The 72,089-nt window shown below is 37.8% G+C and overlaps 2 protein-coding genes across 2 annotated transcripts; one reads left to right on the forward strand and one right to left on the reverse strand.

Moving 5' to 3' along the window:
- The first annotated feature begins 6,221 nt into the window (after window positions 1–6,221).
- malb (mal, T cell differentiation protein b) lies at window positions 6,222–11,137 on the forward strand. The gene is made up of 4 exons (XM_048191126.1): window positions 6,222–6,376; window positions 9,925–10,092; window positions 10,308–10,448; window positions 10,666–11,137. The coding sequence occupies exons 1-4, from the start codon at window positions 6,287–6,289 to the stop codon at window positions 10,738–10,740; spliced, it is 474 nt and encodes a 157-aa protein (XP_048047083.1). The 5' UTR covers window positions 6,222–6,286; the 3' UTR covers window positions 10,741–11,137.
- Window positions 11,138–14,135: 2,998 nt separating this feature from the next.
- mrps5 (mitochondrial ribosomal protein S5) lies at window positions 14,136–39,581 on the reverse strand. Its single transcript, XM_048191127.1, is given in 12 exon segments — window positions 14,136–14,472; window positions 14,475–14,652; window positions 16,159–16,295; window positions 17,323–17,385; window positions 18,693–18,750; window positions 19,025–19,071; window positions 21,888–21,978; window positions 30,294–30,328; window positions 31,029–31,262; window positions 34,100–34,225; window positions 35,511–35,639; window positions 39,457–39,581. Coding segments are annotated over 12 exon segments (1,191 nt in total). The 5' UTR covers window positions 39,506–39,581; the 3' UTR covers window positions 14,136–14,428.
- Between the last annotated feature and the right edge of the window lie 32,508 nt (window positions 39,582–72,089).

Raw genomic sequence — 72,089 nt, forward strand, 5'->3', positions numbered from 1 at the left:
AGCCAACGATTCAATAGACATCATCATCGTACAGTCTACATACATGTTGTACAGTAACCAAGTTTATTAGATCCATGTTGTACAGTGTGATTTGTAATAGGGGTGTAACGGTACATGTATTCACCCCGAAAAGTACGGTATGGACGTCACAGTTCGGTTCATGCGGTTATATGATGAATACAGTCACAGAACATCAAGGGAACTAAATGAACAACAGGTGAACTTAATTAGGTTAACTGGCACACACAAGGAAACTAGTCAGCTCCCTAGTTCAGTGGTCAGGCCACTGATCATGGAGTGGGCCACATTCATTTACACAATATACTTATTCACGACCTAGGAAGCTAGTTGAGCTGATTGACATGCAGGGTAGGTCAACATAAACCTGCACTGAACAGAAAAAAGGACCCATTCTTCTACATCAGGGGTGTCCAGGCTCGGTCCTGGAGGGCCACTGTCCTGCAGAGTTTTGCTTCAAACAGCTCCAAAACACCTGCCTGTAAGTTTATAGTATGCCTAGTTAGACCTTGATTAGCTGGTTCCAGTGTGTTTAATTAGGGTTGGAGCTATGCTTGGGAGCAGTCTTATTTCCTGTAAACAGGATTAGATTGCATCTTTTTAAGTGGATGCAATACTTAAAGTCTGTCCCAGCCACTGCTAATTTCTTACAATAGTACCCTATTAATCCAGGGACAATAATAATTTAAAATGATAATAATTTCAAAATTAATTTGAAAATGATATTATGATGTTGTGTAGTCTATCATACTATAGACACATACAGTTTTGCTGAGAGATTTATTTGTGAGGGAATAATTACCAAATAATTTTATGTCGTGGGTTAGGTTGGTCAGTTGGCGGTTTCCTTATAAAGGTCCGGAAATTTGTCAAGTTTTTTTGTCAGTTGTGTGATGTTATTTTTAATATGATGTCATTACCATCTTTCCACCAGCCAATCAGTGCATTGCTGATCATAGTTTCAAGTATCAATATATTTGCCCTTTCCAATGAACACAAAAAGGTGCAGTAATCCAAATGCAAATTCGTTTGAAGAACCAAATTAGCCTGAGATCAGTTTTCACTACTAGAAGATCTGGCATCTGTCAAATCATCTCAGATGTTTTAAGCGAGGTACGAAGAATGGACTCCTGAACAGAATACACACGTTACAGTGGGCTTACGGTACACTTCCACTTCTGGTTTCCTATTTCCCCCCACTTTTATGGAAAAATGTAATAATGGAAGTTGAACTTGATGTTTTTATCCACTGAATTGATATGCTCAGAGAACAAAGCTATCTTCTATCTTTTGTTCTTCACCCATGTGTTGTCCACATATCCGAACCGATGGCTTGGGACCTCCCCCTTATAAGTGACCACTATCTGTGATACTGGAGAACCCATCACACATTTATGCTTCTATTGGTAAAACACATCCTTGAACTTAATGGGGTGTTCAAACACAATTCCAGCAGCACACAAACCCCTTTCGGCTTCAGTTGTGTCAACACACTCAGTCTCTCCCTTACAATTTCAACCATCTGTGCTGTCGGTACCTACATGAACAATGAGGTGACATCACAGGACACCAAAGTCTCGTCTGGGTCCAAGGAGAGTCCTCTGATTTGATCAACAAAGTCCTTATAGTTTTGTATATGTCACTCCATCTTACCACCCAAAGGGTGATTTAAAATGGTAGCTAAATATTTTGCCACATTATATGTAACAGATTTAATACTGCTCACCACTGGTCTTAGTTGGAACACCCTCCTTATAAATGTTTGGTAATCCATATATAGAAGGTGTGGTTTCTCCAGGGTAATGGTAAAAATACAATTTGTGATCTGTCACTTGTTGCTTCTCCGATGACCGTAAACAACTTGTTTTTTATATTTACCAGTGGGATCACCTCATGATAGTCTTCCATATTCAACACCACTGTACATCTTCCTTATCTGCTGGTAGTATTGTGATATTCTGATACTTACTTAAAGAAGTTAAGGAGTGTTTCTCCTGTTTACTCAGAATAGAAGGTGGTGGCTTAGCACTAGACAAAGTTATGTAAACTACACAAAGCTATTTGGCCTCTGCTTCTGGTATGTTTTTACTCCAAAAAGCAGATTCTACTGCAGTAGAGAAGGCAATTTCAGAGAGGCTAGCAATAGCAAGCTAGCTTTGATAGCATGAGATCCCACCCTCCTTTCAGAGTGCTCTTCAAAGATACGAGAGACAGCATTAAATTACCTCATGTTTCAAGACACATAACATTACAATAATAATTAAAATGAACAATTTACAGAACTCTTACTTGTGCCACCTGACTGCTGAGGATTCATTTTGGTGTTGATAGTGTTGACATAGAAACAAATAAATCCAAGTCTGAGGACGTGAACAGCTCTGGGTAGAACGTCACGGGTCGCCATCTTGTAATTACAGTTACGACATGCCGTGAATGCAGCATAAGCTTATTGTTTTGGTTCAGGAGGAACTGTAACGGTAGGAACACACCAAGCCGACGGTCGACTAAGTTTTCTCAGTGTGTTCTGCACCGTCGGCTGTTGGTCCTCGTCGGCTTTTTTTCGGCCGATTCGAAATGTTGAATCGCCGTCGGTGCTCGTCGGTCCGTCGGGCCATCTGATAATTCAGATTGGCTGTTCAGATACTGCCACCTGCTGGTACGGAAAGGCATTTCATCTCACGCAGGCGCAGAACGGACGTGCTACTTGGCCGTCGGCTGTTTAGCGTCGGTTTGGTGTGTCAGGGCAACTTTGGACACAAACGGTGCCGACGTGAGCCAACCTTGCAGTCTGTTTTCGTCAAAAGCAGCTGCTGTTTGTTTGTGGCACACGCTGACTGTCTACAACTCTGCATAGTTTTATGGAATGCGCTGATGAAGTGTGATGTCTGTGCGAACGGTGCACAGAGGTATGGAATTAGTTATGTTGACTGAAAGGTGATAGGATTTTTTTTGTGGTCCTGAGACTTCCACAGAACATACATGTAAATGTTTTATTATTTAGACCACTTCTATGATTGATTAACATCAATGTGGAGAGAGAGTTTCGACAAGTATCACAAAAAGTGTTTACCATACCTTTAATTCCACTACTGGAACCTTGTCCGGTGCATTTGCAAATTTCAAACCTTTAGTTAAAGGTCCCGTTTTTCGTGTTTTTTTGAAGCTTTGATTGTGTTTATAGTGTGCAATACAACATGTGTTCATGTTTCGCGTGTAAAAAAAACACAGTATTTTTCACATAATTTACTTATCTGTATACCGCTGTTTCCACTGTCATAAAAACGGCTGATGACTTCCTTGTTCTATGAAGTCCCTCCTTCAGAAATATGTAACGAGTTCTGATTGTGCCAGCGGTTCCTGTGTTGTGATTCGACAGCTCTGAGCGCACCTTGCCCGGAAAGGTCACGCCTCTTACCATAACGTGGAGATGCATGCGCTCAGTGTTATTGTAAACATGTCTTTAATTTTACCCTATCAGTTTGAGCCGGAATCAGACCCGGTGATTGGACTGCGGGATGAAAATAACAGCATTTCGACGACATGGCGACAAACACACTCTACAAACGCAACTCTTGTGTATTCCTGTGGGCGGAGGTGTTTTAGTGACGTCATTAAAGAAGGAAGTAGTTAAATAAAATATCTCGCTTGGCATTGAACTTTGAGCTTTAAAATTTTACAGATTTTATTTATACTCTAACAACAACATTACACACTAACTAAAGTTTGAAACATGGGATCACGAAGAACGGGACCTTTAAAACTTCCATCTCTGGCTTAGTGAGTTCTTTATCATACAATTTCTTCACCCATTTACTGTAAATGTTCATTGGTGCATCCAATGGTGGATTCAAAATGGTCAATATTCATATTCATGCATTTTATTCATATTTCATGTTAATCATTTATGGCTTATGATTTATTAGGGCCCGAGCACCGATGGTGTGAGCTTCTCTGAAGCTTCTTCTTCTTCTCTGAAATGAATCATATTTTTGAGGAGCTAAACATGCTCAAAACTCATGAAACTTTGCACACATGTCAGAAGTGGTGAAAATTTATGTCTGATATGGGTTTCAGAATTAGGTGTGGCAAAATGGCTTGATAGCACCACCTACAAATTTTCAATTAAGCGCCCTTCGCGCTGTTTCACGTACAAGTATGAAATTCGGTAGACACATGCAACAGCCCAATAATTACAAAAAAGTCCCGGGTGCAAAGTCTGAAAACCCAACAGGAAGTGAGATATTTTGAATTTTCTCTGCAAAATTTTTGCAGTTTTTGCCATTTCCACACGTTATACTTTAGCGAACTCCTCCTAGAGCTTTAATAGGATCAACATCATATTTGGTCAGTCTAATCTTAAGGCCTTTGTGACGTTAAATTGCGAAGATCCTTTTCGCTGAAGGGCGTGTCCGTGGTGGCCTGACAAATTTGTTGTAACTCGGGTATACAATGTCCGATCTGTCCCAAACGTCACTTGATTTATTAGAGTCTTGTCCTGAAGACATCTACATGGCAATATTCAGTGACAGTCATAGCGCCACCTGCGGGCAACAGGAAATGACATACCACATCATATATGGTCAGTCTAATCTTAAGGCTTTAGCAATGTTAAATTGAGAAGATCTTGAGTTTTCATTGAAGGGCATGTCTGTAGCGGCCTGACAAAGTCTGATGTTTAGCCATGAAAGAGGAAGCTGTTGTAACTCAGGCATACAATGTCCGATCTGCTCCAAACTTCAAGTTTGATAATAGTCCTGGCCTGAAGACATCAACATGGCAATATTCAGTTACAGTCAAATCGCCACCTGTTGGCAGCAGGAAGTGTGGCACTTTGAAATGACTTTGCCACAATTCTCCTGTGTTCACTCGCTTACATTACATGTCATGTCGCCCACTGTTCACTGTTTTCCTGAGGCCAACAGGAGGCGGTGAGCCCGGGTGCAAGGACCCTTTCATCGCTGCTTGCAGCTTTAGTTAATATTACTTTTGATTTCATATATTCATGTACTCCTACTCCATATATTAATCCTCATCATATTTTCAAGTATTTACTCTTTAATGTACTCCTTTATGGTTATTCCTCTTGTATATCTAAGAGTATGTATGCTTGCTATATTCAACTGTTCTTCAAGTGTTCCAATGGGACAGGTTATGTTGACACGTTTGTGGTTAGATATTGGACGCCTGCCAAGTACTGCAGAAGCAATGATTTTTTCATAATTAGTTGCTCATTTGAACTTGATGTACCTTTGTATGAAAATATGTGTTTCCATTTCTTCAGACATGAGATAATGCAAGATCTATAATATTCTCTTAAGGGTGTCAAAACAACACCTTTTGTATCTGTTTTCAACTATCTTTTGACATTTGACCAGTCACTCTGACCGTTAAACCAACTATGACATAATGGATCAATCTGTTTGACCTTTTCTTATTAGACAAAAACATACGTTTGAGTGGGATGTAACTTATCCTACGTCTTTGATAGTTTAGCTTTTCTTTACTTTTTCTTTGCTCTTTTTGCTTCTCGCATCTCTTCTGCGTCTTCTCTTCTACCTCTCTTAATTTTGTTCCTTCTTTCTCTATATTCTGATTTTCATCCTCACCTGTTAGATACAATACTCTGGATTTTATTATAAACTATTAATTACTTAATTTGTTTGTCTCTATAATTTTTAACTAATAAATGTATTCCTTAATCAAATTTGATCCCTGACATAATCATTGCTAGACTGCCTGGATCTCATTGCCTCAGGTTTTTGCATCATTCATCAAACCATCCAACCAGTTTCTACCAGTAGTGAGTAATGCTGGACCTCACCCTATTTTTATAGGCTACATGTTTATTTAAAATTATGTCGACATGGTTGAAACTAGGAGAGAACACTCCTTGTCCTTATCAACGGTTTTTATACACCAATAATGTTGCCACACTGTTAACTCTTTTTGACTCCAACTTTATTCACTCAGTAGCCAAACATCTTTCCTTCCACAAGTAGGCTACTTATAAGTCGAGTCTGTGTATTTGCGAACACCTGAGCTGACTGACTTGTTCAGTATTACTTAACCCGTTGCCACACTGCACCCACATACACAAACCCCACGTTCCTCAACATCACAACCCGCTCAGTGAAAGTGGAGGGTTGCTCTCCTCACGTAAGGTGTGTCCATACAGAGCAGGTTTTTCAGGTCTCAGGGGACATTGAAAAGACGCGGCCGTGGCTCCGTTACTCCAGTCATTCCTCTAGCGGATAGCGGGAGCGCGACAATGGCAGCGGCCACACAGCAGATGTCGAGTCTGCCCAGCGGATTCCGGATCTGTACCACTGCACCGGACATACTCTACCTGCCCGAACTGGTGCGTGAACGAAACATTTAATGCAAAAAAAATTTGGTTTATCATAGTTTTATCCAGTTATTGTAAAATATCAGATTAATGTGGGACCCCTTAAACCGCGTAAGAAACTTTCATAGTATTTTTTTTTTTTTTTAATCATTTTGCTTCGTCATATTTATTTCTGCATCTTTTTCATTTTTGTTTTTATCGTTTTTTTAATTTTTATATTTTTGCGTAGCCTATTTATTTTTACGTTTAGTCTACTTATGTAGGCTAGGTATTTTTACATTAGGCTACTTAATCATTTTTTTTTTCTATTTTAATATTTGAAGAAAATGAAAATGGAAAAATTAGGAAAGCGAAACGTGTAAAAAATAGCAATCCACTTTCTTTTTCTTTTCTTTCTTTTTTTCTTTTTTTTAGGGATTCCACTATTAGTAGCCTATGTAAATTGGCGGAAATTATGGGCGGTAAAATAATTCAGTTTGCGGGGGTAAATATTTCAATATTTAGGCTATAGCCTACAGATGCAGGTCATATTTGATACGTTCTATGTTTTCAAAACAGCAGCCTATTATTGGTGGTTCCACCTCATTTCGTTTTATTTATATTAAATAGGAGAGAACGGTTGGAGAGAAGGGAAATTAAAATATATATAGCCTATGTTTTAAAATTATTAGCCTACATTTTAACAACATTTTAACCAATTTTTATTAGAATTTTATTATATTTTCTTTTTCTAATTATTTATTATATATTTTTACTATACTGTAACTGCGGGTTTCGGGTGACATGATGTCTCAGCCCAACACCTCCACAACAGCAGCATTTGACACCAAGGTTAATGAGGGACACACAATAGCTACACATACTGTACGCCTGAATTCACCTGTAATGGTGTCTCAAAGAATGGTGTTTGAAAAGAGTTTGTTTTGTGGTTCTGGTTCTTGTCTGAGCTCAGTAAGCTTTGAAGGACATAAATGTGAGCTCAGATCATGTAGCCTATCAGTAGCTCAAGTGAAAGACGAGATGAGTCTGTGTGTGTTTGGAAAGTTTAAGAGACAGAAAACAGACGGTGAGTTTGCATGCTTTTCCATCAATTCTTCTCAGTCACTGTTACAGTTGGCCATTTAGATCATTTTGGTAAACATCTCTCTCGCTCTCTCTCTCTCGCTCTCTCTCTCTCTCTCTCTCTGACTAGTTTATTTAAATTAATCCATAATCCACTGGTGTGAAAGAGAGAGAGAGAAATGCATGAATAATGTGTTATCGGAATGGTCACACGATCGCATGTTTAGGTTTGTGTCTTTGTTCAGAATATTATTGTTTTGCACAGTCTGTCATTATGACAAAATAAAAAAATATTTATTTATTTATTTAGAGATAAAAAAAAAAAAAAAAAAAATAGCCTAAATAAATACATGGACCAAATGCACAGTCAGTCTGTCATTATCACAAAATAAGCATTTGTTTAGTCTAGCTATTTATGTGTTTTTTTTTTTTAATTTATTAGGCCTAGTGATTAAAAAAATACCAAATACATAATGCAGTCAGCCTGTCATTATCACAAAATAAACACTTGCATATTTATGTATATTTTTTATATTTAGAGATTAAACAGAAATACGTAGGCTAAATATATGCGTGGACATGAAATAGCCTATTGATTGGAGTTTAAATAATTTTATAATCTTCTCTGTAGCTATTTTAAATCTTCTGCTAAAAAATCTGTTAAGCTACAAAAAAAAATCAGCCTATCAAAAAAAAAATTGCAACAATATTACAGTAATATCAAAGATGAGTCATCTGATGTCATTCTTACTACAACCGATAAATGAGACACTAGCGCCAGTTGCGTTTATTAAACAGAGAGCGAGTCTGATACCTGAGACATGAAAGTAGCATACACAAACGGTGATGTAGGGCTGCGTTCCAATCCAAATTTTTATGCTCACTCGCTAACTTCCCTCCGTCTCATGGACTCGGATGTGCGTCATTGCTTACGTTGCATGACTGCGCACTACTGGCAAATGATCACTTGGAATTCACCATGGCTGATTTATTAATTAAAACCCTTTTTTACTTATGAATTTGTTTAATGCACCACTCTATATGCATATAAGTTGTTAGAGAAAATCCTATGAAAATCAATAGTATAAACTTTGACTATGAACATAAGGTAGCTACAAGTATTATGCGATTAAATCTCAATATAATATATTATACATTATTATGTGATTCATTCTCAAAATAATTAATATATCATACACTTCAGTTAAGCGCGATCTGTTGTGACGTCACAATCAAGTTGAATTGTGGGATACAGAGCTGCTTGAAGTGTACATCGGAATAGACTCGCTCCCTCGGTCAAAATCGAAGGGACGAGGGTCTGTCCATATAAACTTCCCTCGTCCACTTCAAGGGCTGCGTTCCACTCCAGTTTTAGACACGCACTCCCGAACTTCCCTAAGCACTTCCCCTCGGGGAATCCCTGCCGCCATTTTGAAGTGCGTTCCACTTCGTGAAGTGGACGAGGGAAGTTTATATAGACAGACCCTCGCTATCACGATTTTGACCAAGGGAGCGAGTCTACTTCATATGTACACTTCAGGCAGCTCCATAACCCACAATGCAACACGATCGTGACGTCACCGCATATCGCGTTTAATTTACCCACCACAAACAACTCTATTTTTAAATATTTAAAACACACATATATACATATAGAATGCTGTATTAAACAATTTTGTTAGGGGAAAAAATAAATAATAAATCAGCTCCATTGTGGATTCCAAGTGATCAAGGGCTTAGGACGTTCCAAAGGTTCCGCCAGTAGTGGGCACTCATGCAACATAAGCAATGACGTACATCCGAGTCAACGAGATTGAGGGAAGTTAGCGAGGGAAGGTCATAAAAAAACGAACTGGAAGGCAGCCAAGAAGTGGAACGCACTTAAATGGCAGCAGGGATTCTCCCGAGGGGAAGTGCTAAGGGAAGTGGGAGTGGAAGTGGAAGTGCTAAAAGTGGAGTGGAACGCAGTCTCGGAGTGGGCGATATGCTATGGATGTTGGAAATTAGATGCAGTGATTAACCAATCAGAACCGAGTATTCCAGAGCGCTATATTTTTTTGTTATTCACTGATGATGATATACATAGAACATTAAAGTACTGCAAGAGCGATTCGAAAGCATACAGACCCAACTGCTCTCTAATCGCTCTTGCGGTAGGCTACTTTGATGCCATACACCAATCGGTCTGCGCAGTGCCGCTTCAAGTCGAACACTACTGATTCATGACCTAGGGAAGCTAGAGAGCTGATTGAGACGCAGCCTCAGACGTCAAGCCCACTGACTACACGAGACTAGAGAAACTCTTGGGGATTGTGTTGTGTACAGACAAGTTATGTGGAGTGAGTTTATTATTAACATATGTGTTATTGAGAATGAGTGTGTTAACTGGCTAATTATCTAAATTGAAAAGTCTAGTCTGGTTATTTGGTTGGTTGCACTATGGCTATGCGCAAATTACCATACTGAGTTTGCATGTGTTTGTGTTTGTTTTTTTACAGGTTTTTGGAGGGTTAGTATGGATCCTGGTGGCGTCCACACTTATCACACCGAACAACCCTCAGGGATGGGTGATGTTTGTATCAGTCTTCTGCTTTGTGATGACTTTCCTCTGGCTCATCTTCTTCGCCTGTGGAGTGCACAAAAACAGCAGCGCCTGGGCTACAGCGGTGAGCAGAGTACAGATTATAGTGTCTGTGTGTGTGATTGGCACCTTAAAAATCCTAGGGTGGCACACTAAGACATACACTGGGGAAAAAAGTGGCAATCTACAATAATTTCAAGGATCTCTCTCTCTCTCTCTCTCTCTCTCTCTCTCTCTCTCTCTATATATATATATATATATATATAACTAACTGGCTTTGATGATGTCTTCTGTGTGCAGGACTTTATTTATCACCTTATTGCTGTTACGTTCTATCTGAGCGCCTCTGTGATCCTGGCCAATGTGACCATAGGCATGAAAACTTTAACTGCAGCTAATATCTATCCCTTTAAGTACTATCAAATCGACATTGCAGCTGTGGTAAGCACAAAATACACACACTTAGTTGCTATCTGTTGATATTGTATAGTTATTTTTTTTAATGCTCATTTCCCCCATTTTTATATTTATATTAACATCATCTTAGTTAACCTTTAAAAATATGAATCATTCATAAACACTGTTATATGTAAGGAATGTCCATTGTTTGATGTTTGACTGAGTTTTTGTCCTCTCTCTCTCTCTCTCTCCCCCTCAGGTGTTCTCGTTTATTGCCACATTGCTTTACTTCATCCACTGCATCCTTTCTGCTGCGCGGTGGAAATCCTTCTAATCAAAGAATCTGATCAAAACAAAATCATTTCGACATAAAGGGAAAATAAACACTGTAAAATCACTGGGGCTGAGAAAGACGAATATCGGGGTCAGTCCTGAGCCGCCCTCTACTCAAAAACCACAGCAATCATGATGGAATAAACCCACTTTTCATAGATTGTTCTGACCTTATTGATTCTGTAATGATTATGTTTTCTTATATTTGGGAGAAGGGAAACTTTTATAAAATGGTATCTGAACTAGAAAGATGACGCTCAGTGTAGATGCAGATGAAGAAACAACATGTGGGTTTTTGTATACTTGTATCTTTGTAACAGATAAATCAATTTTTGTATATTTAGCTACTACACACAGTGAACAACATATTTTAATAAAAGAATATAAACTAGACAGAATTACATGTGTAATTAATTCCTGAGTCTGATTATGTATGGCCTTGTAAATATGACTGTATAGATTTACATATTTGCCTGAATGAAAATGTACAGGTACTGGTCATATAATTAGAATATCGTGAAAAAGTTCATTTTTTTTATTGTAAATTATTTTTAAAAATGAAACTTTCATATATTCTAGATTCCCTACATGTAAAGTAAAACATTTCAAAAGTTTTTTTTTTTTTAAATTTTGATGATTAGAGTGTACAGCTCATGAAAGTCCAAAATCCAGTATCTCAAAATATTAGAATATTTCCTAAGATCAATCAAAAAATGGATTTTCAAAACAGAAAAGTTCAAGTTCTTTAAAGTATGTTCATTTGTACACTCAATACTTGGTCGGCAGCACATATTACAGCAAATGACTTGCTCCTAGCACAAATTACAGCATCAGTGAAGTGTGGCATGGAAGTGATCAGCCTGTGGCACTGCTGAGGCACTATTGAGCCTTCAGATCATCTGTAAATTGTTGGATCGACTGTTTCTCATCTTTCTCTTGAAAATATCCCATAGATTCAGGGGTCAGGCATGTTGGCTGGCAAATAAAACACAGTAATATCATGGTCAGCAAACCACTTGGAAGTGGGTTTTGCACTGTGGGCAGGTGCTAAAGTCCTGCTGGAAAAGGAAATCAGCATCTCCATAAAGCTTGTCAGCAGATGGAAGCATAAAGTGCTCCAAAATCTCCTGGAAGATGGCTGCATTGACTTTGCACTTGATAAAATACAATGGACCAACACCAGCAGACGTCACGGCCCCCCAAATCATTACTAACTTCAGAAACTTCCCACTAGAGTTCAAGCAGCTTGGATTCTGTGCCTCTCCAGTCTTCCTTCAGACTCTGGGACCATGATTTCAACATGAAATGCAAAATTTACTTTTATCTGAAAAGAGGACTTTCGAGCACTGTTCACTGTCCAGTTGTTTTTCTCCTTAGCCCAGGTAAGATGCTTCTGATGTTGTTTCTGTTTCAGAAGTGGCTTGGTAGTCCTTTTCCTGAAGATGTCTGAGTGTGGTGACTCTTGATGCGCTGACTCCGGCTTCATTTGACTCAATGTGAAGCTCTCCCAAGTGTCTGAATCGGCTTTACTTGACAGTATTCTCAAGCTTGCGGTCATCCCTGTTGCTTGTGCACCTTTGCCTACCCAATTTCTTCCTTCTAGTCAACTTTGCATTTAATATGCTTTGATACATCACTCTGTAAACAGCCACCACATTCAGTAATGACCATCTGTGACTTACTCTCTTTGTGGAGGGTGTCAATGATTGTCTCCTGGACCATTGCCAAGTCAGCAGTCTTCCCCATTAGTGTGGTTTCAAAGAACAAGAGATACCCGGAATTTACACTGTAGGGATGGTCATTTAATGAAACTCAAATGTAAATATTATAATATTTTGAGATACTGGATTTTGGACTTTCATTAGCTGTACGCTCTAATCAACAAATTTAAAAAACAAACTTTTGAAATGTTTTACTTTACATGTAGGGAATCTAGTATAAATGAAAGTTTCATTTTTTAAAATAATTTACAATAAAAAAATGAACTTTTTCACGATATTCTAATTATATGACCAGCACCTGTATAATCACAGTCTCAATATTTACTGATGTTGAATGCATTTCTTGCATGTGAGAGACATACTTTTCAGAGTAGTATTTAAGTGTCTGAACTTTCTAGTAATGTAGGGAAAGTCTCACATCCAGCTGGTGTGTGTAGCTGAACCTTATACTCTCACACACACAATCAATGAGGTTGACCTCACAAGTTCAAGTAAGGCAAGTCCCAGTAAGAATGTTGTGTCATATGAATAAAATTACAAGCAAGCCAATAAGTTGGACTAAAAAAAAAAAAACAAACGACAAAAAACAAAAACAAACAAACAAAAAACCCCCCAGACAAATGCATATTTAAAATACGTAAAAAAAAAAAAAAAAAAAAGTCCTGGTGAATTACATACTCAGAATCTAGATATCACAGTGGAAATATGCATTTTAACATGATAGACAAACTATCCTTGGCAATAGTTTCAGAATAATACCAACTACATTAAAGCCATGACTATGAGGGGATATAGAAACAGCTGTTATTACCTAGGCTGCACAAATAATCGCTAAAAGATCGTGATCTCGATTCAAACACACACACGTGTCTATTAGCTAGCCCTTGACAAAATCACACAGGGAAAGTTCAAATCTATTATTTATATTTCTGCGTTACAAATATCCATATTATCACAGGAACTAGGATAAAAATTTATAGTTTGGATATAAACACTGTGATCAAATTAGAGTAAATCATATTTACAAAGTATGGCACTTCAAATAACGATTATATCGATTACATCGTTACGCCACCAGGTGGTGACAAGTGACTGTTAAAAATGTATTTGACACTGAATCATTCATTCAAAAGTATTGTTTAAAAATGCTGATTCATCCAGTAAAGAAACAATCTAAGTAATGTAACTGAATCGTTCATTCAATTTTTTAATTGACTGTAGCAATTAACATTTTATCATAGTAAATTACATGTCATTTTATTTAGTTGTCTGTTCAGTAGTCTACTCATGGGAGAATCATGATCTCTGAGCAAGATCAGAAATTAATCCACATTGCCGTTTTGTTCAATCAAATGAACTGACTCTCTAAAATACATGAGACCTGTCAAAACTACTTTTGCATTTGATTATTGAGTCAGCTAACTGTGTGTGCAAATCGTTGCATATACAGTAAAACAGTGATGTACTATATAAGGGACCATTCACACAGAATGAATTTTTTTTACATTTCACCATGCTGCTTTTGTTTTTTGTTTTTCTATGGAAATGTGTACTTAATGGACACGTTTGATCATTGTGCTCCCATCGTTTGCAGCATCTTACACATTTGTAAATGCAAAAACGCATTCTGTGCAAACAGCTTTTTATACAATAAAACAAAAGCTGACGTGTAAAGTGGTTTTATTGTAGATTTATTGGTGCTTTTAAAGTTATAAGTCATGTGTAGGTAAGTGAGAACAAAGTCTACTCATTCACTTCCACGCTCCTCTTTCATTGGTTAGCGACACATCAACACTCATTTCTGGGGGTACGTAGCACTTCTGGACTTTTACTGTTTGGTGAAATGGTAGTTTAGCAGCATGGTTCCAATCCAAGCACAGGCCCCAACACTCTCCCCAGCAAAGAGTTGTCAGTTCTGTATTAGAGAGTCAGCCTGCAGTGTGTTTTAGCAGGACATCGCCATTCAGATCACCAGATGGTCCTTTTAACCCCTGCCCACACTGATCTCTTAACCCCTGTGCGGCCTTCACGTCAGCCCAGTGCAGACGCGTGTTGGGCACATCGTCCTCCACTTCAGGTTCCTTACGGGCACCGATCTGCGGTCGCGCCACCACGATGGGCAGAGGGCCCTGTTCGGCCCTGAACTCCACTACGTTCAGCTGCTTTTTATCAGCTAGATTCTGATGAGTCTCCTGTAGAATGACAGGGGAGAGGAAGTCAGTTATAAGCCTGAAAAACAAAACAAAAACAAATAAAAAACAGTGATGGATAGTTTCCTGTGATCGTGCAAACTTAAGGTCCTAGTGAACAATGGATTCGTCTGTAGTGATCTCTCTCTCTCTCTCTCTCTGCGCACAATTCCCACTTCTTCTGGGATCCAATCAGTGAGGACTAACGATTGCAGTGATGACTGGAATTACATGGATTTATCCTGAACTCTTTCCGTTTGTTTCTTTATAAAGTTGCTGGTTATCAAACCCAGCACAAAGTTTAAAAAGAGTATATTAAAACTTTTTTGCTTTGATCACACATTTGAGTAGCATTTCAGATTAAATAATTCACCTTCTACTAGTTTATTTTAATATAAATTGCTTTAAAAAGACTGCACAATAAAATCTTGTTGCGAGAGCTTACACAGTAACACAAAGATGACTGGCGCCACCACTTCAGCATGTTCCTGGAACAACATTCCCGTCAACCATCAATCTGATTTGAGTGTCAGAGTAAAGAATGGAGTAGGGGCTTGAACAACATTGTTATTTACCCATAATATGTTTCTGATTTAGGAGGTAATTAATGGTTGGGGTAGGGATAAGGGCTATCATGCCATCACAATTTCATTAGTTAACATTAAAATTAAAATGTGATGGGGTTTCCTGTTGAGATGAAAAGCTGTCTCGCGATATTGCCATGACAGAGCGTGAGGGTGAAATTAGGATAGAATATGTCACCGCTACATTTTCATTATGCCTTCACTGTCATTTTGCTTTTTATAGAAATAAAAACCATTTAATTCAGTTGGATAACGCTCGCTTCGATTCCATCCAGCTCATCCAACACAAGCGGCAGAGTCGTACGTAAAGCAGCAGGAATCAGAGTTCACTGATCACGTGACGAGAGTAAGTGACTGACAAGACCATGACGGAGGATTCATTGCTCAACAGAGCCTAAGCATCTGACAAATGTCTTATCTTGAAGAAGCTCATAAATAATGTACAGTTCTGAGGTCTGAAGAAACTCATACAGAAGTGAAGCCAGTCAGCTGAGTTTGTGGCAAAACCTTTTACAGTGCTTGGGTAATGTTGTGCAGACTATTTATCTAGTCATGTATTTCATCATTGAGGATTTCTTAAATAATCTCGTCTTGTTCTCGTGAACTCAATCTCGTCTTGTGTGCTAAATGTCTCGTCACGACCCTAACATTTATCAGTTAAATCTCAGTAATCTTGAGAATACAGCAAAACGAATATTTAAACCGGTTAAATATTAACATCTAAATTTCAACAATGGCATGTAGTCTTCAGTAAGTAGACATAGCTATATTTAAGCAAATAGTCAGTAAATAATCTACCAAAGACGTTGAAGAAGGTACACATCATACTTGGCAAAATCACGGTCGCTACATCAAACAAGCCACTGAGACGTGTAAAATGACTGATCTGATTATGGTAGGTTATGGTACTGTTGTAATCTCTCACCTGATTGGCCAGGCCATGGAAGAGAGCCCTGGTGATGTTGAGGAGGTTGACCGAACCTTCTACTTTTGCGTACATATCCTCTATCCCAATCAGTTTACAGAGAGTGATCACTGCCCGATGACAATGCAGACCATAACCTGATAAAGAGAAAACAACAGAGGGAGAAGGTAAAGATCTTTTACAATTTTTCAAAGTTTATTTAGTTTTTTACTTTTGAAAACAAAATTCAATTAAGACATTTTACTTGGACTTAAATGGCACAATTTAATAAAAAAAAAAAATAACATTAAAGATATAGTCCACCCAAAATGGAAATTCTGTCATCATTTACTCATCCTCACGTCGCACTATAACTGTACTTCTATTGTGAAGAGAAGATATTTTGAAGAATGTTGGTAACCAGCTTCAATTCCCATTGATTTCCATTATATTTTTTGTCCATACAGTGGAAGTCAATGGGAACCACAACTGTTTGGTTACCAATATTCCTCAAAATATCTTCTTTTGTGTTCCACAGAAAAAAAAAAAAAGTCATACAGGTTTAGAATGACATGAGAACAATTTTAAACACACATTACAAGATGTGTGTTTAACCAGAGTTGGTCCAATCATAACAGCTCCCAGCAGGTTTCATTACTAAGGTGTCAGAGGTGAAACGTGGACAATGAGGATTGAACTATTATCTCAGTTACCATCAGCCCCATCTCAAATATGAAGATCATAATTTCAGCTCTGATGTCTGGAATGAATTAAATCCATTGTGGCTCAGGCATGAAAGGAAATCTGATACTGTAGGAGGGTACTGTTCTAGAAGACATCTGCTTGACAGATTGAAATTTTTCCACTTTATCAACATGCAGTACTGACTGACATCACAAGTGATGCACAAAGTCACAAAATAAGAGATCGTCCCCATCAAAATCTGATCCAAAGTGGGCACAGTAGATGTATGCTACTACTAGATCTTAAAAACAAGTAAACAGGTCCTAAGTGAACAACAGAAACATGAAACAAAGTTATGGATCTGGAAATGTAATGCATGTATGTGGAAACGCACCCCTGCAGATTCTTATTTGAAACAAATCATACAGCAAAACATATATGACTAGCTCTGTAACATACTGGGGACACAGCTTTGTGTTAATGTGAGGTCAGGCCAGTTACCTTTGTTCTGTTTCTTCATTCTGAGCGTGGTCCTTTTAAACTTAGACTCAATGTCATGATATACTGCACACGAGAATGAAAAGATAGACATTAACAACACACAGGAGAAGGAGGCCGCGATCTAAATGTCATATGAAACTTTATCTTTCGAGTATAACTCTCTCATTCACTACTGTTCAGAGTCAGTAAGATTTTTAAAGCTGCAGTCTGCAACTTTGTGTTAAAAATTAAAAAATTATATAATGAGAATATACAACATGAATCCATTTTCCAAACCGTGTTTTTGTCTTATCCTGAATCATTATGGTACACTTATAATAAGTGTTTATATTCAGACTATTTCAGACAGGACTGGTAGGACCCGCTGCAGAGTATCACAGTAACTGCGTGACTCGCCATAGACATACACGGAGAAAAGTAGCTCCGGCTAGAATGTTCCTCCGCAAGACGCGTGCAGTTCTGTTTATTAACCGCTAGAGGGCCAAAAATCGCGGCAGCAGCTTTAATGTTTTTGAAAGAATTCTCTTACGCTCACCAAGGCTGCATTTATTTGATTAAAATACAGTAAAAACAGAAATATTGTGAAATATTATTACAATTTAAAATGACTTGTTTTCCCTTTCAATACATTTTAAAATGCAATTTATTCCTGTGATGCAAAACTGAATTTTGCAGCAGCCATTATTCCAGTCTTCAGTGTCACATGATCCTTCAGAAATCATTCTAAAATGCTGTTGAAAACAGTTGTGCTGCTAAATATTTTTGTGGAAACCGTGATACATTTTTTTCAGGATCTCAAAAGAACAGGATTTATTTGAAATAGAAATCTTTTGTAACATTATAAATGTCTCTACTTTTGATCAATTTGATGCATTAGTGCTGAATAAAGTATTGATTTTTTTTAATAAAAAAATCTTACTGACCCCAAACTTTTGAACAGTAGTGTATATAAATGCAATGTAATATCAGTAAATGACATAGAAAATATGGCTGAGGATAAATGTAAAAAATATTTTTAGTAAACAGAGGTGTTCAATGTATATCTCTGAAATCAAAAGCATTTTTGCAGAAGTTTTTAATAAGAGGCATTATTGTAAATTTGATTCAAATGTTTAAAATAAAATACAGTAAAAAGTGAATATTAATATTAATGATGTTGCTAAAGGTTATATAGCCAGCAAAATCAATGTGAATATATTATGAATTCAGTATATACCCCCCCAGCATTAAATGATGAAAGCCGAATTCTTCTCTCAAACTGCACAAGAGCACATATACAGAAGAGATTTACAATGTCTGTTTGTTATAAGATAGTCAGTGATGCACGTGTGTAACACTCGCATGCGCACACAGAGTAGAGTGTGACTCACTGGTATGGTTGTTGTATCTCTCGATGTAGTAGAGATAATGCATGGCTCGGTTCTTTGCCTGTAAAACAAAGCAGCGTGTTTAATGTCAAGATGATTTCACTGTAACCTGATTTGGTGGCTCTGACACAGATGCTTAAGGTTCAAATCTTACAAAGTGTATCATGGGAACTGAGGAGTTATTGAGCTCACAGCCTTGTTCTGTCATTATTATGCCCTTGAGCAAGTCATTTAACCTCAGGTTGTATCAGGGGGGAATTGTGCCTGCAATAAGTGTCCGTTTTGTGACTTTGGGCGAGTGTGAATTAATGTATGCATGTCATGCGGTGGCTTACTTTTCTAAGTGCGGTGTTCTTGTCTGCTGCTTTCCCCAGTGCAAACCCTGCAGAGAAGCAGAGAACAAAACAGCTCATCGACACTGATTATGGCCATTGTATTTTTCCCAGCCGGATATTAAACTACTACATTGTTCCATATACTTTCTGAACAACTTGTTGAGGCTGCTTTAATGAAGAACACCTGCTGTGAACACACAAGGCTTTCTTCTATTTTCTGTTTGTATGTGCTCACTTTATGGAGGACAGGCATGGCAGAGTGTAAGTTATTATTGATAATATTATAACAATATTTGATATTATTATGAATAATAATAAAGCACCTTCCCAAGTTTGAAATCGCTAGACTAGCAATAACAGAAAGATAAAACCAATATGCAAAATACAATCATAGTAAAAAAAAAAAAAACATATATTGCATGATATATACTGTATATAAATAATAATGATAATATTATTACTATTATTCATAATATAATACATTAATAATACATTTTTATTTATAAAGTATTATAATTTTTATGATATGGATTGCCATGTTATTTTCATGAGTGAATTTAAAGTGCCCCATTATGAATTTTTGAAAATTACCTTTCATGTAGAGTGTAACATAGCTCTAAGTGAATGAAAACATCCTGCAAAGTTTTAAATCTGAAAGCGCCATATATAAAGTTATTGTCTCTCAAAAGTAAGAGTCGACTCCGAGTCAATTAAACGAGTCGTTTGTAAAACGAATCCCAAGCCATTTCGTTGTGACGTCACAACGAAACATTAGCATATTTCCCGTCCACTTATTGCCGTGCAGACGCCAAGGAAAAATCTTTTTTTTAACAATCCCACAGCAGTACAATCTTTTGTTGTGTTCCCATCATTTTACTGACGACTGCTTCTCAAACCTTGGGGAGTTTAATGCAGGATTCACAAAAGGCTTGGTCTTAAAATATGGATCAATGCCCAGTTTATTTGAACCAGCTTGCTCCTTTGAATCTCAGCCTGTAAGTATGATTAATAATTGATGTTTAGATTTTTTAGATCATTCAAAATTCGTAGTTTTGTATGTTGTGTTGTGTAGCGTACACCCTAGTCCAGGGCTCGTCAACTGGCGGCCCGCCAATCATCTTCATCCGGCCCGCGGCACCTCAGTCTCCCTCCTCCTCTGTTTCTGGCAGTGCGGCTCAATTTGATTAGATACGTGGCCGCAGTGGCGCCTGCAGCTGTACGGCTATACACGCACTGTTTTTACCATGCACACTCCTCCTACTGACCTGAGAAACGTTTTCCGTGCGAATATTTCAGCAGTTATTATGCGTGTCTTGTATTTCTGTCGACTTTCTTTTCCGTGAATTGGCCAAATGCACTTGCATAACGATCTGAAGCGATTTGTATTCTGCTGCTCTGTCACTGAATAATCTGTAGTTGTTTCTCGGTCAGTAACAACAAATACAGAGCAAATAGCACTGTTTTCATGTGTATCAATAGTTTACTTTGAACTATGCAGCACGGCCCAGTGGATAACGGAATGAAAGCTTAAAGGAGCTGCGTTTATTCCTGGTCACCAGCCAACATTCCCAACAAGACTGATGAGGAAAACATGAAAAAACGTGCCATGAATGAAGGTAGAAGACTTTTAAATCCCAAAATCACCACCCTTATGAACATTTACCATGAATTAACTGTAAATTACCATGGTTTGTTGAAATGTGAAATCTTTATATTGAAAACTAATGTTAAAGCCAAATATATTGCAATATTTATTAGGTGGGTAGGGGAATATATAATTCATGTCTTTGTTAAGGTGTAGTCTGTACCTGTGTTTAGGCATTTTTTTATAGGCCTATATAACATATCATAATATAATATCATTTGACAGTGGTAGTGAGTAGCCATGTATGGTTTTACATGTGGTTACCAAGTCTCAATGTAAGAATATTTTCATTTAAGCCTAATAATTAATAAAATAATTTTTACCAATAAGTTTTTTTCCTTTGCGTTTTTATTATTATAATAGAGTGAAGCTCTATCTGTATTGTAATAGGATGTTAAGATGCTAGTTCACGCTAACTAGTTGAAGTATTCTCTCTGTAAACAGTAAACATCCATTTTAATGTCAAACAATGATATAGACATTTTTTTACTATGTTAATAGTTATGACGAAAAAGTCACATCTGGCCTAAATGTTTATCTTATTTTAGAGGTTTTCAGCTTCATTTGGCATTCTGATACAGTTCCCACAGGTGCACCTACATAAAGTATAACAGCGACGCTGCTATCATGCCTTATAAATAATGCGACACTGACCACAGAGAAACGTCCTACTCCAATCGAGATTGCGAATCAGTTTCTGGTTGATCGATTACTTTAGACGTATCATCGTCGGACTCGGGCTCAAATTGATACGGTAAAATCGATGCCATCTTTTCTGTCCATACATTGTATACAAATGTCTAGTGAATTAATAGCTGTCATTCAATTATGGCGATGGGTGCACGGTGTGTGAGTAGACCAATCACAAAGGATTGGGCCATCTGACCAATCAGAGCAGTGTAGGCTCACGGAAAGGAGGGGTTTAGAGAGACTGATTCTTTGAACTGCTTCTAATGAATCATTTACAAACTGAAGTGAAATTAAATGTATATTATGAGAAAACTAAAGTGTTTTTTGACCTTGCATGCATGTAAACCTGTTGTAGGAGACACCCAAAACAATATTTGGAACCTTAAAAAAGGCATAATAGGGGCACTTTAATGCTAAAAATGCTGAAAATAATAAAAAAAAAAAAAAAAGGTATACAAGACCCAAATCCAGATTAAGGCATTTAGCCTTTAGAGAATCATCATTAAAGGTGCACATGTCCAGATTTACCTGCAACTCCATTTCCATTGCCCACAGCAACCAGAGCACTGATGGATCTCTTCCTGCTCTCTTTGGCTGTGACGTTAAACACGCTCTTGACCTGTCAATCAAATGACAAACATCACATATGATTGCCAATAACTGGAGGGGATCAATTTCTGTACATGTACTTCTTTAAAGTAACCAGCAGGAGGCAGTACAAACCTTTTGGAACAGTCTAATATGCTACATGCTGCGGTCATTTTCTCGCTCTCTCTCTTTCTCTCTCACACACACAGGTTTGTTTTGCTATCAAAGTGAGGACATTCCATTGGTGTAATGGTTTTTATAGTGTACACACTGTACATTCAATCCCCCTACACTACCCCTAAACCTACCCATCACAGAAAACATTCTACATTTTTAATAAAGCATTTTAGTATGTTTTTAAAGCTATTTTAAATATCTCATGAAATTTTAAATATCTCAACTCATGAAATGTCCTCATTTCATGCTTACGTCATAATACCAGTGTAATACCCATGTCATTATACAAATTTGTGTCATCATAAATCACAAAAATACACACTCTCTCTCTCTCTCTCTCTCTAGGCTGCAGATGTGTGTGTGTGTAATTGCATAGTATAAAGTACTTATGCAGAATAAAAGCATTCTTGCTCCTGCTCCTTACTGAAATCAGTTATGTAACGTTTGCTGTAGGAGTATTATTGATATGATGAGATCTTAGTGCTGAAAGAAAAAGCCACCCACTGGCAAGAACTAAACATGTTCAGAGGAAGTTACAAGGTGGATTTCAGACTGTTCAAAGAGCTCAAACACAAAAGTTATATAGCTAATTATGTTCTAAAGCAGCCATCAGCAACCTTTTGAAGTGCCATATCTTATTTCATTATTATATTCGTGTGTCGAGTCATACTCTTATTCTGCAGAACCATGCATGCGGTAGCGTCTCCTCTTTATTTTATATAAAGTATTATTCTGACAGCTAAAAAAAAAAACTGCATCACTCAAAGTGCCACCGCACAACCCACTAGGCAGGTTATATGGTTTATCCACACTGCATAGTTCATTTGGACTGTTTGGCTTTCATACAGTTCGTAGGTTGTGTGAGGATAAGGATTACTACAAGAGGTAGTTCTGCATGCAAAGATGAGGGAGTTTAACATCTCTAAAGTAAACAGCTAATTAAAAAAGAAAATATGCAATGCCAATGCATATGCCAATGCATAAAATTGCCAAGGGTGGTCCTAATTAAATATTCAGTGTCATTTAATTTCACATGTTCAGCTATTTTTTTTTTCTGTTTATCAGTGATTCTGATGCTTTTGTTCACTTTTTGAAATCCAACTTTATACAATTAAACTCCACACTTTCAGTAAGATCATACTGACCACAAATGATCTGTTTACACTGTACATTGCAAAACTAATTTTACTACTTAGTCATTATTTTTTCCTAAATACAAGCCAGTAAAAGGTTTATCGATAAATGGGTTATTTCTAGAATCCAAGTATAGAAACAATCACCCACAATCCCATTTGCATCTCTAATGCTCCCAGGTTGAGATCCTCTGCATATGTGCATCCAATGAAGAACATGTGACTATATTAGGTGCTATATTCTAATTTGTGACACTCTCTTTAAGATCCACTGTAGTCATTTGCTTGGTTTCTAGATCACTGAGGTCTCGGTAATGGGACAATGTGCTGTTCAAATGGCAGCACTAAACAAAAATGATGACGGGGCACAAAGAAGAACAATGTTTACTTAAAAAGAGAGGGAGAGATGGGTGTGGGTGGGTGTGGGGGGGTGGGGGTTACCACCTGCATTTGGTCAGTGTGATGCTAAAAACACATGCCATCTGTTCAGACTGCTTAGACAAACACACACACACACACACACCTTCAGTAAAAGCAAAACATTTTTTGTCTGAAGGAAAACCGAACACAAACAGTTCCAAACAATGACAGAGGGTTTTATAGACACAATCTGCTCATTAGCTGTACATGGTCTAGGTCATGGCATTATGCAATCACTACAACCATTGTCCTAACCTGCAATTATCATTTTAATGAAATGCAACAACTCCACCTCTGTATGCAGCTCAGGGACAAGAAAATGCATATGAATGTGTTTGTCTTATGCTGAGCAGCCAGTACAAATTACATGTACTACAGCCTCACAACAAAGATATAATGTCAGACATATTAGTGAACCAAGATTATTAAATCTAGTTCTTCAAATTCCCCTTGTAATTACAGTAATTGTTTCCTATATTGTTACAAATTTGGGTGTCTCAGCGCTCACTTTGTACCTTCTACTACTTGCTAAGAGAGCATAACACAATATACACCACTTTGGTGAGAAACTTTAGGGAATGCATGTGTGTCAATTTAAGGATTAAGGATTCTAGTAACTTTACTGTATTTACAAAAACTACTTTGTAGGGGTGTAACGATACGCTCAGGTCACGATACGATACGTATCTCGATACGGAGTTCACGATACGATACGTATCACGATATTTTGAACAAAATGAAACTGAAATTCAAACAAGATTTATTTAAAAAACATTAACAAATTTCAATAATTGTCCTTGTTGTACACACAGACCTTCTGTATTCAAATTAACAGTTGAATAGGGCTGTCTGTCACTAAAATTTTTTTTTAAAATTTAACATGAACTTAGAATTATGAATAGGGGCCGTTCACATATCGCGTCTAAAAACGCGTGGAAGGCGCGGCCGCACCGCTTCTCCTTTTTTCCAAAGCGCTTGCGCTCCCGTGGCGTCGGTCGTTGCTATGCAACCTTGAACTGGGCTCTCCAAGAGGATCAGAGGAACAAGAGGATGTTTCTGCAAAGGATAAATGATTTCTAGCCCTTGCATTAGTTTTACTACGTGATATATTGATGGAGATAAGATATAAAAACCACCATGTACAGCTATGATCAGCTGTTCGGCTGAGCTTTTGATGTTTTGTTACGGAAAGGCCATAGCTGATCGGTTGATTCTTGTCACACACCTGCGGTGCGCTTGCGGCATTCTGAGAAGTTGAGAATTGCATGCGCGTCGCGACCGCGTTGATCCCATTATGAGCGCGCCTGCCGCGCGGCTACATTTGAAAATAATAACTGACTTGCACGCGCAAAAGACGCAATATGTGAACGGCGCCACAGAACTTAAAGCAAAGCATCGCAAGCGTCTTTTGCTTTTCTGTGAGCACAGCTGTTGCTGTGCACTGCGGTGAAAGAAAGCCACGACTTTTCTCACGCGACCATGCAAGAGACTGACATGAGAAACGTTTAAACCTGCTTGCAAGATTCAATGTGTGCCCGAAACACTTACTGAACTAGAGAGCTGATTGAGACACACCATCTACGATAAATCGTTACACCCCTAATACTTATAGTAATTTAAAAATTGGTAGCATTGGATCTGGACAGGAAGGATAACTCTGGGAGTTGGAAGGGGTGTGTCGCGATTCTGCCTTCTCAAATCGCGATACAGGTTCGTGGACCTGCGTATCGCGATTTCGATTTCATATCGCATATCGTTACAGCCCTACTACTTTGGGACTGCTATTTAATAGCCTTACATTAAAATACTGTTTATTCATCAGTGTTAGTGATATTCTTAAATTTATGTGTATGTTAAGTAAAGTGAGATGGTACTTTTTTTTTATTAAATAAATTAGCTTGGTTCAAAATCCTAAAAATTTGAGCCATGGTTTAATGACCATGGGAAAATGTGGGTCCCATGGCCAAAGAAGTTAAGAACCACTGGCGTAAAGTATACCAACAATTCAACCTTGACTAGAGTGTAAAATATTCATAATGCAAATTTGTAAGTAAATGGCTCTCTTTATAAATGGGCCACTGATTTATTGGTTCCCACGATTCATTCAAAACGCGAATTCAATCAGAAACACCATGTCGCTCAGAAAAGCACAATCGTTCTGCTATGACTTTATAGGTAACAAAAACAGACAATCTTGTGTCTAAAATATAACAAAAAATTTAACTCCCCATTTATTGAATGTTGTATAAAATCAGTATCACATTTGCACTCGTTCCCTATTCCCTATATAGTGCACTATGTGCCATTCACCATATAGAAAATAGTAAATGTGTGAACAAGTGACCGATTTCAGCCGCAGCTTCAGCGTCTATTTACAGTATATATATATTCAATTTTGCAGCGTAAAATGTATCTATAGAGTAGTGTCACAACAATATCAATGTAATAAACTTGACAATATAAAGTGTGACACTGTGAAATGGTGTGTAAGATGCAGGGGAATGAGATCATTTAACTATTACAAGACATAAGGGAGGCTAAAACTGTAAAAGTCTTCCTCTTGCTTTAATCTATCTTCATAACCATTCCATCTTTTCATCACTCTCCTCTAACTATGAGCCATATCTCCTCTGTCTGTCTCGCTCTCTCAGTCTTGCTCATGTATCATCCGCTCTAGAGCACTATGGCTCTCTTCCCTCTCTTTTGGCAGACGTTGCGTGTCCTTGGGAGAGGTTCTTGAGGTTTACAGGAAATATTTGGCTTAATTAATGTGGCTTTATAAGTACTTAGGCTCTTTCAGACTTTACTCGTTCCTTCTCTAGGACACCCTAGAGACAACGAGATGGAGGGAGGGAAAAGCGCGGCACTTTAAATGCATGTCTGATAATGTCACCAAGCTTTTCAGAACCACTTCAAATTAATCTGCATCCACTGAGATGATGGTCCTGAAGAACTGCAAAAAACTTCATTTCTGTGCAAGCCCTCTAGTCTGTCTGCACTGGGTTCTCTCAAAAGCTCTGGGGGTAATGTGAGGACAACACGCCACCATGTGCCCGATCACATGCGATATGTTGTTCTCCAGACTCAGAGCTAATGTGCTGGACACTGCAAAAGACTGAGGGGGTCTGACTCACAGTCTGTGGTGGTGCATTCTAGTCACTTTTGCCAGCGGCCCTAAAACGTCAATCAAAATGACAGTACAAGAGAGATTGGAAAAGACAGAACAACAAAATAGTTCTGTTCCAAAAACCAGTGAGCTGTCTTTGTAGGCAGTATTTTAAGGCATCACGGCAATGCTCTTGACGTGAATTCTGTTCCAAAAGGTAGGTAACTTTATTACGCAGCTTCCTAAAACACAAACTTTTGGCAGCATCGCAAGCAACCTTCACAGAGAAAGCAATCCTATAATGCACGGTGACAAAAAAATAAATCCAAGGTGGATTTGATTTAGTAATTATTGAATTAATTAATTGAACACTATGGAAGTATGTTTCCACCTTACATTGTTTAGGGTTAGATTTTCTTTTTTGAAAGAAATTACTCCTTTTATTCACTAAGCTTTAAACACAATAACTTGATCAAATGTGGCAGTAAAGACATTTATAAATAGATTTCTATTTCAAATAAATGCTGTTCTTTTGAACTTTCTATTCATCAAAGAATTCTGGAAAAAAATACAATTTTCCATACAAAATATTAAGTAGTATAACAGTGAGGATAATAATAAGAAATGTTTCTTGAGCAGTAAATCAGCATATTAGAATGATTTCTGAAGGATCATGTGACACCGTAGACTGCCGATGCTGAAAATTCAGCTTTTATCAGCTATCACAGGAATAAATTACATTTTATATTTTAATATTTTACAATATTACTGTTTTTACTGGATTTCTGATCAAATGCCTTGGTGAGCATAAGAGCCTTCTTTCAAAAACATTTAGAAGATTTTATAGACCCCAAACTTTTGAATAGTATAATCAAAATATTTATTTATTTATTTTTACTCGAGGCAGAAATGGGATTCCATACAAAATAAAAAGTATTAACTAAAAGAAAAACTTAAATAAAACCAAACTATTTCTTCCCAAGGTCTCCATGTGCTATGTATGTTTAAACTTATGAAAAGATCACATTTTTCCTCTCGAGTCTGTACTGAAATCCACTGATTTTCCCGTACTGCGTATGACACACACAGTTCCTGCCTACAGTATGTAAAGTGTTCAAAGTCATTTATGAGGTTCATTTCAGTTAAGAGGCTGGAGTGTAGCCACCGAGGCAGATCACTAGATTTTAAAACACAGCTAGAGAGAGAGAGAGAGAGAGAGAGAGAGAGAGAGAAATCACTTCACCTAAATCGTCAGCCTACAGTCTGATTCCTTGCAGTGTTCAGATAGGAAAAGAAAAAAGCTTTGGCTGTAAAGCTGTCCACTTCTTTGCCAACAAAATTTTATGGAAATGAAAGAATCAGAGGACAAAAGAAAGACAATATGGCAAATGCAGTAGAGTGAAAAGAGAGTAGAGTGAAAGAGAGACGAGGACCCGAGGTGAATTGCTGTACTGATTTCCTTTCTAAACTCAGCAACATTTCTGCCAAATGAGTCTTATGGTGCCAGCCAGGGGCTCTACACAGAGATTTGTTTATCAAACGTTCATTGTTGTGTATAATTAGATAATTCTCCAGACACTCCACACTACATGATAATTTTGTGCTGAGCAGATTTTATGCCCCAGCTTAGGAGTTCAAGAGACTGGTTCAGAAGCTCTGAGATACACGAATACAATCACACACGAGGGAGATGCACACACCAAACAACAAACATGATTCTCCTGAATTCAAAAATGATGAAATGTTGCAAATATCTCCAAAGCACATCTCTTCTATCATCTTTTTTGACATCATCACTAACACACTAGCTCTGTTCCAAACCTATTTAGCTACCTACCAAGGCAGCATTTAAAGCCTTTTCTCGACATAAAAGCTGTTTCCAAATAGTAGGCAAAATTTTGTTGCCTTCTGAAGCAATTTACCTAATTTTGGTAATTCTAAGGCAACGCAGTGTGTATCCTTTGTGGATTAAGCAATCCAAAAATGCACTGTGACGACCTCAGTGAAAAGAAGCCAAGGGAACAATTAAGTGTTACATATATTCTAAAATGTAATTTATTGCTGTGATGGCAAAACTGAATTTTCAGCATCATTATTCCAGTCTTCAGTGTGACATCCTTCTGAATATGCTGATTTGGTGCTCAAGACTGTTATCAATATTTAGCACTGTTTATTTAATTGGCATCTTTTCTATTGTTTATTTGTGATATTGCTTTTAGTCTGATTATTTGATCTCATTTTATTACAGACTGTTTACTTGACTTTAAATTATATATTAAATGTATGTAATGAAACATATTATAATGAAATGTATACATTATATATTATATTCATTGTGAGTATCATAGTGTTTGTAGCAAAAGCTAGTTTGCAACACTCATCTGTAGAACAGCCTTTATAAACGACAAACATCTAAAACATATTTAAAGGTGCCCTAGAACTTTTTTTAAAAAGATGTAATATAAGTCTAAGGTGTCCCCTGAATGTGTCTGTGAAGTTTCAGCTCAAAATACCCCATAGATTTTTTTTAATTCATTTTTTTAACTGCCTATTTTGGGGCATCATTAACTATGCGCAGATTCAGGGCTACTGGCCCTTTAATTCTCGTGCTCCACGCCCACGGAGCTCGCGCTTGCCTTGAACAGTGCATAAACAAAGTTTACACAGCTAATATAACCCTCAAATGGATCTTTACAAAGTGTTCGTCATGCATGCGGCACGCATGCGTCGGATTATGTGAGTATTGTATACTGTTATATTGTTTACATTTGATTCTGAATGAATTTGAGGCTGTGCTCCGTGGCTAACGGCTAATGCTACACTGTTGGAGAGATTTATAAAGAATGAAGTTGTGTTTATGCATTATACAGACTGCAAGTGTTTAATAATGAAAATAGCGACGGCTCTTGTCTACGTGAATACAGTAAGAAACGATGGTAACTTTAACCACATTTAACAGTACATTAGCAACATGCTAACGAAACATTTAGAAAGACAATTTACAAATATCACTAAAAATATCATGATATCATGGATCATGTCAGTTATTATTGCTCCATCTGCCATTTTTCGCTGTTGTTCTTGCTTGCTTACCTAGTCTGTTGATTCACCTGTGCTGCTCCAGAAGTTAATGCCTGCCCTTGTCTAATGCCTTTCATAATGTTGGGAACATGGGCTGGCATATGCAAATATTGGGGCGTACACCCCGACTGTTACGTAACAGTCGGTGTTATGTTGAGATTCCCCTGTTCTTCGGAGGTCTTTTAAACAAATGAGATTTATATAAGAAGGAGGAAACAATGGAGTTTGAGACTCACTGTATGTCATTTCCCTGTACTTAACTCTTGTTATTTGACTATGCCAAGATAAATTAAATTTTTCATTCGAGGGCACCTTTAAGCGAAAAAAAAAAAAAACTAAACAAGTACATGAAATGCAACATTATGAAAACTAAATGTGTTTTTAATGCAGTTTCATGTTTACAAAATGCATGGTTCTGTTCGTACTCACCTCTATCACGCGTGAGTCAAAATCTTCGTAAGTTTCTAAAGGGAAAAAAAGGACAAAGCAAAGTCACAACTTTTTATAAATGACGATAAACACCAAAGGTCATTAGCACAGGTTGAGATTGCTGAAAAGGGCTCACACAGCCTATTTGTTTTTGATCAAGGACAGCAAACGTGTTAAATGAGATTATGTGAGCGTTCTGTTATGACCTCTAACCCCAAGGCTCTGTGGTTGCTGCAGTAACTCATTACAGGTGTTTCATTTTGCTGGCAAGAGACAAGCATATTTCCTCGATTTAAAGGAGGGGGTGTTGCTGTTGAGACTCAGGGGTGAGAAGTTGTTGGAGCAGATCTAGACATGATTTAGACTCGAGGCCTCACAGTCGCTGGGCAATCCATCACCACGACTACAAGAGATTGCACCTACATCCCATCGGCCAATCAGACGGCAGGAAATCCATTGTCGCGGCGGAACAGAGATGAACAGCTGTGTAAATTACAAGGAGATTGCACTTTCTGCATCTCGTTTTGCCATGTCTGAGTGTGTGAGTGTTAAAGCAACCGTTGTATGTAAATGCAGGCGTTTCGCCATACATCTTACTATTTGGCCAAAGAGTGTGTATACACCCTTTTTAATCAAAGTGTTTGACCATTTCATCAAGTATACATCCATACATCTCCTTGACCAAGCATTTTCTGTAGAATGGGACAAATCAAAAAGCCGTCCCCCTGCACACACCTCCATTGGGTCCTGGATCCAGCGGGCCCAGGCTGATCCCACCCCAGGAGTAGCCGGTCCAGCCCCTCTCTTTCTTTATCTTGGTCTTCCTGCGTTTTTCCCATTCATCCCTCTGGCGTTGCAGGGTTGCTGCCACCTCCTTCTGCTCTGCCTCTCCCCGTTGCGAGGGTTTCTGGACAGACCCATCCTTATATACCGGAGTATTCAGACCGGGCCACAGGTAGCCAGCACGACCTGAAGAGGACACAAGAAACCATTTAAGTAGATGCACTCAATTTTACTATAGGTTCATACCTTCTTTCAAGAAAAGCCTCCATGAGAGAGGGAGAAAAATAAATCGATAGATTCCCCTGAGGTTGTTTTAAGTGAAAATAAATAATGCCACTCAATAACTGTGGCACTCAGTGAGTGATGTCAGCTTAGAAGAAGGTTAGATTCCAACAGCAGATATAAACCTCTAAACTTGAATCTGAGCTGTGATTGATATTCATTAACTGGTATAGTGGGCGCAAACACCTCAAGAAATGCTATGGACTAAAATGGACAGCTAATGGTTATTGCTCTAAGCCATTTTATTCTAGTGTTGGCCTTAAATCTGTCCAAAGAAATCCAGATCTGGCGGGTAATAAAAGTAGTTCTTTTTTAAGGAGTTTATTATAAAAAACAGCATTTTCCTTAATGTTTGATGTACTAAGCAGACCAGAGCTGCACGATTAATCATTAAAAGATGAATCAATCTTGATTCAAACACCCACACACTCTTATTCCAAAATGACAATGATTCGGCTATGTTTTTTAAACCAGTTTTGATCACAGCAAACTTTGAAACTTGAGTTGGCACTGCTGCTTACCCAGAGAGAGAAGTTGTCATGTATTGGTATGATACGTCTTCACAAACAGACTTTTCAAAAACACAGTATCATTATTTTTGTGTTAAAAACATTTAAATGATCAAGAATCATAATCTCTATTTTAAACAAAAACATTGTGATTCTCAATTTATTCGGAATCGTGCTGCTCTAATGCAAACATACCTTAAACGTTCACTACACAAGCTCACTCAGATAACTTGTATGCTGTAAAAACAGTCATAAAATGTAGATCACCATTTACTTGCCTACACTTATTAATGCTTATACAGTATTTCTGATGAATGGTAGTGTGAACTATAATGGTAAGGATTAGCTAATTATAACAGAGATAATTTACATATAGAGGTCTTAAAGTAGGAAATAGTATTAAAAACAGCCTGTTCAATTCTTTGGGTGAGATAATGACATAATGTGGTCATTAAAAGGGTCAGTTAGATTTTAAGGGCCAGATTTACTAAACAGGGCAAATTAGTGTGAGCGCAATTCCTAAAAAAGCGCCAATAGGAGTGGAAAGCTCTGCGCATGATCTACTGACGACGTGCACATTAAAGGGTTAGTTCACCCAAAAATGAAAATTCTGTCATTTATTACTTAACCTCATGCCATTCCACACCAGTAAGACCTTCGTTAATCTTTGGAACGCAAATTAAGATATTTTAGTTGAAATCCGATGGCTCCGTGAGGCCTGCATAGGGAGCAATGACACTTCCTCTCTCAAAATCCATAAAGGTACTAAAAACATATTTAAGTCGGTTCATGTGAGTACAGTGGTTCCATATTAATATTATAAAGCGACGTTAATATTTTTGGTGCGCCAAAAAAAACAAATAATGACTTATATAGTGATGGCCAATTTCAAAACACTGCTTCAGGAAGCTTCGGAGCATTATGAATCAGTGTGTCGAATCAGCTGTTCGGAGCGCCAAAGTCAGGTGATTTCAGCAGTTTGGCGGTTTGACACATGATCCGAATCATGATTCGACACGCTGATTCATTTATGCTCAGAATCTTCCTGAAGCAGTGTTTTGAAATCGGCCATCACTAAATAAGTTGTTATTTTGTTTTTTTTGGCGCCCCAAAAATATTCTTGTCACTTTATAATATTAATATTGAACCAATGTACTCAGATGAACCGATTTAAATATGTTTTTAGTACATTAATGGATCTTGAGAGAGGAAATGTCATTGCTCCCTATGTAGGCCTCACTGAGCCATCGGATTTCAACAAAAATATCTTAATTTGTGTTCCGAAGATTAACGAAGGTCTTACGGGTGTGGAACGGCATGAGCGTGAGTAATTAATAACAGAATTTTCATTTTTGGGTGAACTAACCCTTTAAAGAAGCAGCCAGATCATTTCCATAATGACCAACGCATTCTACCAGTTAGCATCTGGTTTAAGACATGCTTTTTTGGGGCAGTAAATAATGGCGCAAATACCAGTAAATTGACGAGAGCAAACCTTAGTAAATCACCTTTGCATGATTCATTTAAATACTCTCCTCCCATAAATTTTGCATCTGAAAGGGAAACTCCTACAAATGCATATGCAATAAGTTCAGCCGCATAAATATGTCCACGCTTTTTCAGCACTATTTTTTCATTGTGTCATTAGTAAATGCTGACAGTAGTTTTTTAACAGCAAAGGAAGGTTTGCGCTGGTGTAAATCTGTAAATTAGTAAATCTGGCCCTAAAACTTTTATTCAACAAGGAAGGAAGCACTAAATTGATCTAAAGTGACAGAAAAGAAATGTATAACGTTATAACAGATTCATACATTAGTGCTATTCTTTTGAACTTTCTATTTTTCAAAGAATCCTGAAAAAAAAGATCATGGTTTCCACAAACATATTAAGCAGCACAAATGTTTTCAACATTGATAATAATAAGAAATGCTTGAGCACCAAATCAGTATATTAGATTGATTTCTGAAGGATCACGAGAAAACAACTGGAAAATTCAGCTTTGCCATCATTGGAATAAATCTTAATAATTTCATAAATTCTTTAATAATTTACTGCATTTTTGATAAAAATAATTGCAGCCTTGGTAAGCATAAGAAAGTACTTTCAAGAAAATGTATGAGTGGACTTTTAATGCAATAAAAATGTAAACCAAGGCTCCTTAAAATGTTTTAGTGTGTTCTGTCAATGCTGTGAAGCAGGCAAAGGTGAGATGATGTTGTGGGTAGGATGTACCTTCTCCAAGGTTCTGGCCTCTGTTGAGATCTCTCTTCATTTTACGTTTGGTTCTCTTTCCTCTTCCCTTTCTGGCACCAGCACCGGACTCGGCTAAGACACCCCGCCAGAGCTCATCAGCTGTCACTAAGGGAATAAATGGATGTGAATAAAATTACACACACCTACAGCCACATCACAAACAGTCTATTAGCACTCAAACATGCACAAATAAGGTGAAGAATGAATAATATACCCTTAGTATTGTTTCAACCTGTGTATTTAAATAACGACTGCACACTAAAAAGTAAATTTCAGCTGTTGGTTTTACCATGCAAGTATGAACTTTCATCCATATTATGTGTGTGTGTGTTTAGATGGGTTGGGTAATCTGGGACGTTGGGAGTTGTTTGATGTTGTTCTGATTTAATTAGGACTTAATTAGATGAGACCGAGAGGCCTGCCAGACCTAATGAGGCATCCGATTCCAACAAAAGCAGTTCAAGAAATATCATAATTCTATCTGACAACCAAACATCCCCGATACACACCGATGCACATAAAACTAAAGCATTCAAAAGCACACTCACGTTGGTACACTCAACCACACCATCTGCAAGCGAGATGCTGAAGGCATATCCCTATGCAGTTCTAAAAGTTAAAATAAAGTTTTTGGATGCACAATTGTCTTTATAATTATAACACTTTCTTAAGCTTGCATTATTTTAATGAAGACAGCTTATGTCTCAAAGAGCATGTCATTATAAAAGCAGACAAACAAAAGAGATGAGGGAACAACCATGGTTGCATATATTAGAATAAAAGAGCTGTTAAGCACATGTTTTTGTTTAATTCACTCAAACTAAGTCATATTTATATTCAGATTTCATGGTCCAGCAAAGATGGTTTGTGACTTTGCAAAACACTGTCTGTGCATCACTTCTACAATATTCTAACTAACAAGATTCATGTAAGCAAACCATGCCCCATGACCTGTATATGTAAAACGTATAAGTAATTGCTACCATCTGAAGATACTAAAAATACACGAGACTGGAGAGTGGACTGTAGGCCAATTATATGCTCTTGTTCGATGACATGGAAATAAAATATATATATATATTGACTTGTTTTTGTGTTGTCTATTCAATCATCTTCCACACTAATGTAATACCTAAAATTATTTTCATTTAATTTAATTAGAGTGCCTTCATTTAATTAATCAACGTATGACATAATTAATTTAATTAAAAAATAATAATTTTACAGACCATTTGAAAAGCTATACTTGTACCATACTTGTAAAGCTGTGCTGAGATTGCGCTATGAGGATTACAAACGTGTCAACTGTCACTCAGCAGATCCTTAAAGCAACAGTACCTGCAGAGATCACCTAAAATCATCTAAACAAAGCATATCATAGCATGCTTACATTTGTTGAAGAAGCTTGAATGTCTGTTCTGCTGCAGGGCGGCAGTGACTGGAGCATACTGGGTAGGACTGCGTCTTGCCAAGTGGGAGAGGTGAGCAGCACCCCCTAGAGCTCTCAGTGCTCCAACACCTGTTGACAAAAGAGACAGACGGCAGGCCATTTCTTGAAGTGTGCATGAAATGGAAATTGCGATAGTCTTTTCTTCTCTATTGTGACATATATGAGAGTGAAACGGCTTCTCAAACACGAGAAAATGTAGGGTGGAGTCTTGATTTAGTCCATCTGGAATTTATTATGGTTTGCTATTGTGAGTGACATGTGAATGACAGCTTGCCCCACCTTTGCAGCAGTAAACACATCATCAGAGATGTCGCTGATGGGAAGTTATTTTGAATAAAAATGACAAGTGCAGATGAATTAAAAAAAAAAATAATGATGTGCGCACGGATAAACCGTTTATAACAAATTCTGCTATCTTCCATAAAATATAAGAATTGTCAGTTTTGATTTCATGGTGACTTTAAAGGTGCCCTAGAATCAAAAATTGAATTTACCTCGGCATAGTTGAATAACAAGAGTTCAGTACATGGAAAAGACATACATTGAGTTTCAAACTCCATTGCTTTCTCCTTCTTATGTAAATCTCATTTGTTTAAAAGACCTCTGAAAAACAGGCAAATCTCAACATATGAGATTTAATATTAATGGGATCATTAATATGTACGCCCCCAATATTTGCATATGCCAGCTCATGTTCAAGGCATTACATAAGGACAGGCAGTATTAACATGTTATTAACATTATATGTTTAACATTAGCATGTTGCTAATGTACTGTTAAATGTGGTTAAAGTTACCATCGTTTCTTACTGTATTCACGGAGACAAGAGAGCCATCTCTATTTTCATTTTTAAACACTTGCAGTCTGTATAAGGCACAAACACAACTTCATTCTTTATAAATCTCTCCAACAGTGTGTAATGTTAACTTTAGCCCATTAGCCATGGAGCACAGCCTCAAACTCATTCAGAATCAAATGTAAACATCCAAATAAATACTATACTCACATGATCTGACGCATGCATGAAGTACGCATGGTGAACATCTTGTTAAGATCCATTAGAGGGTTATATTAGCTGTGTGAACTTTGTAAATGCACTGTATTATAGTTGAGAGCGCGCGATTTAAAGGGGCCACGCGCTGAATCTGTGCATAGTTAATGATGCCCCAAAATAGGCAGTTAAAAAAATTAAAAAAAAAATCTATGGTGTATTTTGGGCTGAAACTTCACAGACACATTCAGGGGACACCTTAGACTTATATTACATCTTGTAAAAAGATGTTCTAGGGCACCTTTAAAAGCACAAATATGAGTTCACCATGTATTCCAAACACATAAACTGTTTACAATCACTCCATCAGATCACCTAAGATACAAAGCAGTTACAAAGACAATAACAACCAGTGGTGTAAAGTATTTGAGTTAATGTAATTAGTTACTGTACTTAAGTATCTTTTTGGCTACTTTGTAGTTTGACTGAGTACGATATTACCAACTTTTACTCTCAACATTTTGAATAAGTATATGTACTCTTTACTCCAGTACATCTGTGATGAGTAAAGCCTGGTTCACACATTTTGAAAATCTTAAAAGATTCTTCTGATCCTAGGCTAAAATCTGTAATCTATGATTGCTGGTTTGACATGTTTGCTGACAGCTGATTAATGACCATTGAGATAAAATTTTACATCTAACTAAATTCTAGTAGTGTCAGGAGATTTCACGCACAGTCCTGCAGTGTAACTTCTATGTCAACCATCAAATGAAAGACCAATAGGAGAGCTGAACCTGATGACACAATTAGTGAGACAACAACAAACCACCACTTGCTCCACAGAAACGTCTTGAGATTGATTTTGTTTTGCTATCCACCATTTCTATCCCAAATATAATGCAGCTCACAGACACCAAAAGTGTCACGGATTTATGACATAAAACTCCGGACGAGTCTTCTTGCGTGCATCCATTTTTAACACATCTTGACTGACATTAATGACAACTGAGATCCTAGTACAACTCATGGTCGTACGGTCTGACAAGCAACAGTGGTAAAGGACTATTATAAATCATACAGTGTGCAGTGCACTCGGCTTAATGCTATCACTCGTTACATTTTGCATGGCACCTCACTTTTTCTACATCAGTTTATTTTTGCTACAAAAGAAGCAATATTGCCATCTACAGAGCACTGAAGGTTCTATATCTTGTGTGTTTTGCTCTTACTCACCCAAACTGTGAGTGCATTAGCAGGTAGTTGTGAATCGCAGGTGTTTCATACATGAGATGCATGGAAATTAGGGGTGTAACGATACGCTCAGGTCACGATACGGTACGTATCTCGATACGGAGTTCACGATACAATACGTATCACGATATTTTGAACAAAATTAAACTGAAATTCAAATAAGATTTATTAAAAAAACATGAACAAATTTCAATAATTTTCCTTGTTGTACATACAAGATCACATTTCAATAAAATAAATAAATATAAAATTTTAATAAAAACCTTCTGTATTCAAATTAACAGTTGAATAGGGCTGTCTGTCACTGAAATTTTTTTTTAAATTTAACATGAACTTAGAATTATGAATAGGGACCGTTCACATATCGCGTCTAAAAACGCGTGGAAGGCGCGGCCGCACCGCTTCTCCTTCTTTCCAAAGTTATTATTGCTCCATCTGCCATTTTCGCTGTTGTTCTTGCTTACCTAGTCTGTTGATTCACCTGTGCAGATCCAGACGTTACTGGCTGCCCTTGTCTAATGCCTTTCATAATGTTGGGAACATGGGCTGGCATATGCAAATATTGGGGGCGTACACCCCGACTGTTACGTAACAGTCGGTGTTATGTTGAGATTCGCCTGTTCATCGGAGGTCGTTTAAACAAATGAGATTTATAATAAGAAGGAGGAAACAATGGAGTTTGAGACTCACTGTATGTCTTTTCCATGTACTGAACTCTTGTTATTTAACTATGCCAAGGTAAATTAAATTTTTGAATCTAGGGCACTTTTAAATTAGGACATTTAAGTAGCTTTTATAAACATGGCTTAGAAAAGAAAAAAAAACATCACTGGTGCGCATACTGAGACAAAACAATGGCACTGACATATTTTAAGATAGTGCAAGTTGCTTTTAGTTTAGACAGCTCAAACATTCATTTTAGTCTGGCATTAGCTTAAGCCTTGTCCGGTTTCATAAGACTTTTACTGAAGTCGTATTAGAACTGGTGACTTGTAACTTGTAATGTAGTCATTTTCACTGTAAGGTATCTGTACTTTTACTCAAATATGTTTTTCAGGTACTTAACACTAATGATAAAAACAAAAAAGCCCAAACATATGATATGGAAGATTAAAGTTTCTGAAACAGCAATATTGAATATACATAATACAATAATCACATGGAAACCTTCCATACTAAGCAACTGCTTACATGAAGTTCTCTACATAATGTCATCTCAAAACTCTCAAACTTCATATTTAAGATAATTTAAACGAGATTGTGCGCACAAGATACCAAGTGAACATACGATAACATGACATAACTACACATGTTTCAAATTTCAGAGGGCAGTATGACAGATGACTGACAGCTCTGGCAGAGATGTCTATGGTGGTATTTAGGCCAGATATTTTGTGCTACCTATATGATGATACGTCATTTTAGAGATATGTATTTACTACAAGAGTTTTATAAGACAAATAATCATTTTACTTCTGCTCTGACAGGGACCGCTAGCATGTTCACACTAGTTTTTCTTCAAACATCTTATAATCTACACACTCTTTACATAAGCTCTCACCAAACTCAAAGACAACCGCCAATACTATCAATGCTGTTAAAAAAAAGTTCATTCAACAAGAGTTATTCATCAAAGCGCACCTTCAAATGACAACCGGAGGACACAGCACAGCCTTGTGACCGCCGCCATGTTCGGATGCTGAGGGGTCCTTGAGCGCGAGCGTGCTGTTCAAACGTGTGCCTGCCCAGAATTACAGGAAGAGTCGTTGATCTTTGACAAATTACATTATATATATATATATATATATATATATATATATATATATATATATATATATATATATATATATATTTTTTTTTTTTTTTTTTTTTTTTTTAAGAGAATGGCAGTTTCAGTTTTTACAGGGCATTTTCAAAGACAATAAGGAATATAACGAAAATCTATAGTATAATTGTAGCAGTATAGCCTATCTGATTGATTTTAAATAGCTTCATTATCTTCAGAGTGGTTAAATGTACAATCACTGGGTGCCTTTGTCAACACTCAGTGATTAAGACATAGTTTAGTAGCTCATAAAGTAAACTGGTTTTAGAAATGTCGACAATATGACTTTCAGGAAAGAAATCATGGTTTTGGAACATGAAAGTGAGTATTTTTATGTAATCCTCTTTTTTTATGGCTATTTTATCAAGCGTATGTTATAAGTACTTGGGCCTAATTTTGGATGTTTAAGCCCACGCATGGAATTACCCCATCAAAAGATAAAAATGTAACATTTGCAATGAAGAGCTGAGGGCTATGATCTGGAGCTCTCTCCAGGGCACGCATTGATGTCTGTGCTGTCTTCTGGGACATTACACCCATCTGCGCTCTTCCTGTGATACAGCATTAGAGTGGAGGATTGACACCTGCATGCTCAGTAGAGACGACTCATATCAGCAGCTCCATATCAGCTGTAGTCAGACTGTGTCCTGCTCAGGTTGTGTCTGGATCACAAGGGAAGCAGCCAAAGAGAGGCGACTAGAGGGTCTGAATCAGTGCAAAAGTGCTCATAAAGAGAAAAAAGACATAAAGGGAAATGAATAGGGTAAGAATCTGCGTCAGATTCCACTCCCTAACACAAATTTGGGCACTAGCAAGGGCTTCTTTTAAAAACTGGTACATTGGTGAATCAGTTAACTGTGGCATGGTTAACTCAGACATTACACAAAATAAAATTGGGTCTTTCTAATCTTCTTATATCAACGCTTATTCAGGGTTAGTGTTTACTAAAACTAAAACCATAAAAAACATTTTCACTTGAAATAAACTATCTGAAATGAAATAGTTTTTATTTTAGGCAACATTTCTCATGTTTTTGTAGTTTAACTTGAATTTCTAAAATAACTAATACTAAATAAACTAAAACTAATAAATAAAATTAATATATAGCCATATATTTTAAAAACAACACAACAAAATAATTAAAACTTTATCTAAAATTACAGTGAAATCAGAAAATATAAAAATAAAATCAAACTATTAACAAAACTATAAGATACACTACTTAACACTGTTCTGATAGTACTTTTTTTTGTTTACATATCCTGTACATAAGGAAGGAAATATAATTTCAAACGAAATCTGGAAAAAAAACCAATATAAGCTATATTATGTAAAAACAGCCTTTGTCTTCATACATTTCCACTTGTGATCCACTCGTGATTGTCTTCTGGCAAGGGACGTGTGGCAAATTAGCTCAAAAGGGAAATAAATGATCAATCATAACTCGTTATAATTTATTATAAATATTTGGATCATTTAATAGAACTAACTTGATGTAGCAGAATTAATAGTACAATCAATTAACTTGCATGTTTGTCCTCATTATTGATCATCTATTAAATTATATTTTCAGTCTTTCAAACATTTCATTGTTTTTAAACATTATTTTTGGGACAGCCATGGAAATGGCTCTCTCACTAGGCAGTGCACTTGCTACTGAACTAAGGAGCTTACTGAGACGTATACTCAGAGAAAGAGAAAAGCAAGGGGGCAAGTACAGAGGGTGAAGAACCACTCAGTCAATTCAGCTGGAGAGAGGGACAGCACAAGATAACAGCAAGGAGAGGCATGAATGACAGGATAGAGGGGAAGGAGGAGAGAACCCATACAGAACATGAAGACTTGCTTCAGTGGAAGTGACAGTGTGAACCAGGCTGTCAGAGAAAGGCAGCTGACGGGAAAAAGCAGTAGAAAGAAATCGAGAGGACGAGAGTTTGCAGAGCTGCCTGTCGGGCTGATAAATGCTGTCTAAAATCTTAGCGTGGTGTTCCTGCATGCATCCAAACACAAGCTTTTCCAATTTCCTATGTGACAGCCCGAGCTGTCGTCAGTGCGACAGGAAACCGATTAAAGAGCCTCTGGAAAGGCTCTGTCAGCATGCTGTGGATGTTTATTAATCATTATATCTGCAGAAGAGGAATAATCTTGATAGATTATGCGGGAGGAAGGAGAGGTGATTGGTTGTGGTGGAGGCGAGTGGCCAATTATAAACCGACCTGTGGGTTTGATTGCTTTCATCTCTCCTATCCAACAGACTACAGCCACAAATCAGCAAGCAAAAACATTTATATATGTGTAAAATACATTCCGAGTTTTGGTGCTACAATGCTTCAATTTCATGTCAAATCAGAGCACCGGGATGTCTTATTTATGGTCAATCACCCTCATTTAAGTCTTTGTATGAGTTTTGGTCCTGGATATCACATCATTCTCAGTGTAATGCAAGCGTTTAGAAGCTTCAGCACATCTGAGGTTGGAGGTCAGGTAAACACAATCTCTTTCAGGAGTACATAACTTGGTTTCTAAAAGAAAATAAGAAATGTAGAATGAAGAAAAATCAAGTTTATGATGGAAGTCTAGTTCAAGTGTAAAGTTTTGTTGAAATCCAAATGATTAGATAAATTTGGTAAATTATCCCTGGTTTCACAGACAAGGCTTAAGCCTATTATCAGACTAATGGTGCTTTCACACTTGGTTCGATTGCCTAGACCGAACCCGAGTTCGATTGCTCCCCCCTCCCCCTGCGCCCACTGGACTGTGTTCACATTATATTATTTGGGTCCGACCCGCGGTTCGTTTGCGTCATCAAACCAGCAGCTGTTTACTACATTGCTTAGTAACGATGGCACAGGAGAAGGCGGCAAAATGCATAACGTTGCTCTCCTTACTTTTATATTTCTGTTTTTGAACCGTTGGTTTTGTTCATAACGGCTCTTGCGTCTATCTGCCGCGAATGTAGAATGCTGAAGGCGAGCAGAAACGAGAAAAGCTACGCTACAGCTCTCTGTTTGCTGCACGTCAGTCACGCTCGTCGGGAAAGTGAGTGAAACACACACACAAACACACATTTTTATCAAATTATAAGGCATTAATAGCGGTTCACTTCCGCAATTTGGTACGTTTGCATTCATATCAAAAGCGAACCGTACCGGAGTTCACTTGAACCGCACCCCAGACCACCCTTTTTAAGGGTGCTTTCACACTTGGTTCGATTGCCTGGACCGAACCCGAGTTCGATTGCTCCCCCCTCCCCCTGCCCCCACTGGACTGTGTTCACATTATATTATTTGGGTCCGACCCGCGGTTCGTTTGCGTCATCAAACCAGCAGCTGTTTACTCCGTTGCTTAGTAACGACGGCGCAGGAGAAGGCGGCAAAATGCATAACGTTGCTCTCCTCACTTTCATATTTTTGTTTTTGAACCGTTGGTTTTGTTCATAACGACACTTGCCTCTATCTGCCGCGACTGTAGTACGGAAGGTGAGCAGAAATAAGAAAGGCTACACTACAGCTCTCTGCTTGCAGCACGTCAGTCACGCTCGTTGGGAAAGTGAGTGAAACACACGCACAAACAAACATTTTTATCAAATAATACGGCATTAATAGCGGTTCACTTCCGCAATTTGGTACGTTTGCATTCATATCAGAAGCGAACCGTACCGGAATTCACTTGAACCGCACCCCAGACCACCCTTTTGGACTCGGGTACGGTTCGCGGGTGCGCACCCGAGTTCAGAAGACCGTGTTCACATCATCCAAACGTACCGAACTCTGACGTCAATCGAACCCGGGTGCGCACCAAAAGTGCTATTGTGAAAGCACCATAAAATGTGTGTTTGAGCTGTTTTAACTGTTTATTTGAGTCTCAAGAGCCATGAGCATTAAGTACAAGAAAACACAATCTGATTCACTTAAATTTATTCAACAATCTCTTCTCTTCCCTGTCATTATCCATACGCAGTTGACGCAGTAAGCAAAGTACAGGCTTCCGCGTTTACGTCCGAATGCCGGCTCAGTATTGGCCAAAGCTGATCACGTGAGCAGAATGTGATGCTGACGCAGGAGCCAGCCAATAATGAGTCGGCGTTCTGACGTAGAACCTGGAAGCACTGGATGTAAACAACATATGAGAATGATACAGAAGAGAAGATATTGTTGAATAAAGTTGTTACTTTTCACTTTGTTTTTGCGCATTCTCATCGCTTCATAAAATTAAGGTTGAACCACTGTAGTCATGTCGACAGTTTTAACAATGTCCTTTCTGGACCTTGAAAGTAGTGATTATATTACTATCTATGGATGAGTCATATACCTCTCATATTTCATCAAAAATATCTCAATTTGTGTTCCGTGGGTGATGAACGAAGGTCTTACGGGTGTGGAACGACATGAGGGTGAGTAATTAAGGACAGAATTTTCACTTTTAGGTGAACTAACCCTTTAAAAAGAGCCGGCAGAATTGGGAATCACTTGGGAATCGGACTACGCTGTTCGTGTTGTATGTTTTTGATTCAGTTGAAAAAACTGACTCGTAACATCGTTCAGGAATCGGACTACACCAGATGCACTGTAATTTTTGATTCAATAAAAAAGAACCAACTCATAAGATTAATTTGTTCAGGAATCAGACTACACTTCTCATGCTTAATTAAGTTAAAAAAATGACTCATAAGAGTCATTTGTTTAGAAATCAGACTACACAGTCTTACAGTATGTTTTTGAATCAATAAAAACAACCGACTCCTAAGATTCATTCATTGGGGAATCAGACTACAATGGCTAAGCTGTATGTTATTGATTAAAACAAATAGTGGCCCATAAGCATCTTTTGGTTGGGATTTCTGACTACATTATTCACTGTATTTTTTGTGTATAGATTTAGCAGCAGCGAAGCAGTGATTTTATGTATTTAGTTCAGTGTTAAATCTGCAATGGTGCTAGAATGCATATGCGAGGAAAGTGATCAACATTTTTCTTTTTTAATGTTCCCAACCTTATGATACAATTTGAAATAAATGATGAAAAAAATCATAAGAAATAAATACCCTATGCAATTCTTGACTTGTTTTAAGTAACCCACTTTGTTTTTGTTGGTGTTTTCATTTACATCATAACCCAGTGTCAGGTAGTGGCTCTTGTGGTGAAGCTTCTCTGCAGGGACCTGGGTCTGCAATCACACACTCACCAGTGCCACAAAATGTAATTGGCGGCCTATTGGCTACATAATCATCTGAGATGGAGGCCAAAAGCATGTTCTCTCACCTGTGGGTCCATGCAATCTCTGAAATTATACTGTACCTGTGAGCAGCAATCAGAGTCGGGGAGACAAACTACAGACCACAGATAGAGAGGATCAAGAATGTGTGATTTGATAGATGTAGAGAGATTTAACTGAGTTTAATGGAAACACACACATCTCACAAACTCCCTAAGATCCATAAATTACCGTTTTTATCAGTCTAATCACACTGATGAGACACATTACAACATCCTCATTTTAGATGGTGGCATTTAATTAAAATTTGTTATGTTAAACTCAATTGGAAATTACAAGAACGGGTATTTACCGCTTGATGCATTTCGCCGTCTGCATTTATGATCATTTGTGGCTTTTTCCTGTCACTTGTAAAAGAAATATAACTGAATTTTCAGGTTGGCCTTCAGAGCAGAGGAGATATTTCTAGGCTAAAGTATCGTGGTGTTTGAGAATGTGTTCTAGCGCGATATTGATGGGCCTTTTGCAGAGCTGCTCTCATCAGCATAAATTCTACAAGGCTGCCATGGAAAAGAACATCCTTGAAAGAGCTAGGGCGTCTCGGTGTAAATAAAAACCGACGTTTTCATTCTCAGCGAGTTTTTTTTTTTGGCCTTTGGAGCTTTTCAATTTCCTACACATACGCGCACACACACACACACACACACACACACACACACACACACACACACTAATATAGATGCTTGAGTGTGAGTACGCTCTTATTCATTATTTAATTTTATTCTGTGTAATACAAATGGCGCTTTCTACAAAGTGCATCTCAGACTTGTTTTGAGAATATCAATATATGGAGCTGCTGTAATTGTGTCCATAGATAGATGGACAAAGAAGGAAATGTTTGTCCTCTACTCTGTATAATAGACTGACTTATTTCCAGCTGCAGAGCAAAACAACCATAACAAATTCAATAGTCCATAAACATGCAGAAACAATGTTCAGTTGCTTATATCAGTAATGGAATATGGGTGTCGTAAAAACAAAGCACAAAATATTTGTTTTCCTCTATAAGTTTCCAAAAATGCCTTCATATATTAGCTGCTTTTATAGTTTAGTTTAATTCTGTACACTGTAATCCTAATAAGTTGGCATAACTCAAAAAGATTGAGGTAATCAGTAACAAACTCAAGGATTAAGTCACTAAAACTTTAAATTTTGATTTTGTACTACTCAAAGATGTTAATTACAATTTAAGTGATAAATATTGACTAAAATAACTCATTCAATTTGATTGCATAAATCATATTAAAGGTAAGGTATGCAATGTTTTTCATAAACACGTTTTGTTATTTTGGGTTTTGAGTTCATGTAACTTTTTTCTAGGGGTGTAACGATTTATCGTAGTACGATATTTCGCGATGCAAACATGTTACGATATGCATCGTAGAGTGATGGCGATACTTTTACGATATGACGGCAGTTTAATCTTATTGGTTTAGCTGCCGACGTGACCTACTCTGCAAGGTGGGAGTGAGAGAAGCCGGTTGTCACCGCATATAAATGGTGTGTCTCAGTCAGCTCTTTAGTTCAGTAAGTGTTTCGGGCACACATTGAATCTTGCAAGCAGGTTTAAACGTTTCTCGTTTAACGTTTAAGAAGTTCTGTGGGGCCGTTCACATATTGCGTATTTTCCGCGTGCAAGTCAGTTATTTTTTTTCAAATGTAGCCGCGCGGCAGGCGCGCTCATAATGGGATCAACGCGGTCGCGACGCGCATGCAATTCTCAACTTTTCAGAATGCCGCAAGCGCACCGCAGGTCGTGTGACAAGAATCAACCGATCAACTATGGCCTTTCCGTAACAAAACATAAAAAGCTCAGCCGAACAGCTGATCATAGCTGTTCATGGTGGTTTTTACATCTTATCTCCATCAATATATCTCGTAGTAAAACTAATGCAAGGGCTAGAAATCATTTATCCTTTGCAGAAACATCCTGATCCTCTTGGAGAGCTCAGTTCATGGTTGCATAGCAACGACCGACGCCACGGGAGCGCAAGCGCTTTGGAAAGAAGGAAAAGCAGTGCGGCCACGCCTTCCACGCGTTTTTAGACGCGATATGTGAACCCCTATTCATAATTCTAAGTTCATGTTAAATTTAACATTTTTTTTCAGTGACAGACAGCCCTATTCAACTGTTAATTTGAATACAGAAGGTTTTTATTAAAGGTCCCGTTCTTCGTGATCCCATGTTTCAAACTTTAGTTAGTGTGTAATGTTGTTGTTAGAGTATAAATAAAATCTGTAAAATTTTAAAGCTCAAAGTTCAATGCCAAGCGAGATATTTTATTTAACAGAAGTCGCCTACATCGAACGGCCAGTTTGGACTACATCCCTCTACTTCCTTCTTTAATGACGTCACTAAAACAGTTTTTTGACTAACCTCCGCCCACAGGAATACACAAGAGTTGCGTTTGTAGAGTGTGTTTGTCGCCATGTCGTCGAAACGCTGTTATTTTCATCCCGCAGTCCAATCACCGGGTCTGATTCCGGCTCAAATTGATAGGGTAAAATTAAAGACATGTTTACAATAACACTGAGCGCGTGCATCTCCACGTTATGGTAAGAGGCGTGACCTTTCCGGGCACGGTGCGCTCAGAGCTGTTGAATCACAACACAGGAACCGCTGGCACAATCAGAACTCATTACGTATTTCTGAAGGAGGGACTTCATAGAACAAGGAAGTCATCAGCCCGTTTTTATGACAGTGGAAACATTGGTATACAGATAAGTAAATTATGTGAAAAATACTGTGTTTTTTTACACGCGAAACATGAACACATGTTATATTGCACATTATAAACACAATCAAAGCTTCAAAATACCACGAAAAACGGGACCTTTAAACCTTGAAATGTGATCTTGTATGTACAACAAGGAAAATTATTGAAATTTGTTCATGTTTTTTGAATAAATCTTGTTTGAATTTCAGTTTCATTTTGTTCAAAATATCGTGATACGTATCGTATTGTGAACTCCGTATCGAGATATGTACCGTATCGTGACCTGAGCGTATCGTTACACCCCTACTTTTTTCTATTAAGTACAATGAACTTTTAGTAATATTTGAGTGAAATTAACTCATTTAATTCTGAGTCATATCAGAATATAATATTGATTAAAGGGGTCATGACATAAGAAACCAAATTTACCTTGATCTTTAAAGGTCTTTGTACTATTAAAACATCCTGCAAGTTAAAGATGCAATCTGTATGTTTTGCCTCTTTTTCACCATCTCTGTTTGAAACCTGCAATTGCAGTTATACAATATGCGTGATTATCATCTTTATGTGGGTTGTGCATCAGCACGGCTTCTCAGCGTGGATGAATCTAATGCTTTGAGGAGTATGTGTGGCTATCAGTCACTGCACAGGTGGACACTGTACTGGTACTTTGGAATCACAGATTGTAATCTTGGAAGTATGACCAAAAAATAATTTTCACCGGAAATGTCATCTGAACAAGTAAGTAACATGTCTGCCACTTTTGTTCTGACCAACTGCGAAAAAAAGCATTACAATAAATCGTTCTACCAAAGGTGATTAAATCTAACGATCGCTTAGCTCATATCACATCAAACTGTGCAAATTAATATTATTGTTAAACTTCGTTCTCAAATTGGTAATGTTAACAACATGACTACAATGCATTTAGTGTGAATTAGCATTACCTGTAGATTTCAATTTCTGTACAGTCTAATCTCTAATTGTCCATTTTGTCAGGGTTCTGCCCTGACAGCCTTGTCTGTTTTGTCTTTGTTTAATGTGTCCTTGTTTATGTTGTGTCTGAGCACATGGCTTTGTCTGTGTTTGCCATGTGCTCCTCTGTTCCCTCCTCCTTGTTTGTTGTCACCACGCCCTCTGGTCTAGTCATTGTTCAGTCCTTGTTTGTTATTAGTGTTCTCACCTGTTCCCTATCTTCCCTGCTCCCTTTCTTGTTGAGTCCTCGTTAGTCTAAGTGTTGTCACCTGTTCCTCGTGTTCTTTGCCTCCTTTATATTGTGCACTCTTTCCCTCATGTCTTTGCCAGTTCGTTAAGCTTCGTGCCTGTATTCTAGTCTTTTGTTCACCTAAGCTCATAGTGTTTTGTGTAGGAGATTCCCGTATCCATTTTGCCATTGTTGTCTTCCTTGTTTCAGACCATCTAACCACCTGTCTTGTCTAGTCTTGGTAGTGTCTCTGGTCTCCCCCTGTCCTGTCCTACTGACTGAGGATCCCTGTGGCTGCTACTTCTCCCCGCCAAGCAGCAAGACTGGTTCAGTGCCTGATTGTATCTGATGGTTCTAACTACTTATGCTGTTTGATCCTGTCTGGCTCCCGCTACATCTTTGGGCCTCATACTGCGCACCTGCCAATGTTCACCGGTCTGCTTACTACCTGGGCTGTTCTCAGTGGCTGTTCCCTCAGCATGCTTGTCTTTGTGCCTCACCCCCTTCCTACCGTATGGACTGTTCACCTCCTCACCCTCTATATTCCCAGTCTTGTCAATAAACCTGTAAAACTCATCCTGCGTTTGAGTCCTCCCTCACAGATCCCTGACAGAACGAACTGGCCAGTATAAGACTCAGCAGGATGAGCATCAGAGTCCTACCACCTGCTAACGCCCGGGAGAGAGTGGCTCGTCATCAAGGTTTGACTCGTCTTCGCCAATGAGGTTGGGAGATAGGAACGTTCACCCAGTTTTTCTGGACTATGTCTAGGGGGCTAGATTATGATGCGGCTCTCAAAGACATCTTTAACGCCTGCTTAGATGATCCCCTACCTGCATGGGAGATGGATTCTCTCAGAGTTCTAGATTTATGGGGTTTCTCCAGCTATCTTGGTCATCGCAGCCCACGGAGAGTGTCTAGTCGTCTAGTATCTGCCTGCAGCAATTCTCCCGCCCTTCCTCGTCTGTCACGTCAAGTCTTTGATCCTCCTCTGACTTCTACCAAGAAGCTAAGGTTCAGAAAGAGGGTGATTGAGTCCACAACATCTACCTCAGAGACCCTTCCAATCACCTCTGAGCCAGTCAAGTCTACCACTGTCATTCCCCAAGCAATCAAGTCTGTTCCAGTCATTTCTGAGTTAACTAGATCCGATTCTACCATTCCTGAATCCGTCACATCCGCTTCTGTTATTCAGGAGCCAGTCAAGACAAGCACCGTCATCTCTCAATACATCAGATCAGTTCCAGTATCTCCCCAATCTGGGTCAACCCCTATTCAAGAAACGGTAATGTCTACTTCTGCTGCCCAAGAGCCAGAGAAGTCTACCACTGTCATCTCTGTCTAAATTTGTTTGTCATTTCTGAGCCTGCCATACCCGTTTTTGTCACTGCGGAGTCTATGGGGTTAACTACTATGCCGTCTGTGTTGGCCGAGTCAGTTACAGATACTACAGAGGCGGTCAAGCACATAACATTGACCCATCAAGAGCAGAGGAGCGGAAAGGCCGTAGTTATTCAGTCTAATACCCTTCCTTCTAAAGCCCCAAGCACAGCAGTTTCTGAAGCATCTAGTCCAGTGGAATCAATTTCAAGACCGCTTGGCATTCTTGTCACACCGGAAGTGGGTGTTCTAGCCAGCCATGTCCTGTCCAGGAACATCCCTTGTGTGACTCCAGAGCCAGTCAAATCAACTGCTGTCTTTTCTCAGGTTACTAAATCAGCCACTCCTGAGTCTGCTGAACTAACCACTGATTTCCCTGAATCTGCCAAGAGTTTTTCTGTTATTCCTGAGCCTGTCAGATCAAGTGTTGTCCCTCAGCCAACTCCGTAAGAACAGGCTTAATTGACTGAGTCGGCTTCATTCACTGCTGAGTCTACAGTCACTGCTGTTTCGCCTGAGGTGGCCAAGTTAGCTGCAGATACTACAGAGGCGATCACTACAGAGGCGGTCAGGCACACACACCATCGACCCGTCGCAAACGGAGAAGAAAGACCCATGCAAGGCAGTCTACTATTCCCCCAATCTCAAGCCTCAAGTCCGGTGGTCTGAGAATACCCAAGTCTGAGTGCCCAGAACCGTGAGGTCCTGGAGGACCCTATTATGATGGTCTCAGATCCAGTGGTCCCTGAGGTATCAAGTCCAGTGACTATTTCTAAGCCACCTGTCAATCAATTCATGCCCTCCGAGACCGTTTCTACCAGTGCAGTCATGTTTACAGAGATCTCCTCTTGTCAGTCAATGTCTGCTATTATGGCCAAGGAAGCCATTCCCAAACTGCCTGTTGTCATTGCTGCAGAGACCTTTTCTGAATGCCTTACAAGTCTCATGTCCATAGTAAAGATTCCTGTCATATCCACAGTAGAGATTCCTGTTGTGTCCACAAAGGATGAAATTCCAGGAAGAATTCCAGAGTCTGCTCCTGAGAGAGCAGTGCCAACGCCCGCTCTGTTGAGAGCAATTCCTCAGCCTGCTCCAGATGAGGTTTTCCCTGAGCTTGCTGCTAAAAGAGCTGTTCCTGAGTCCGCTCCCAAGGGAGATTCAGTCCCAGAGCCCACTCCAGAAAGAGCAGCCCCAGGTGTTGCTCAGATGAGAGCAGTTCCTGAGCCTGCTGCTGGGAGAGCGTTCACCAAGCCCGCTGCAGAGAGAGCTGTCCCTGAGCCCAGTGCTGAGAAAGCTGTTCCCGAGTCCGCTCCCAAGGGAGATTCAGTCCCAGAGCCCACTCTAGAAAGAGCAGCCACAGAGCCCATTACAGCTCCAGAGAGCGCGTTCACCGAGCCCGCTCCAGCTCCAGAAAGTGTTCACCAAGCCCGCTCCAGAGGGAGCATTCACAGAGCCCGCTTCCGCTCCAAAGAGAGCAATCGCAGTGCCCATTATAGGTCCAGAGAGAGCATTCACCGAGCCTGCTCCAGCTCCAGAGAGAGCGTTCACCGAGCCCGAGCCCGCTCCAGCTCCAGAGAGAGCGGTCACCGAGCCCGCTCCAGCTCCAGAGAGAGCGGTCACCGAGATTTCTCTAGCTCCTGAGCATGCTCCAATTTTGGCTCCAGCCTCTGAGGACAATTTTAAGTTTATTTCTATGGTTTCTAAGGGCACCCCAAGGTTTGTCTTCAAATCCATTTCCAAGACATTCACCTTCCCTGTCACTTCAGCCATTGCCCCTGATTCTGCCACTGTCTCCAAGCCCAGTTGGAGGTCCAGACCAGTGAGGCCAGTCCCTGTTTCCAAGAGTGCTTCCAGTCAAGTTTTCACCCCTCCCACCCCACCCTCTGTATTTGCTGGTTGTTTTGGCTCCCCTAAGCCAGCAGCCCTGGTCAGCCAAAGACTTTGTGCACAGTTCCATTCCCACCCACCCCTTTCCACCCTCTGTGTTCCCTGACCAGTTTGGATCCTCCAGTTTTGTTCCCCGCCCACCATCCCAGTTGGTACCTCCTTGGACCTCTTCACCCTGTGTGGACGCCTGGAGGCGTCCATTGGAGGGGGGATACTGTCAGGGTTCTGCCCTGACAACCTTGTCTGTTTTGTCTGTTTAATGTGTCCTTGTTTATGTTGTGTCTGAGCACATGGCTTTGTCTGTTTGTGTTTGCCATGTGCTCCTCTGTTCCCTCCTTGTTTGTCACCACGCCCTCTGGTCTAGTCATTGTTCAGTCCTTGTTTGTTATTAGTGTTCTCACCTGTTCCCTATCTTCCCTGCTCCCTTTCTTGAGTCCTCGTTAGTCTAAGTGTTGTCACCTGTTCCTCGTGTTCTTTGCCTCCTTTATATTGTGCACTCTTTCCCTCATGTCTTTGCCAGTTCGTTAAGCTTCGTGCCTGTGTTCTAGTCTTTTGTTCAAAGCTCATAGCGTTTTGTGTAGGAGATTCCCGTATCCATTTTGCCATTGTTGTCTTCCTTGTTTCAGACCATCTAACCACCTGTCTTGTCTAGTCCTGGTAGTGTCTCTGGTCTCCCCCTGTCCTGTCCTACTGATTGAGGATCCCTGTGGCTGCTATTTCTCCCTGCCAAGCAGCAAGACTGGTTCAGTGCCTGATTGTTTCTGATGGTTCTAACTAATTATGCTGTTTGATTCTGTCTGGCTCCCGCTACATCTTTGGGCCTCATACTGCGCACCTGCCAATGTTCACCGGCCTGCTTACTACCTGGGCTGTTCTCAGTGGCTGTTCCCTCAGCGTGCTTGTCTTTGTGCCTCACCCCCTTCCTACCATATGGACTGTTCACCTCCTCACCCTCTATATTTCAAGTCTTGTCAATAAACCTGTAAAACTCATCCTGCGTTTGAGTCCTCCCTCACAGATCCCTGACACATTTGTCATTCCATACAATCAACCATCAAAATGATAAGTTTAATTATTGCAGCTGCTGTGAGAAAAGGCTATAAATGATCCGCCACCTGCAGCATCCTCACCATAGACTGTATAAGATCTTCACATGTGATATAGCCTACTAGCTGGGACTCGTTCTTTATGTAAACAGACGTGACATAATGACGCAAACACGAATGGCGGCATGCTTGAATTTCCTGTGGAAACCTACCACCATTCGAATTGGAAAACATAATATATAAAATAAAAACAAATTTATTTAATAAAGCTCAATTTGATATTTAGTGACCTGTGCATCACACAAGCAAATACATTTGCATATGCTTTGTCTGTAAATGATGGTTTTATAATGTTTTCAAAACACTTACGTCATGCCACGGGCAATAGCGAATGGGTGTTGCATTGATAGGCTACTGTTTCCTATGCAGTGATGTTAGCCAATCATATCAGTGGCAGTTTACTGACAAGCAGAGAAGCCACCCACTTAAAGACGATTCCAGACAGAAGTTCAGAATGAAGGTTGAAAATAATTGTTTTTCTGCATATATTTCTGTTTTTGTAATAAAAAACTTTATTAATGTTATAAGTGAACCTCAAGGAATATATTAAAATAATTAAAACAATCCATGTCATTACCCTTTAAATGAGAAATTTGTTTTTATATATCAGGAACTGATTGGATAATGAAAAGTGGGTGTTTTCTGTTATCTAGGAGGTTGGAGGAAAAGAATTGGAAACTAGGGTCATGTTGCAGGTTGCACCCTAAGACCTTGCAGTATTCATCTGACATTTTTTTGCGATAAAGTCTGCAGCAAGTCACATCAAGAATGTCACCTGGGATAGGGCCTTAAAGAGATTGGTGCAAAGGCCAAAAATCCAGGCCAAAAAGGTGGTTGCAGAGGCAGAGCAAGTTATAAAATATTGATAAAAGATTACAAAAAACTCCACCATCCCCCCCCCCTCTTGGAATAACAAAATTGGCCCTGGTATCTGTATTATGAATGTAAATAGTATAATATTTGACTTCATACCGACTTAAATGCCTCAGTCAAACAAAAGTAAAATTAACAACAGTAACAATGCACTAAAATAGTACATAGTTCTGAATAATTAAAAAAGAGTTTGAGAAAATTGCAGAAGGCACATGAATAATTAAAAAGATTCAGTGTCAAATGAAATATTTATGAGGTCAGATGATGTAACTTTAATTGGTGGGAGTTTTAAGTGGAAACTTGACCTCCAAAAGAGGTTGGCTGAGAGAATATTGAAAGAAAGAGACTTGAATGAGAAGTTTGAGCATAGAATTGATTATCAACTAATGAAAGTGAACTATATTTTGCTCACAGACAAAGCTCTCTCTCTGTTTCTGTTTCTATTCTTTCAAACAAATTTTAATTTATAGTCTATATTACAGAAAAAAAGAGAGAACAAGAGAAATAGACAGAAAGAGAGAAAAGGGGAAGGGAGAGAAGCAATAGTGCAAAGAGGGAGAAATGGAAGCAGACATGCAGTTACAAGGCAGACAGGTGGGAGAGAGGTGACCCCTGTAGAGAGCAAATGAGGGAGCAAGAAAAGAGGGGAGGAAAGCAGACCATTACACCAACAGCTGATTTGAAATGACAGCGAGCAGAGCACAGATAAATGAAACAGGAGAGGAGGTGACCCTGTACTGTAGTGCGCACACATTTGTGTGTTTGTTTTTCTGTCATGGTGGGGACTTTCCACTGACTTCCTTGTTTGTTTGATTTTCTATACTCTTATAATAAAAAAGGTTCCAAAAGGGGGTTTTCACAGCGATGCCGAACCTTTCAAACAACCTTCAGTGAAAAGTTCTTAAAAGATCAATTTTTTCTTAGTGTGAAGAACATTTTAGGGTGCGTTCACACTTGTAGTTCGGTTCGTTTGGTTGATTTGGTCTGTACCAAAAAAGAAAAAAAAAAATTAGTCCTGGTTCGATTCGTGTTTTGATTGGCAATCACTGAAACAAAAGATACCGAACCTAAAGGCATAGGGATACATTCACAACCTGACTGGTCGGATTTTATAACGTATTGCCTATTTTGAGACAGAACTTACTGAACATCCAAAACAATGTTGTGTGCTGAGGTAAATGCACTCGTTGTGTGTGTGTAGCCTCCATATGATGTTATTTTGGCCAGCTGGGAACTCGTGAAGAGCTTATAAAATGTGTAAAGGAGTCAAAACAGCGGCGGGAATCCATCAGTCACTCACACACACAAATGATCTGCTGCGTGGAGACTGTGTGATGGGCAAACTCGCGACTATGACGAGAAAAACCGATATGCGTGAGGATTCTGTCCTTTTTAGGGTTTTATCTTCCTGTTTTTGGTTCGTTTACATGTCTTTGGTTCGTGTTGCGTTTATATATCATTCGAACCGCACCAGAGTTCGTTTGGAAGCGGACCAAGACCCATCTTTTCAGCGGTCTCGGTCTGCTTGTTTGGTGCGCACCAGGGTTCGGATTGCAGCGTTCAGACATGCTCAAATGAACCGCATTAACAGAGCAATTGCACCAGGGTTCGTTTTAATCGAACCAAACATGCCAAGTGTGAACGCACCCTTAAAAATCTAAAGAACCTTTTTCCACTATAAAGAACCTTTTGTGGAATGGAAAGGTTCCATGGAAGGTTCTTCATGGAACCTATAGATGCCAATAAAGAACCTTTATTTTTAAGAGTATTCTATTGCTATCATATTTTCAGGCTTAACTCTTCACAGAAACCATTTTGCAGTTTTCATGAAGAACATTTTTAAAGGTGCCCTCGAATGAAAAATTGAATTTATCTTGGCATAATCAAATAACAAAAGTTCAGTACATGGAAATGACATACAGTGAGTCTCAAACTAATTTAGACAAACTAAATTGTCTTTCTAAATGTTTCGTTAGCATGTTGCTAATGTACTGTTAAATGTGGTTAAAGTTACCATTGTTTCTTACTGTATTCACAGAGACAAGAGCCGTCGCTATTTTCATTATTTAACACTTGCAGTCTGTATAATGCATAAACACAACTTCATTCTTTATAAATCTCTCCAACAGTGTAGCATTAGCCGTTAGCCACGGAGCACAGCCTCAAATTCATTCAGAATCAAATGTAAACAATATAACAGTATACAATACTCACATAATCCGACGCATACATGCTGCATGCATGACGAACACTTTGTAAAGATCCATTTTGAGGGTTAGGGTTAGGGCTCCGTGGGCGTGGAGCACGAGAATTAAAGGGCCAGTAGCCCTGAATCGGCTCATTTATAATGATGCCCCCAAATAGGCAGTTAAAAAAATGAATGGGGTAAAAAATCTATGGGGTATTTTGAGCTGAAACTTCACAGACACATTCAGGGGACACCTTAGACTTATATTACATCTTTTTAAAAAAAGTTCTAGGGCACCTTTAAAATGGCTTTTGAGCTTTTTCCCCAAATCGTTGTTTTTTTTCTCTTGTTTTTTTGAATGAATTATTACTACATTTCAGTAGCTTGTGTCTTATTTTTCTTTTTCTAAACATTTATATAAATTATTACCATGGGTGATTTTAGATTTTACCTTCAGACACACAATAAATTATTGATTTACATGACAAGCATTATTTTTGCTCCTCCCTGGTTCCTCCTCTAAACATATGGAAAGAGATTACAACATGAGGAGAAATACATAAGGGAGGAGAAAACAAGACTAGAGGAATGGCAGGATAAAGGTGTGTCAGAGAGAGATAGATGTGTAGGATATATCGGCATATAAATCAGTGTAATTCAGCATGTGGCATAAAGCCTGGAGCAGATGAGCAGTGTGTCCCTCATTTCTCTCTCCACACTGCTTATGTCATCCCACTTTCTCCAATCCTCCATCAACTGCTCCCCCCAAATCTTCAATCCAATCACTCTCTTCCATTGTAAAACAACTCAGATAACAATATAGTGAATAAACTTAACAGTTAACACCCAATAAAAATCCAACATTGACCGATATACGTAATATATTGTGCACCTCTTTCTCCTTTTCCTCTCTCTGTACTTGTCTATTTTAATACTGGGGCCCAGTCAAAGTTGTAGCTGGAAAAAAATGTGCTTGAAAAGATTCCCCCTCCATTATTCAAGCTTGCATTCAGAGGTTATTACGTTTTATGAATTATGAATGAACCTTAATAATTTAGCGTCACATAAAAATGGTTCAGCATTAACATTGAGCACAATTAGCTAAATGAGTGCTGCATCAGGCGGAGCAAAGATCCCACAACAACTCCTCTGAGATTACATGTGTGTGTTTGTATGCTAATGAGCACCTTTATGAATGAATCTCCAGAGCAATTTGACAGTAGGTAGTGTGTGCATATGGAAGTGTGTGTGTGTGCGTGTGTGAGAGAGAGGGAGTATGTGAGAGAAACAGCGTGTGCAAATCAGTTTGAATATGCATCTTCATGACTGTTCAAATGCGTTAGGTGGAAAGTGATTTCCTTATTTCTCTTTCCAAATTCTGCAGTTTTTATCCTTTTATCCCTGTGTGAAATATTTACTTGGTTATTCAGCACATCTGTCAACCAGCTGAATAAAATTCATGCATTATTCAATGCTGTCATTACAGTCTTAAAGGGAATTTAAATACATTAAGCCAGATAACATTGTCCTGCATGTAAATATCTGCAGTACCTGCAATTATTTAACTTAATGTACATTTTACTGCATTTTCTCCTCAGTGTTAATGAGAGTTCATTAAATGTACAGGGTTATAATTTAATGTGTTGGAGTATGAGCAGATACACAAAGGGAAATGATATTACCGTAGGTTACTGGGCAGCTAAAGCAAAGGTTATTGCATGGTGACCAGGAATATCAACCCTGTGCATACAGAAATATGAATTTGTTAGCTCAGTTGACCCATTTAGCAGCTACAGCTGTTGGTCTAATGTGAAGTCACAATATTATGAACTTTGTAATTTGCATAATATTAATACACTTTATGAAACATAATTGCATAATGGACATTTTCTTGTTAGTAAATGTGATACTAATTTGCAAGCATCTTAAACATATTGTTAGGAAGCTAAGCAATTTGCTTGTTTACTTGGCCGACCCTCAAAACAAAAATTAGTTTGCAATTAATTAGTACTAATGCATTATAGAGGGAATTTATCTTGAACTAACTTTTATTTTTCTTACTTTGGCAAAGAGTTTTAGTACTATTTTAATCGTAGACCTCTCTTAATTGTGATACATTTATGCTTTAAATAAATAAAAATTACATATTTGCATATTTGAAAAGGTTTCTGAAAATACGTTTTTTTGCTTCTTAAGTAAAATCTCATTATCTTTATCATTAACATTATTTTTATCATTATCTTTTTTCTTTAAAACAAGAGAAAATACTGATAATATAAAATCTTTCTGAAGTGTACAGTTAGTCTGCTTAGAAACACCTGGTAACTGAAGTAACTACATAGTGTTTGTGGTAATCTCTATCACTTAGTCACCATGGAAATGAATTAGCAGACAAAACTGCTCCATTATTTACAAAACTCGCACACACTTTTCATTAGTGTTCACCTTTCACCAGAAAAAGGGAAGAAGGGATGTTTGTGTGGAAGAGATAAACAGAGATGGAGGGTGTATTGGAAGAAGAAGTGAAAGCGGGGCGATGTGTTTGTGTAGATGTGTGCGTTTGCTGTACTCACTTCCATTTATCTATCAGAGCCACAAACAAGGTGCCAAAATAAAACCAACGGCCATCAAGCATGTAGCACAGAGACAGACTTCACTCCACATCACTGGATGAGGGCCCTCCACTCACTTTATTATACACACACACACACACACAGAGAGAGAGAAAGAGAGAGAAAGAGAGAATAGCTAGAAATGCTTTCTATTAAAATCTTTAGATTAAGATTTAGATCTTTAGGCTTTCTATTAATGCAATACAGCCGGTCTCCCAGTGGCAGTTTAGTGTTAAGTAATGTACACTAAAACAAAATATAACATGCACTGTCAGTCGCTGTAGATTTAGCAGCACATTACTGTAAAAACCTACAGTACAATACTGCATTTTTATATCAGTACAATACTGTAATTTGTATTGCATTCTGGGTAATTTTGTTTGAGCAGGAACATTTTACAGTATATTTTAGTGTTGCTGTAACCTAGCTGTAACTTGGCTGTAATATGCCAGGCAATAATACAGGATTGCTGTAAACAGCGCCCCCTGACTGACGTCAGAACACAACTGCAGCAGCTCACTCACGGATACCTGGATGTCTCACTCGTTCGATATCTGGAAGTTTGGTAAGTTAATTTTACATTTTATAATTAGGTTTTAGGATTTAACGCTATAGTGTACATAGCTTGTGAAATGACAGAGCATAAATGAATCAGTGTGTCGAATCATGATTCATATCGCGTGTCAAACTGCCAACGGCTGAAATCACGTGACTTTGGCGTTCCGAACAGCAGATTCGACACACTGATTCATCTGTGCTCCGATGCTTCCTGAAGCAGTGTTTTGAAATCGGCTGTCACTAAATAAGTCGTTATTTTGTTTTGTTTTTTGGCGCTCCAAAATATTCTCGTCGCTTTATAATATCAATATTGAACCACTGTACTCACACAAACCGATTTAAATATGTTTTTAGTAACGTTACCTTTATGGATCTTGAGAGAGGAAATGTCATTGCTCGATATAAAGGCCTCACGGAGCCATCGGATTTCAACTAAAATATCTTAATTTGTGTTCCGAAGATTAACGAAGGTCTTACAGGTGTGGAACGGCATGAGGGTAAGTAATAAATGACAGAATTTTCATTTTTGGCTGAACTAACCCTTTAACTTAGGTGTCTGTTTCCCGCTTGTCCCGACATTTTCAATTCTAACTCGGTGAATTACATCAGGTTTATTTCGACCAAACCAGACCTTGTGATTGTTGAAACGCTGAAAAGACAAATCAAGGTGGTTTTCGTGAGTTTTATTTTGTTTCTGTCGAGTTTTTTAATGTACTGTGTTTTACGATGGTCTGCGAGGTAAAATTACTGCATTTGCTAATGGAGTCTAGGTTTGAACGATCATATGATAACAAAAATGTCTATCTCTGAAGGAATCCTTTAACTGGTCTTCCTTCCTTCCTTATTTGCTTCCCTTTTTTTCTTTCCTGTTTTGAAGTTCACTCTGAAGTCTTTAGGCCATACAGCTCTGAACTGCTCATCTCTGAGATTGAGCTCCGCTTGAGGCTTTAGCTTTCCATCTTCAGGGTTGATTCTGAGCAGGAACCTGTTGACAATATCATACCAGTCAATAAATATGCTCTTAATTTTTGGGTGAACTAACCCTTTAAAACATTGTATTAAAATGGCTAATACTTACAGAAAACCTATTCCCAGGCTGCAAAGACAACAGGCCCACACTGTAGAGCTGTAAGAAATCAAAATACATTTTATTCATTTTGTTACTTGTTGAGGTCGTATAAGCTAACACATCACTGTATTTGATACACTCCAACAATACATCTTTAGTAAAAAAAAAAAAAAAAAAAAGCTTCTGCTTCTAAAAATTCTAACTTGCTTTTTTTGGCATACATGGGTCTATGTTGACTAATATATCAACTCTGATATATACAGTACAGTCCAAAAGTTTGGAACCACTAAGATTTTTAATGTTTTTAAAAGAAGTTTCGTCTGCTCACCAAGGCTACATTTATTTAATTAAAAATACAGTAAAAAACAGTAATATTGTGAAATATTATTACAATTTAAAATAACTGTGTACTATTTAAATATATTTGACAAAGTAATTTATTCCTGTGATGCAAAGCTGAATTTTCAGCATCATTACTCCAGTCTTCAGTGTCACATGATCCTTCAGAAATTATTCTAATATGCTGATTTGCTGCTCAATAAACATTTATGATTATTTTCAATGTTGAAAACAGTTTTTTTTTTTCAGGATTCCTTGATGAATAGAAAGTTCAAAAGAACAGCATTTATCTGAAATACAAAGCTTCTGTAGCATTATACACTACCGTTCAAAAGTTTGGGGTCAGTAAGAATTTTTATTTTTATTTTTTTGAAAAGAAATTAAAGAAATGAATACTTTTATTCAGCAAGGATGCATTAAATCAATCAAAAGTGTCAGTAAAGACATTTATAATGTTACAAAAGATTAGATTTCAGATAAAAAAGATTAGATTTCTTTTGAACTTTCTATTCATCAAATAATCCTGAAATAAAAATATTATATTTGTAAAAAAATACAAATATTTTGTACAATTGTACACATTAAATGTTTCTTGAGCAGCACATCAGCATATTAGAATGATTTCTGAAGGATCATGTGACACTGAAGACTGGAGTAATGATGCTGAAAATTCAGCTTTGCCATCACAGGAATAAATTACTTTGTGAAATATATTCAAATAGAAAACAGTTATTTTAAATTGTAATAATATTTCACAATATTACTGTTTTTACTGTATTTTTAATTAAATAAATGTAGCCTTGGTGAGCAGACGAAACTTCTTTTAAAAACATTAAAAATCTTAGTGGTTCCAAACTTTTGGACTGTACTGTATATATATATATATAATTCTTACTGTTATATTTATTATATTATATTTATTTTGATAAATTAATTCTTTGAGAGAAAATGTCCAATAAAAGAGGGGCTGCAGAGATAAACACAAGTAGTATTTGGCTGGTCATGTGATCTCAAAATGTCTGTCACAAAATACTGTGTGTACATTTCAGGGGACAGAATGTGAAATAAAAGCAGTAATAAGAAAGCAGCTTTTAAGAATGAGCAACGGCTGTCACAAAAACAGCATTTACTGTATTTAGAGATCTAGCATTTCACACTGCTGTCATTAAACATAATCAAAGTTATAAAACATTTACCCAATATAAAATGTAGTATACACATTTATCCAATAGCCTATAAAATGTACAAAAAGTAGGGATACTGTGAATTTCACAGTTAGCGTAGCATAGCGCCTAATGACCTAAACAAGGGTTTGCCAGCTTTTCCAGCTAGATAAGACTGTAATAAAGTTATAAAAATTGTCACGGTTGCTGAGAATAATAGCTGCAGTAGTAATCCTGTTTTAATCTATGTGCAGTTATATCCTGTCTTTACCAGCAAACAAAACCTGTAAAAGTTCATAACAGTCAAGCAATATCACACAGCGCAACTGTCCTGGTGGGTATTCCAGAAAGCATGTTATGTGACATACCTGGGTATGTAAACGTAAGTAAGCAGATAACCTCAACTTTCCGTTCCAAAAATGGAGTTGACTTTCAGGGTATGTAAGTAGCCATAGCAACTTGCTCTCTGAATATTACCTGTTATATATATACAGTATATTATAAAGCTCTATTATAAAGCAGTAATGTTTAAATGCTTATTCAATTCTATGTATTTTATTGTAACCTCACACATGGATTTGCTTTACAGGACTGTAGTATTCTTGAATGAGTCCTTGTTTTGAAAAAAGTCGTTTGAGTGAACGATTCAATGACTCACTTATTGGGTGCTTCTCAAACTGAGTGTCCTGTTATCCTGGCTGCCGCATCATCAAGCTTAGCTGAAGGCCGTCTCAATTTAAAGAATCTCTGGAAGGCTGCCTTCATTTTGTGTCATTTATTCAGCTAATTTTGAAAGGTATCAAGTGTATTCTTCGCATCTTTAAATCGCCCACAATCCTTTGCACACATTTAATTCATGAAAAAAAATAACTGACGAGTCGGCACTGAACTTGTCTGAATTCGTTATGAAATGTAAGACTAAAATAATAAAGGCATATACTACTTGTGTTTATCTCTGCAGCCCCTCTTTTATTGGACATTTTCTCTCAAAGAATAAATTTATCGGTCGGAAAATTACTGTGTGGACCTTTGAAGTCTGCATGAAAATTTTCTAAATGCTTGTTATTAATCTTATTATGAGTGATTCATTCATTCAAAAAAAAGTTTTTACCTCATAATTTGTAATCAAAATGTCATACAGTAATTCAATCTTTCAATGAGACTACAGCTCTTGCAACATATGCTGAACTTCTCCAATCATTCATTCGACTTAAAGTTGGCATGAAATGGAAGTTTATCCAAGTAAAACGGCTTCTCAAACAAGAAAAATGTAGGGCGCCGGGGCAGCACTTCATTTTTTCCATCTGGAATTGATTGGATTATTGGATCATTGTCATTTGCTATTGCTGATCTCATGTGAGTGAAAGGTTGTTCCGTCCTCATGTCAGTAAACACGTCATCAACGCAGAGAAGTTGGAAGGGCAAGTTATTTTTATTAAAGATTACAAGGGTGCATAAATGTAACAATATAATGGTTAAATCATTTATAATAAATACTGCAATATTCCATAAAAAAAGAAGAATTGTCATTTTTGATTTCATGGTGACCTGCTACTTTATCACAATCAACCTCAAGCTTGCATTCAAATCTGCCTCCATCCAGTCAACAACTGATGGATAGAACCAAGTTCGCCCTGCATTTTATTATTTTTTCAATAATCGATTGCACTCGAATGTATAGTCACAATATGAAATTAAAGATTTGTCGCTACTTTCGTTACATTGAGACAAAGGCCCTTTCACAAAACGTGTGTCAAAATGCATTGAACTCAATGAGCGAAGCGTCAAGCCACAGTGTTACACAAGCCAAAGAAAAGAAAGACACGTGTATCTAGATACATTGAGCTTTATGGCTCAGAGGCATTGAGAGATTTGTTAAAGCCTTGATGTGGTCATGTGAAAGGTCTTTAATGAAAATTAAATGGAGATTGTTGACAAAGGATGTGAAACTGGTCTTCCTTCCTTCCTTCCTTTTTTCTTTCCTGTTTTGAAGTTCACTCTGAAGTCTCTAGGCCATACAGCTCTGAACTGCTCATCTCTGAGATTGAGCTCCGCTTGAGGCTTTAGCTTTCTGCTGTGCTGTTTTCCCAGAGATGAAACTAACAGCTAGAAGCCGCTCGGACTCTAGGGATCACAACAAGGCATCTGGGCATTTCAGCTATGCTTTGCACTGCCTTGTATTTGCTATAAGCTCTTGGTAAAGACTATTATGAACATTTTGACATATACTGTAGCCCCTGATTATGCGATGTACATATCGGGTGGTGTATATATGCTAACAGCAACGAAAGCCACAGGGTTGTTTATGTCACACTCAGTGAAAGCTATAGCCTTAACTTCAAACAAAAATTACAGACTGTGAAAAAGCTGAAGAGATGAATTTAAACAGCTGGATGAATGCTACATCACATATATTTGCTTGCAGGACATATTATTGCTTACAGGATAAGTTTAGGGTCATTGAGCAAGTGTTTTTAAATGAAAAGTCATGGCAAACATCGATATTTATGTGCTGAGAAACAAAATCAATATAGTTTAGCTGCAGTTTAACAATGGCACAACATTACTGAACCGAAAGAGAGAAAACAAAGATTTTCTGTCAAAAATGTATTGTAATCTAGTCATGCAAATAATGTAGCTGAATTCTCCATCGCTCACAGATACATCAATTGCGGTATGAATGGCTATTTTAATAACCTTATTGACCAAACCTTCTTTAGCTAATGTTGCCATATTATCAGAAAACGTATTTTTTTTTATTTTAATGTATTGAAGCCTGTGTGTCTGGCTGATTTTAAATGGCATTTTACTGAAATCTTAAGATAAAGTTTTTTTTCTCAGTCAAGTGACAACAAAGAGCATTCACATTATCATACTGAGTGTGTTGTAGACATGTTAGGAGCAATTCTGTTCACTTACCAGTGTTATCAGTTGTAATCACTTTCAAATTAGGCCTCTATCTTTTCAGTTAACTGTGATAAGAATTTGCCTCAATTCTTCGCAGTGTTTAATCACATTACTGTGTAATTTAACAGAATTGCAGATAAAAGATTCTTTGTAGTTTTTACACTCAATTCCAGCCCACAAAAGAATAATATCAATTCATTTTTACCACGCACTTTATGAACACATTTTACCAAAAAAACATGCACAGAAATCTCTAGTTCTTTCATGTGGGCCGTTCTGTGAAGATTCTCTAAACTAGCAACATTAACCAAAAGGCTTGGTGACAGTGTGTTCATCTCAGTCGAATCATTTCTGACATCTGTATTCCTCTGAACAGCAATGTCTCTATCTTTGACAGAAGTTTGTGAGTGTATTAGGTTCACATTGAGCATGTATCTCATCAATCTAGCAGTCTTTGCATGCTATTGTGTCATGCATGATTATTTTTTTTCTCTTTTAGAGCCTTTTGTGTGTCTGTTTGTGCAAATGGTACTATGAATAAAACTGATTCATTATGTGCTTTTTAAATGATAATGATCTAACTTGATGCATTTATACTTTCAAACCACTTCCTAAGTATTATTATCTCAGATGTGTCTTAGAGGGCTTTTGCACTTCCATAAATGCTGTGACCAAGTGTAAATACCCCTATGATGGCTCCCTAGACACTAGCTTTTGGAGCAGAACGAGTGTTGAACCTATAAACTCCTAAGTGGCAGAAGTGTAGCAATGTGGGAGTATAATACTCCATCATTTTCACTTTCTTCAGTTCTCATTTTTCCTGTCCTCCTTGTTGCTGCGGGAAACTCTTGACCGTCCTTCTTAAAAGAATCAGTCTTTGTTGAGATATCCTGCTGAGAGAAAAGATGAGCGCCTGTAATGATTGTGCCTGAACAAGAGAGAAAAAGAATAGCAAAGTCTCAAAGAATGTGTGTATGCATTTGTGTGTACTTTGGTTTAAGAGGAAACACTTAACATTTCTAGACGCCTCTTTCTTTAAAGCTGTGACTGACAACTCATCCTTTTAAAATCAAAGTCAGCCTGTATTTAGAGCTAACCTTTGCTCCTGTGTGGCGGTTTTAAAGTGTTAGCGCCTACTCATGCATTCTCAGGTGCTGATTAACAGTGCGCTAACCATAAGGGGATTAGACACACTTTAAAGTCATCTTCAGGTGCAAAGAGCTTTGACTCATTATCTGTACATTTACATTATATTTCAGACACTGACACACTCACACATAATGTTTGGGGTTGAGAGGGTGTCTTCAGCAAGGTTGCATTTTTTGATTAAAAAATACAAAATACAGTTAAACCGTAACATTGTGAAATATGTTGCATATTGCAACATGTTGCAGTAGTGCAGGTATGACGTCACTTTATAGGCCATAATATTATCCTCTCGACAAAACCCAATAGGATTTTTTCATAGGCTTTTGGATTATCTTTTGGACAAGTTCTGTGATCAACAAAGGTTTATGATACTTATACGTTTTGTTCGTCAAGATAATTTTCACAGATTAACATAACTGAAATGAATTTTGAAGCCTAAATGCAGTCGCCAGAAGTAAAAAGCTATAGGTATGCTATAAATGAACTACATCACAGTCGCTCGACTTCAACGTCACCATCACTAAGCTTCCGACAACTCTTTCAGTTTTTATCTAAAACATTTTCCCAGAACGTTTGAGTTAGACTACTTTATAAGAGCTCAATTATGAGCATAATGAGGCTGTAAAAGCAGACTGAGCCTATCTTTTCAGTGTGATGACGTTTAATGTTTAATGTATTTGTATTCCTGTGTTGCAGAATTTTCAGTAGCCATACTCTAGTCTTCACATGATCCTTCAGAAATCATTCTAATATGCTGATTTGCTGATCAAGAAACATGTCTTAAACAATTATGCTGCTTAATATTTTTGTGGAACCTTGATATATTTCAGGAATCTCTGATAAACAGAAAAAAAGCATTTATTTGAAAAAGAAATATTTTTTGTAACATTATAATAGGTTGTTTGCAATCACGTTGTTCTGGTGACGCGCAAAATTCCGGTGGAGGGCAAGCAGTGAAAATTAGAATGGAAGAGATGGAGAAAAGTCCTTTCTGTGCTGGTTTAGAAAGGTTTAAACAGAAAATCACAACATATTTTGGACGTGATCCTTATGTTATCAAGAGGAGCGACTTTTCCACTGAATTGAAAGACTTGATTGCCATCGAGGAGGTAGATAGAGAGAATGTGAAGCTGCCGTCACGCCGCGTTCAGGTCTAGGTTTGTTTATATCGCGCTGCCTTTCTGCTAGTAATGTTAGGGCAGTATTTTAATTTTCTGTCATGGTTGTGAAAAATGGCGCCATTGTTAGTCATTTATGCTAAATTGAGAATTGTAATAGGAACTCACGATATTGTGGGGAAAAAGATTGGACGGTGTTATACAATTTTCGCCTTGGTTGAGGAGGTGAGGGAAGATGACTAGCAAATGTAATAATGTTACTAAATAAACCCACTGCCTTTCACTCAAAATAATCACATACCAAGCTGAGTTTTTTTATTTGGTTTTTGTGTAATAATTAATTTTGTGTAATAATTAAAACAACAACATTGTTTGCGAGTATGACTCACTCGCTTGTGAATGAGTAGGGCCTATATCCTGCACTCAGCCACTTCAAAACTCACAAGCTTCTATGGGTTTAATTTTGGTTTTCATGTGTTGAAATAAATACAAAAATACAGCATGGCGGTCTGTCTCCTAAACGTGACCCTCCGATTCTCCTTCGTGGCCATATGGGGAAAGTGAATATTTACAAAGACAACATATATGGATTAATAAATGGATTGACTTACAGCTTGTTGAACACATTTATTTTATTTTTCAATTTTTTCTACCATATGATGGTTGAAGCAGCAGCGCGTGACTGTTTTCATGGTAACCATGGTAATCAACATTGCAATCAACATTCTACAAAACTGAAGTGAAAATACCAAATTATCATTCAACAGGATAAAATATCTTCTCCTTCGTGCAAACGATAGCATGAAGAATGTGAATATTTAATCAAGTGAAAAACAAAAGGTAAGCAGGTATCCATATTCATTTCAGTATCAGCAGATGGAAAACGCTATAAAAGGCAACAACTTTTAAAGTAAAAAAAATGAAATAAGTTATAAAAAATGGTATAAGTTATGTAAATGATATAAACACCTTCTAGGTTCTCGATTTTAATGATTTTTAGCAACCATAAACAACGCAAAACATACGAATTTTGAGTTTTTGATAGGAATCCTCTATCAACCTATTGACTTTACTGTCACTTTTAATCAATTTAAAGGATTAGTTCACTTTCAAATAAAATTTTCCTGATAATTTACTCACCCCCATGTCATCCAATATGTTCATGTCTTTCTTTTGTCAGTCGAAAAGAAATGAAGGTTTTTGATGAAAACATTTCTGGATTTTTCTCCTTATAGTGGACTTCAATGGCCTCCAAACGGTTGAAGGTCAAAATTACAGTTTCAGTGCAGTCTTATCTAGAGAAACGATTGGTCATTTTTGAAAAAAATGTAAATGTATATGCTTTATATAAACAAATGATCGCCTTCCATGCAAGTGCTTCCGCCAAAACCACATTTTCGTATTCTTCAAAAAGCTTACGCTGTACTTCCTACGCCTTCCCTATTCTACTTACGCAAAAATTGGAACTGGCGCTGCGTTCGTTCCGTAAGTAGAGTAGGGAAGGCGTAGGACATAAAGCGTAAGATTTTTGAAGAATATGAAAATTCTTCATGACATGTATATATATATATATATATATATATATATATATCCTAATGCAACAAACAAGTGTCATTGCTGTTATGCAATGACACTGCAACATTAAACATATGCAACATTAAATTGACAGATGATACTAATTATTAATTAGTCATTATCTAGTGGTCACATTTTAAAACGCTCAGCTTTTCACTGTAGACATGAACAGTTTTAATCACAAAGAGCGCGACTTTTACTAAGATATTATAGTCTCTTATTGTGCCAATGTACTGTATTCGTTAAACTAAAACAGAGAGGGATATTTTTTATTTTTTTATTATTCTTGGCCCAACCTATAGTATTATTGCAGCTGTTCTGCTCTTTACAATCTCTCTGTGCTGTCTGCACTGGTGTCGATTTAGTTTGATTTTTGTTTTTCTGTTTTATTGCTGTATACTACGTTATTTGATGGTGGTTATTGGATTTGGGATTTGGTCTCTGCATGCAGGTTCTGTTTCCCTTGCAACCCTGATATCACATGCAGAGCTTGCCAAATACTGAGCATCTTTCTTTTAGCGAACACAATCCCTGAAAGAAACTTGTGTAGATGCATTATGGAGATCTTGAATGCAAACAATTAGATTTGTGATTTAAAGCTAAAAGATTGTAATGCTGTAATTTGTGCAATGATGTTTAATATGAAAGTACTGTCATTTATTGATAAGCATAGTCATTTATCTGCCATAACTTAGTGTTTGTGTGAGTGAGTGGAGCGTTGGAGCATGATTGATGGTTTTGTTTTGTGATAGAGTTCAGATATTTGCTAGACACTTTCAATCTCTCTCTCTCTCTCTATCTCTCTCTTTCTTGCTCATCCTCACTCTCCCTAGCTCCGCTGTTTACAGTGATTGGTAAACAGACCCATTCATCACTCACACTTTGAAGACTGAGACTAAGACAGAGTTTTATAGAAACCCACTGAACAGAGACAAATTTGGATAAAGTGTGGAAAAAAGCATCAAACAATGCCTCATTTTCTGTAGTGAGAAAAATATGATTACAGCAGGTTGAGAAAAGACACAAAGCAAATGGATTCACAATATAATACCATATTGGTTATTTAATTTTTTAAATTTTTTTTAAATGCCTTGATATTGTGTGTATATATATATATTGACCAATATTAGATATTGCATGCACATTTCCCCTGTTTTTACATTTATATTACCTTTTCCTTCATTTAATGTCTATACAAGTTACTCTTGTTCTCTTATTAACTTAATTTAATTATTTTTAATTAATTAAAATGAATTCATTACAAATTAATTCTTTATTTTTAGTTTTATTCAAAATAGTATTATTTTGTTGTTGGTTATTTATCAGTTATCAGCTAAAACATAAAAATAATTAGCTTATTCTAAAGCATGAAAATAACATTTAAAACCTTGTCTAATATATAAATAAATAAGCTATGCAGAATTATGTATTAATTTGACATCCATTGGTCACCGTGCATTTTTGTTGTAGTTTTTTATTATTATTTATTTTTAATTTTTTTTTTATATTACATTAAGTCATGACCTACTAGTTGACAGCCTCTTATTTAGTTCACACACAACTCAAATGCATGGCTACTGAAGGAAGTGATGTATATTTGAACTCATATTAAAAATGTCATGGTTAAAAAGTGATTGGTCACACACACATTCTCATTTCATAGTCAGACAGAAGTTAAATTTTAACTCCTCATTACACATGTTCTTTATACAGTGTGGGAGTGTGTGTGTCAGACATCTTATGAAATCATTTTAGATGGCAGCACATTCAGCAGGACAAACTCGCACCGCTCATCAACCCTAAACACACACACACATATGTCCTACGCTTCATCGTCAAGTGTTTTCCGCATGAATGTGAGTAGTAAGTGTTCTGAAAAGACACTCAGACACACATTTGTAGTGCAAAGAGACGAAACCTTGTGTGACACAGACAGCCATGGGCTGTCAAAATATTTCATTTTGCGAGATGTCGTGTTTGTGAAATAAATATCTCAGCAGCTCTTAATAATCAAGGCCAGATCTGGATTATCAGTGTGTCCATTGAACTTTAAAGTTAAAAATGGTATAAATTAGTTGAATTACCTCTGCTTTTAAATGTTTGGTAAATTTAGTTGCTTTTTACTGATTATCTTTGCTTCCACTATTGCTCTCAACTCTGGTAAACCTACATATTTAAACTTGGCTCATCATGTTTGGTCACAAGAAATGTGAGATTCGATGGCTTTTTGTGTCAATAATATTAAAGCTGGTGCGATGCATCTTCATTTTGCACATATGCTCAAATTAGATTTGAGAGCTTTAGAGGGAAAGATTATCAGTATCATATTGAATAAATAAATTGAATAAAACTACAACAATAAAAAGAACTAAATTAGCTGATTACCTTAAATGTCCATAGATATTGCCATCAGTTAGTATTGCTGTTAACACTTTCTTCAATAAACGGATGCGATGAAACCTGTTTTCCTGTTCACATGATGTTCTACGTAAAGCCTACTGATGGTTGCAAGTTTAAAAAAAAAAAGGTGTCAAGGTAAAATAACTTACTGTAGTTTTCCAGAGAAATAACAAATATGGTTGTTACTAGTTTAGACCGTTTAAATAATTAGTTCACTTCAGAATTAAAATTTCCTGATAATTTACTCACCCCCGTCATCCAAGATGTTTATGTCTTCCTTTCTTCAGTCGAAATGAAATTAGGTCACGCATGACCGCATGATTACGTAATGAGTGGTACATCACAGAGAAAATGCAAGACGAGCATTTGTGGTTAAAGGTATATCATTTTTATTTATTTTCTTTAGAAAATGACCAATTGTTTCACTAAATAAGACCCTTATTCCTTGGCTGGGATCATGTAGAGCCCTTTGAGGCTGCACTGAAACTGCAATTTGGACCTTCAATCCATTGGTAGCTGCTGAAGTCCACTATATGGAGAAAAATCCTGGAATGTTTTCCTCAAAAACCTTAATTTCTTTTCGACTGAAGAAAGAAAGACATGAACATCTTGGATGACATGGGGGGTGAGTAAATGATCAGGAAATTTTTCATTCTGAAGTGAACTAATTCTTTAAGTGACATATGACACGTGACTATCTAAACTTGATGCTTTTACTGATTCCTATCACCATGTATTTATTGTTATTATTGGCTACAACAACTTGTTGATTATCCCTCCTCAGCCACCCCTACATAAATTTTGGTCTTTTCCTCATGCAAAGCTGTATGGAATATACAGCCTTAAGGCCCGTACACACCGGGACGAATATCGCACGCGTTTATCGTCAGCGTTTTTCGAGACGTTTTTTGTGTTCACACCAAGCGGCAA

The sequence above is a fragment of the Megalobrama amblycephala genome, linkage group LG5 (assembly GCF_018812025.1).
Source record: "Megalobrama amblycephala isolate DHTTF-2021 linkage group LG5, ASM1881202v1, whole genome shotgun sequence".
Taxonomy (NCBI): Eukaryota; Metazoa; Chordata; class Actinopteri; order Cypriniformes; family Xenocyprididae; genus Megalobrama; species Megalobrama amblycephala.

What these genes read in the sequence shown, in the direction of transcription:
- malb (XM_048191126.1), top strand. Translation starts at nt 6,287, where the DNA reads ATGGCAGCGGCCACACAGCAGATGTCGAGTCTGCCCAGCGGATTCCGG. An exon ending in TACTCTACCTGCCCGAACTG is followed by an intron (nt 6,377 to 9,924) that starts GTGCGTGAACGA and finishes GTTTTTTTACAG; the next exon opens with GTTTTTGGAGGGTTAGTATG. An exon ending in AAATCGACATTGCAGCTGTG is followed by an intron (nt 10,449 to 10,665) that starts GTAAGCACAAAA and finishes TCTCCCCCTCAG; the next exon opens with GTGTTCTCGTTTATTGCCAC.